At 36.2% G+C, this 60,948-nt stretch overlaps 3 protein-coding genes across 3 annotated transcripts; 2 read left to right on the top strand and 1 right to left on the bottom strand.

The window, feature by feature from the left end:
- Positions 1-283: 283 nt before the first annotated feature.
- LOC115987654 (nuclear pore complex protein NUP1-like) lies at positions 284-11,311 on the top strand. Its single transcript, XM_031111245.1, has 9 exons — positions 284-726; positions 1,586-1,653; positions 3,013-3,128; positions 5,108-5,306; positions 5,451-5,753; positions 5,891-5,983; positions 6,075-6,827; positions 7,074-7,609; positions 9,193-11,311. The coding sequence occupies exons 1-9, from the start codon at positions 414-416 to the stop codon at positions 10,871-10,873; spliced, it is 4,062 nt and encodes a 1,353-aa protein (XP_030967105.1). The 5' UTR covers positions 284-413; the 3' UTR covers positions 10,874-11,311.
- Positions 11,312-14,702: 3,391 nt separating this feature from the next.
- Positions 14,703-19,776, bottom strand: LOC115988078. Its single transcript, XM_031111718.1, has 4 exons — positions 19,579-19,776; positions 18,517-18,764; positions 16,261-16,508; positions 14,703-15,394 (listed from the first exon to the last, which is right to left on the bottom strand). Exons 2-4 carry the CDS (start codon positions 18,758-18,760, stop codon positions 14,954-14,956), a joined length of 933 nt encoding a protein of 310 aa, XP_030967578.1. The 5' UTR covers positions 18,761-18,764; positions 19,579-19,776; the 3' UTR covers positions 14,703-14,953.
- Positions 19,777-26,516: 6,740 nt separating this feature from the next.
- LOC115983250 (uncharacterized protein At2g39795, mitochondrial) lies at positions 26,517-30,884 on the top strand. The gene is made up of 3 exons (XM_031105892.1): positions 26,517-26,826; positions 27,135-27,478; positions 30,431-30,884. The coding sequence occupies exons 1-3, from the start codon at positions 26,665-26,667 to the stop codon at positions 30,600-30,602; spliced, it is 678 nt and encodes a 225-aa protein (XP_030961752.1). The 5' UTR covers positions 26,517-26,664; the 3' UTR covers positions 30,603-30,884.
- Positions 30,885-60,948: the final 30,064 nt, after the last annotated feature.

Here is a 60,948-nt window from a genome sequence, read left to right as displayed (position 1 = left end):
TAATATGTGTGATTGAAAACAATGAACAAAAATTGACAATTAATGTGAAAGTAATATTTCACCGATTACCATTACACACGTACTATCAATTTTTAACAAAATATGTGGTAATAAAAGAATTGTATCTCAAAATTCAGAACATGTCACATTAGCCTTGTCCTAACCAAAAAAAAAAAACAATAGCAGCAAAAAATAAAAAATATATATATAGTATTTATTTTCGAAATAATTTAATAGTAACTCTCGTACTCTCTCTCTCTCTCTCTCTCTATCTAGAGTATCTTTCATTTTTTTTTTCCTTTCTCTCTCTGTCTATTAAAAACCCTAACTTGCACTTTGTTCAGTTTCTCTCTCTTGTCAACCTCTGTTCCCCAAAATTTTGAAACCCTAAGAGCTCTCTCTCTTTCTCTCTCATGGAGACGGCGCGGGAAGAGAAGCCCTACGCCGCCGTTTCGTCGGAAGGAGGATTCGGCACCGGCGGCAAGTTCCGGAAGCGTCCGTTCCGACGAGCCACCCAAACGACGCCGTACGATCGTCCTCGAACCGCTATCAGAACCCCCAGCCTCGCCGCCGCCGTGGCCACCAACAACAACGGCTGGCTCTCCCGCCTCGTCGATCCGGCTCAGCGCCTCATCGCCTCTAGCGCCCACCGATTGTTCTCCGCATTCTTCAGCAAGCGCCTCGCTCCTCCGCCGCCGCCACAGCCGCCACAGCCGTCAAATTCTGGTTCGCGTTCTTTATTCTTTGCATGCGAAAACCAATTCTGCGCGTGTTGCTTTGTGGAAATAGTGTCCTTTTTTTTTTCATTACGGAACGTTTAGTTAGGGTTTGATATTTTGTGAGACTCGAGATTTAGGTGTGGAAGTAGCTTAATTTGTATTGGAGCTAATTCTAGGGTAAAATTCTGCAATTTACGTTTTGTTAGGGTTTTGTTCGTGAACCAAAAATTTGTGGATTTGGAACAAACTTGCATTTAGAAGTAATGGGATTGCTTAAATTTGGCTATCTGAACAGTGAACTTGTGGCAATATGTGTGGTATTGAATTTGAAGAACTTGAAATTATGGAAGTTGGAAGTGATTTAATTTTTCAATTGGTTCGTTGGAAGTCAATTTTTGTGATTCAATTATGCAATGTATCAGTGGAAATTTATGTTATATGTATATTTGCCAAAGAACAGTGTTTACCTCCAAATACCCATTTACCTGTACTTGACTTGTTTAAATAATTTAATGACCCATGTCATTGAATACCCCCGAAGACGATTTTATGAATCACTACATAATGGGTTGGGGCAGATTCTAGAGGAAAACCTTGTTCATGTGAAATAAATCTCTCACTGTCTTCTATAATTTTTGTTATTAATTATTTTAATAGGATCTGTATTTTTGCACGCTGCATATGGAGACTTTAAGCTTATAAGGACTAGCTATTATCATTTTTCTTCTGTATTTTATAATAGCTTTTCATAAGCTTAATTTTGCGATTACCATATGAGTTGTTTTGCTTTACCTTTGTTTTGATGAAATTTGAATTAGTTTTGATAGTCACGAGCTCGTATAATATAAATTTTAATATTTGACCAGAAGCAAACCAGGAATTAAATGATAAGCACCCGGAAGTAAGGGATGAGTACCATGAAGCAGTTGACATTGTAAGTTGTAATGCTTTTTTATGTTACTTCTTGCATGTGTACGGGTTTCTATTCTTGTCACCTGTCACTTAAATGGTATTCTTAATTTTTTTAATTTTATTTCGACGTAAAATTCTTTTATTTTAATTTTATCAATTAAGCTACATGGCTAAAGTGGTAGTTAGTCTAGTTGGTGAAGTCTCTGGGCACAGCACCATAGGCCTAGGATCAAATTCTGTCTTTATTGCTTTTTAAGGCATTATGTGGTAGAAGAGTTACCTCCCATCTTGTTGCACATAGGTCCAGTGGGCATTCAAGTGTGAACTGTCCTCTTCATTGTGGAATGCCTTAGAAATTAAAATGGGGTTTTGGCTGTGAAATTGTATTTGCAGAGTGAAGTCCATTTATATTCCACTAAGACCAGAAGACTTAATCCTGTTACTGAATCATTGCTTTTGCAAACAGTCTTGTATGCATCTGATGTGATGAACTCATGAGTGGCTAAAGTAGAGGGTAGATTTAGTGAACAAAGAAATTTTAGCATGAAGTAGCGTGCTTAAATGTTTTCAGAAAGAGGGCACAATTCTGTTATAGTCAACTTTCCTGCATGGAAAAAAGCTTGATCTGGAAGAAGAAACTTGTGCTACATAATAGGTAGAAATATAAGATTGTTAAGATGTTACTCTTTCCAAACTAAAGAGAAATATGTAAGATGCTAAGTGTCTTCTGATAAATTGAATGGATACAGCTGAGTTTCTTTTTGACTAGTTCTGGCAGAGATCCTACGGTTAGCAGCAATGTTAGAAGTTCTGCTAATGTGGGCAAATGATCACTGTTTATTGTCTTAGCTGGTGTAGTAAGCAGTACTTGTCTCTTTGTTTAGTATACTTTTCTTTTCCAATAGAGATTTCATTTAAAAAAAAAAAAAATCATGGCACGTGTAAGGGTACCTCACTCACAAGCCTTCTGTTAATACATGTGTTAGGTGGTAGAATTTAAATGCTTTCTAAATTCTGATTGGGAAGCTCTTTCTTCTGTTTTCTTTATTTGCTTTTTAATACTTTGCTTTTTATTAGTCTCTTGGTGAATTATTTAATGGTTTGCCTCAATGTTGACTGGTTTCTGTACTTGTTTCAAATTGATTCTGTGAGCTCTATTTGTAAATGGATTAATGTGTAGACACTACACATCTCATATCCTTTAGGTTGTGTGAACATGTTCTAGGGAATTATTATATGCTGTATCTCATTGGCTGCATGTATCTAGCTGATGGATTGATTCATTAATAATAAAATATTATCAGAATTATTCCATTGATATGGTGTGCTGATTTCTTATTCATTATTTTTTGTTTGTGTTGTTGAAAATTTGCCTGCAAAGGATTCTCCCGGAGTGCAACGAGGAGCCATTGATCGAGTTGACAAATCAAGTAGTAGTTCTGACAAAGGAGGCTTGACGGAGCTTGAGCAAATTTTAAAGCAGAAGACTTTTACCAGGTAGTCTTTGTAACATTAAAATGTCATCACTCATCAACCTCTTACTGAAAATACTTCCTGTTTTGTAATTTATGGGGGGATTCCAGGACTCATTTGGTGGGATGGGACAAGGTGTGTGCACCTCTGGAAAATGGTGGGTTAGGAGTAAGGAAAATAACTACTCTTAATAAAGCCTTACTAGGGAAATGGTTGTGGCGGTTCGGGGTTGAGGAGACAAGGCTTTGGAGGAGGGTTGTAGCTCTAAAATTTGGGGAAGAATGGGGGGGATGGACCTCCAAGCTAGATAGAGGGGTACATGGGTGTAGTTTGTGGAGAAGTATCCGAATGGGTTGGGAGGTTTTTAGTAAGAATATTCAGTTTGAGGTGGGGGTGGGGGATAGAGTGAAGCTTTGGAAAGATCTTTGGTATGGGGAGTCTCCACTTCACTTAACCTTTCCGGGTGTGTACAGGATTGCTTCCAATAAAGAGGCATCAGTGGCTTCCTCTCTTGAACGGTTGGGGACAGAGGAACGAAAAAGTTGGGATGTTCATTTCATTCGGAGACCAAATGATTGGGAAACGGGTGGTGTGGATGAATTTCTCCGTACTTTGGGTTCTAATTTACCTCATACTGAGAATGGAGATCGTATGCGATGGAAGTTGACGAAGAATGGGGATTTTGACATCCGATCATTTTATAATAAGTTAAGAAATCCCTTGCCCATAATCTTTCCTTGGAAAGGTGTTTGGAAGGTTAAGGCTCCTAGGCGAGTTTCTTTCTTTGTATGGACTACTGTATGGAATAAGATCCTTACAGGTGACAATTTGAGGGGTAAAGGGATGGATTTTGTTGACTGGTGCATTATGTGTTGTTGTAATGGTGAGACGGTAGATCACTTGCTACTTCATTGTGGTAAGGCTTATCGGTTGTGGAGTTTGGTTTTTAGATCCTTTGGGATTTCTTGGGTCTTGCCAAGATCGGTTGCGGATACTCTCTTTGGTTGGTGGAATTGGCTTGGAAAGCATTCGTCTAGCGTTTGGAATCTAGCTCCGTTGTGCTTAATGTGGTGTCTATGGAGGGAACGAAACTGGAGGACGTTTGAGGATATGAAAAGTTCCGATGACCAGCTTTTGGCTTCTTTTAGTGGCTCACTCTTTGACTGGTCTAGGGCTTGGGGACTCACCACTAGTGATTCTCTCCCTATGTTCCTTAGCTCTCTCCTTTGTAATTAGTAGCTTTTCTTTTTTCTTTTCTTTCTCTGTAATCTTTCTCTGCCTTATGTTTTTTTGCATAAGGTAGTTTTCTTGAATATACATCCTTTTTACTTATAAAAAAAAAAAAAAATTTCTAGCAAAAAAATGAGAGATTAAAATTGTTGAATTTTTTTGGTGCTTTGTCTAAGTCTGATGCCATCTTTGATCTGAAATCTATTACCCATTTTTGTTATTTTTCCCTTTGTGAGAACTTTGAAGTTCCATAATTATGGAATGTTTAGGAGTTGTTTTGTCAATTTGGTTTTCACTTGTCTCCATTTTTGTTTGTCCACATGCAGTAGCAGAAATGACTTCAGATTCTATTGTTTCAATTAAACCAGTCTCTGTCATACTTAGATCTGTGGCAGTTAATGTTTCTTAGATGCGCATTTAAGTCTGATGCCATCTTTGATGCGGAATTATTACCCCTTTTTGTTATTTTTCCTTCTGTGAGAACTTTGAAATTCAGTAAGCATGGGATGTCATGAGAGGTTGTTTTTGCTAATTTGGATCACACTTGTCTCCATGTTTGTTTATCTGAATGCAGTAGCAGTAATGACTTCAGGTTCTACTGTTCCAACTGAACCAGTCTTTGCCATATAAATATATATATATATATATATATATATCTGTGGCGGTTAATATTTGTTTGATATCATGCTGATGCTGATGCTTTTGTTTTTCTTTTTGTTTTATTTTGAGTCATGACTTCCTTTGATGCTGAACCTAATTCAACTACTTTGCAGATCTGAGATTGATCGTTTGACAGCCTTGTTGCATGCAAGAACTCTTGATATCAATATTGGGGATGAAGAGAAAAAGTCTGAAGTGATTCCATCAGAGCCGGTAGGGTCTAACGTCGGAAGGGAGGAACTTTCAAAAGCACAAGCTTTAGAAAATGGGATTGGGAGCCACCTCATTTCAACTCCTGTCATTAACTCAAGTGTAAGAAAAATAGCTTGTATTCTGTTTATGGTTTACATAATTTAAAATGCTTTTGGGTGGTTGTGCACGATGCTCTTATCATGTAAAAAAATTTACATATTGCATGCACTTCTTTCACATGTAATGGTTAAAAAATGTCTTCAGGTCCTTGATGAGGATGTTGCTTCACCTGCAGAGCTTGCAAAAGCTTACATGGGTTCTAAGCCTTCAAAAGTATCCCCATCAATGCTAGGTATTCGTAGTCAAGCTTTGAGGGAAGATTCATCCGTGATAAGCAGTGGGCCTTTTCTGCAAAAGTCACCCATTATGCCACTTGTTTTGCGGTCCTCTGGTCATGTTGGGTATCCTGAAAACGGTTTTATGACACCTAGATCTCGAGGAAAATCTGCAATATATAGCATGGCTCGGACGCCATATTCCAGAGTTAACCCAACCTCTACCATCAAGGTATTCCTACTAGTGAAAATAACGTCCTTTAGAATATCATTGTTTTTCTAGAGTTAAGTTCTTATATAATTTTCTTCTCAGAAAAATAAAAAGAAAGAAAAAAAAGGAAGTTCTTATATCATTTGATCATTTTCTAGGGTGTTGGGCCCATTGTTGCTTATGATGGGCCATCATCATCATCATCTCAGGCTGCTTGGGAGCAGAATAAAGTTTCTGGATCTAAACAAGGGGTATAAATTCTGCAGATCATCAGATGCTATCCTCTATGTTTTCATTTCATCACCCTGATTAAATTGTTGATTATGTTTCTTTCCTTTGCAGGCTTTAAAACGCAGAAGTTCAGTCTTAGATAATGATATAGGATCTGTTGGTCCTATACGTAGAATTCGTCAAAAGCCTAGTCTTCTCTCTTCGAGAGGCTTGAGCGTCCCAGTTTCTGGTAGTCCCCTCCCTATTGCTGGAACTGGAGTCAGTCCTGGTTCTGCTCAACGCCCTTCCTTTTTGACACAAAAGTCACCTTTACGGGTTGAATCTAAGGATCATTTGATGAAGAACTCAACAGAGAATGGAGATAACAGCATGCCGGGTACAAGTTTTCCCCTTGTTTCCTCCAAGTCTAGTGAGATGGCTTCAAAAATATTGCAGCAACTTGAAAAGCTGGTTTCACCAAAAGAGAAATCATCTGAGTTCAAGCTAGCATCTGTGAGGGATAGCTCACCCTCTAAATTGTCACCATCTATGTTACGTGGAAAGGCTCTTAGAAGCCTGGAGACTGTAGAATCACCAAAACTTCTGGAGAATTTATTGGAGAATAACAAGTTGGATAGTTCACTTGATACCTTGTTACCTGATGCTGTGGACATTACTCAGCAGAAGCAAAACAAAGTTGAAGAAAATGGCCCATTGAAGCTTGTTTCTTCTAGTGACATATCGGTTTCTGTAGTGAATGGTGTAGATTCTAAAGCTCCAAACAAGGACACCTTACCCAGCATTAAATTTGCAGATTCTGTGGTGATTAATTCATTCAACTATCCTCCACAAAAGAGACGACCTTTCCGTATGACTGCACAGGAGGTATGTGTTTATTTTCTCATGTCTATTTTTGTCTCTATCCGAAGCATTTGATAAATGCCTTGGTCAACTTGCTTCTTCTTCCATCCTATTTGATATTAATTGCTGCTTATTTTTATTTATGGTCATGATAATGTAACGCATAAAATTATAAAATTTTATAGGTTAGCTTACACTCTCCAAAGAGGTGTTTGATATTCCACTTAACAAATCATCAAATAAATTTTATTCTATGGATCTCTTCTTTAGGATTTTTTGGAGCTGGATGATGACTATTCCAACGGGGCAGCTCCCACTTCATTGGTTGAAGAGAGAGAAAAGGATGATGTTGTGGCGGAGAGGAAGTCCAATTTTGCCGAAGTGGTAACACAGGAGAAGCCTCCATCTCTATCAGGATTTAAGCCCCCTGAAAGTGCTGCATTGAACCAAAAAACTGATGTAACTTCTGATGGGCCTGTGGTTACTGAAAAGAGCATTGGCTTTGCCTTTCCAAAGGCCAACTCTACCAGCGAGGCTGTCCCTCCTGCAGTGATATCGATACAGTCATCCTTAAAATATGATAAATCTGCATCACCAAAGCAACCAAATGTTTCACCTCCCACATATAGCTTTGGAGATAAAGTTGCTTCACCAAAGGAACCAAATGCTGCTGCTAGCTTTTTTACTGCTTCAAGTGCTGATAAAAAGATGCCACAGTTTACATTGGCTTCCTCATCTTTAGGTAGTGAATCTGCAGGACATAAATTTGGTGTTAGTTCAGACCCAAAACCGGAGAGCTCTAGCAGGTTAGTGTATATTTATTGTTACTAAATATATTAAAGGAATTTATTGATTGTCTCCATATTTAGTTATGTTTGGTCTGTCTTGGTGTGATAGACGGTGGAAGGGGTGGTTATCTTGTTTGAAATATATTGATGCTGTCTTATATATGTGTGATTTTGTGTGTTTGTTGTTTTGGATAAAAAGGGGGTTCTATTGGAGGAACATATTGGAACAGTAGTGGAGGGATACTCCTAAGTCAAGGATGAAAAATGATTCACAAATGTAAATTATAGTTCATCCACCATCTGAGGGGAACAAGTTGAAATTTTAGTTAATTTGTATATGCAAGGACTTTTGAGATCTATGTCTAGCTTTGACCCATTTTAGTACAAAACATCTGTAGCCTGGATATAATAAGTAATGTTGAACATATCACAAGTTTGCCTCCCCAGGGTTAGTTAAGAATTCTTCCATAACTTTGAATAGCTGGGAAATTAAGGTGATAATTTCCCTATGGTTCTTGAGCATTTGAAGCAAGTGTGATATGGCTCTGAATCTGGAAATAGAACCTGTCAAATCCATGTTCAATTCTTGAGTTCATTAGTAAGTCTGTATTTGCACAAAAAAAGAAACTAAAAGATGCAGCAGTTATAGAACAGGACACAGCTATAGAATGGAATGGCCATGGAATTAAAATTTGTTTCCTTTGTTGTTTGTACATATTTTTTTGGCTACTTTATCCTTTTAATGAAGTTGTCTTTTCTCAATAAATTTTTTTTCTTACCTATCAGAAAAAAGAGACAATTGTATGTTTGATAATTAAAAAATGGGAGTGGCTTGTCAATGCGCTCAACTCAAGTTGTGTTTTAGAACCTGGGTGCATGTCTAACTTACCAATTCAGGGAAAAAGGGTTGTAATATTAATTGTTTAGATTATATGGAGATGGAGTTGTAGCAGACACCTGTTTGTATGTGGAGCTATAATTTTAAAGAGAAGTTGAGTTGTAATGTCCTTTGGAATTGAAGGGATATAAAATACGTTACATGGTCTCTTTGTTTTTCTTTCTGTGGTAATTAATATGTATTGATAGTCATGATCACGTCATCAGTGCTATGGCTTACTTTTGAATTTGTGAAGACTCTGCATATCTATGATGGAATTATACTGATTTTTTGGAACTTATGGCATACAAGACGTATTATTTACTTTTTGTTCCTCTGTCCAGTGATAATTGATATACATTAATTATCCTGATATGCTTCAACAGTTCTGCAACATGTTTTTGTATTGTGAGGTCTTTCTATGTACATTCATCAATTTCACCTGGGTAAAATTCACTGCTACCATTCATTTATGGACAGAAGAGGTCTATTTGCTACAATACCAAAGTCTATGTACTAAATTGGTGAAAAAATAGTGTGGGGTGATATTACAAAGCATCAAAGTTTAGCAGTCTAAGGACGTTTTATTCATTTCACTTTTAAGTTAAAGCCTAATGTTCAAAATGTAATGTTTTGACTTCTTAGATTTAGACCTAGTCGTCTTTTGTTGAGTAATTGATCTTTGTGAATTTCTTTCTTAAATTTGTATGCTTTTTATCTGCAGCTTTTCAACTTTTGTGGCTGGTGCAACTGATTCTATGCCTAAAGTACCTGAATTGGAAAAAGCTGATAATAAGAACAATTCAAATGCTGGAGTCACTTTTAGGACACCAGAAACTGCATTTTCATCTGCTGCATCAACATCAACACCTACTGCAAGTATTGGCGTCAACACCACTGCCAATAATTCTTTCTTAAATAATGGGTCTCTTTCTTCAAGCCCATCTTTCCCTTCAACCATTCCACCTCTTCTTTTTAATAATGTTCCCATTCAAAATTCATCAAATAGCTCTACGATTACTCTTACTTCCACTGGCAGCAGCAGCAGCACTACAACCACCAGTGCCTTTGCCACCTCCATTACCAGCAGCACCAGTCTCTCTACCTCAGCTGCATCAGGGCCTATTTTTAAATTTGGACCCACAGTTGTGGAAGCACCAGTAACGGCTACTTCTGGAATAGCATCAGAAGCTGCCAAGACGAGGCCTGAGTCAAGGATTGGCAATTTCGGCAGCAATCTTTTTGTTGGCACATCTGCTACAAATGCAAGTACAGGAAGTAGCATTTTTGGATTTAGTGCTGCAGCCACATCTTCCGCTGCTAATAGTCAGTCTCAGGGTTCTACCCTTTTCAGCGCTGGTAGTGGATCTGCGCTTAGTGCACAGGCATCCCCTGCTGGGACTGGGGTTGCAGCTTTTACCAACAGCATTCCCATTCAATTCAGTTCATCTGCGCCATCCCCATCATTTGGATTGGCTGGCAATACAGCTCTCTCTTCTGGGAGTTCATCATTTGCTGTGTCAACTCCTGCTGCTAAGCCTTTTAATTCAGGAGCTGCTTTTGGACTTGGCACTTCTGCTTCTTCAGCAGATGCCAACTCTAATAATGCCATAGGTAGTACTACTTCAAGCTTGTTTGGTTCTTGGCAGCCCTCAAAGTCTCCAATATTTGGTTCAAGTTCGACATTCAACTCTTCATCTTCATCAATTGGGTCGTCCGTTGCAGCATCTACTGCTTCTGTTGCTGCTACAACATCACCCTCAACTGGGTTTTCCTTCCCAGTGTCATCTACAACTTCTGTTCCTACCACTACTTCGCCTTTTGCAGCATCTACATCTTCTGTTGCTGCTTCTACAACATCCTCAACTGGATTTCCCTTTGTGGCATCTGGTGCATCTCCCTCAACTGGGTTTCCATTTGCAGCATCTACAGCTTCTGCTGCTGCTCCTAGCAGTGCACCTGTTGCATTTGGATCATCCATTGTTGCATCATCTGGTCCCACTTTCTCATTTACTTCAGCCATGGCTACTCCCACATCACAGCCTGTATTTGGTAACCCCAACCCCTTCACAATTAATCCATCTTCCTCGGGAAATAATGATCAAATGAATATGGAAGACAGCATGGCAGAGGATACCATTCAAGCTTCCATGCCCACAGTTCCAGTATTTGGCCAAGCTCCTGTCACACCTCCTCAGTCTGGCTTTGTGTTTGGGTCAACTCCATCAGCAGGAAATCCCTTTCAATTTGGAGCCCCACAGAATTCAGCCACCCCACAGAACCAATCTCCATTTCAGGCTTCAAATAGTTTAGGAGGGAGCAGCTTCTCACTGGGTGCTGGTGGCGGTGATAAGGCTAATCGAAAAATTGTCAGAGTTAGTCGCAACAAGACGCGGAGAAAGTAAATATACCAATCATTATATCAACCATTTCAGACAAATTGGGATCGTTGTCAGAGGCGACAGTTGCAATTGATGGATAAATAATTATAATGGTTAGATATCAATAGCGGGAGATTGCTGTATCTGTTGGTCACCTGGAATTGATTGGTGCTGACAAAGTTGAAAGAAGGCTGTTAGGTCTCAAAATCCAACGATTCTCATTCTCCTTTACATTTTTTTTCGTGTCTTCCATGGTTGCAGTGCGGTCATAAGTTTTGACAGTTTTGTATCAGTCTGTAGCAAATCTAAAGAACATTTGTGCTGTACTAGTAGTAGTCGTTCATAGAATTTGAGGTTGGGCAACTGTGCCAGTGATGGTGTTATGTGTACTGTGATTTTGTAACATAAAAAGAAAAGGGCATGAATCTGTTTAAGGAAAGAAAGTTGCTCTCGATTAAGAAAGTTAAGAGTTTTCTGTGCTTTTTTAGTTTGACAAATGTATCACGGCTCGACATGTGAAGCCTTTGTGTTCATAATCTCTGCTGGAAGCCTGCAAGGATTGGTGTTAGTAGGCAGAAAATAATGTTGGTTAGTATATATATGTGTCTTGAAGTATAATGGGAGTTATAATAGCTTGTACTTTAAAAGAGTACTGCACAAACGGAATGATCGTTCTAAAATGCTCTTCGTGGCAGGGAAAGGTGGATTAAATTTTGGAAAAAAGACGTGCTCAATTCAACTATAGAGAGAATGTTTGGGTTTTTGGTTTTTGGTAGAAGGATGTAAGGAAAAGGAAAAAAAAATTATATGCGATACATTAAATCATGTTTACGAGGATGAAAATTTTGATATCAATATTCAAGCACTCAGTGCTACCTTTAGGAGAAGAAGTGATGTGATGGAAAGCAGCCTTAATAATAATTATAGCAGTCTATTCAAGTGTGAAGAATATTATGGAAACACCTATTCTCAAACGCAACTTTACAACCAGCCAATAATGGTGGGTTTATGTAAACGAGAGTTTAGTGTTCACTACTTGCATATACGAACATATTATTAACATATTATGAAATTGGGTGTGTTCTCTAGAATAATTGATTTTTTTTTTGAGAAACCTAGAATAATTGATTTAAGTATAGCATTAAGACCAAATATAGTTCTTATATTTTCAAATGAAATTAAAATTGAAATATTAATTAAATAGTTTTTTATAATGTCTATTTATTTATATTTAATATATATATATATATATATGTGATTTTTTTATTATAAATATTAGATTGTATTTATAATTACATTCTTTTTTTTTTTTTTTTACAATATGCGTATTTAAATATAGCAACATATAGATATTATGTTGCATTTTGTTTAAAAATCAAATAATAAAATTCTTCAAGTGCCAATGTCAATATTTAAAAAGAAATGAAGCACACCATCGTCATTAAGATCTATAAAATTGCTCAGGAAAAAAAAAAAAAAAAAGAGTCAAAAATATGAAATTGCAAAAATACTAAACAATCAGGTTAATCAGGCCGAAATATAAACATATAAGTTGGAATGGCCAAGATGAGTTAGAATGGTAGGAAGGATGGACCAAAAACAAGCTAGAATTTAGAGCCAGATGGAGAACGATAATATATATTTTATTGGTTTAGTGATTTGTACAACATATTTAGGCTACTCTGATTGAAAGTTAACGTACCTATTGATAATGATGACTTAGAGTAGAGCACATGTAAGCCAAACTTCTCATCCAGGTTCTTTTTTCTTTTCTTTTTTTGAGAATACTCATCCAGGTTCTTATATATTGGAAACATACCTATTTCTATTGCCTTTCGTAAGTTTAGATATAGGGAATTATTTATTTATTTCCTAAAAAGTTATCTACTTATTTATTGAAATTTGAAAGTTGGTTGCTTTTATATTGAAAAAAAAGCTAAGGTTTTAGAAAATGACTCAGATCTTCTAGATTTCCTAAGGTACTCTACAATGTAAAATTTTTTGAATCTCAACATTTCTATTAAAATAAATGGTTAAGATGGTGACACATCATCAATTCACTTATACAATCTTAAATTAGTCTTTCAAAACACAAAAATATTCCTATTTATCCTAAACACCTTTCAACTTCTAGACTTATCTCTCAATTTTTATTTATATTTAATTATGGACTTATCTCTGTTACTTCTTTTTTCAGAAAAATCATCAACCTAAAAACAATGATCATTATAACTTAAGCATTTATCTCCACGTTTCTATCTTTAAAAACTAAATAATAACCCAATCATTTTTCATCATATGCTTTTTCAAGGGTATAGCTTGCATCTAGTGTTGTTGGCAACAAGATCTTTAGAGTTGGTTCTAGATTCTTGAACCAGTAAAAAGTGTTTGCATCTCCATCTGAACAGAATTGCTCAAGCAATTTTATTATTCTGACTGTATCATCCTTGGGAGGATTAACCATCCCAATGTTGAAGATAAACTTAGTATTAAGACATACTCTGGCTTGGGAGTCCACCTTGACGGCTTGACCTCACTGGTTCATTTCTTATTAAATGTTAATATTAATATTCATTTCTCGTAAATCATCAATTGAGGCAAGGATTGTTTTTTGAGTTGGTGATTTTATGGAAAAAGACAATTTAAAAAAAGAAGTTGAATGGTGTTAAGCTACTAACGTCAACCTTTACTATGCATTAAGTATATTTTTTGTATTTTAAAACTAATTTAGGATTGTATTTATGAATCGATAACGTGGCAGCATTTTAACCATTTATTTTAAAAGAAAGGTTGAGATTTAAAGAACTCTACATTGTAGAGTACCTTAAGAAATCTAGAGAATCTGAATCCTTTAAAAGTTACTAAACATTAGAGAATTACTCATATTTTTTTTAAATTATATCTACGGACACAAAATAGATTGTCTACACAGCCTTAATACGATAGGAACGTCTTTAAAAAGTGAGTCCCTTTCAAGTATTTAAAATGATTGAAGCATGCATGATTAGAGCAAATGATAAGCAAGTTAGTAACAATACTTGCCATTTGATCCAATCTACAATTTCAAAGCTCTATGAAGCTTTGCCATTACAAATTTCTGTCCCACCCTTTTAATTAGACCAAGTGAAATGCAATTTGATGTTTTTATTCCAACCATTTTGAGACGTAACTGACTATTCCTACATGCCATAGTAAGTTGTTCTCAAGAGTATTTCTCTTTCTGGCAAAAAAGTAGATTTTTTTTTTAATAAAAAAATTTATTTAATTTTTCCTTATTTAATGGTATGACTAAATCATCTAAACACATGACAGTATTTTATTAGGTGGATTTTTTTTTTTTTTTTTTTAATGATATGATTAAGTCATTTAACAAATGGCAGTATTTTATTAGGCGGGAGTGGGAGACTATTGGACACTACAAGACTATTGGACACTACAATAGTCCTTTCGTTGTATTAAATAATTAATTGGTGCTTTAAGGTGAAAGCACTTAAAAATGACCGTTAAAGTAAGCTGTGAGGCTAATTCCCTAGTTCAGTTATTACAGGATAAAGAGAGGTGAAAAACATTTATTTGCTCTTGGTATCTGCTATACATCTTATGTAGTCACATGCAGTTGCAATTATGGCCTTAAAGTAAATCACAACATGGTACAAGCTTCAATCCTTAGGAATGAATACGATCATCTTAAGATGTGTTAGAATCTAACAGTGAAAATGATCAGAAACCATTGATAAGGTTGCACCTAGTGCACAAAGATCCCACTTTTTGTCAGAGAGGTTAATTTCCAGACTTGAACCTGTGATTTTAATGAAAGATACTTATTATTGGTTTTGATGAAAGACACTTACCATCACACTAAGACCTGACCTCATATTATTGCAAAGGTATTTCAAGCAATTTGAATCAACAATCCAGCACCACCACAACAGGCCGAGAGAATACACCCAAAGAAAGATGATATATAAGTGTACAACAGTAGGCATCAGTACTTACAGCCAGTTCTTAAAGCATATATATATTGGTGGTTTCTAATTCATTGCCAGAAAAAATAAAAGAAATAGTATACTGATCTAAATTCATAAAGGGCCTCATGCTATGTCATTAGTAATGGCGGGAAGCATTGTTGTAAACACGGCCACTAGGGAATGGAACCCTCTCAGTACCCTGAGTTCTCCCACTCCCAAGCATGTGCTGTCGCTCTCTATAGGACTCAAACTGACTAGCAACATAAGCTTGATGTGCTTCAGCTGCAGCTGCAACTGGAGTCCCATGAGTATCGCGCATACCTGTATTTGGATAGTGATTTAATCCAGCTTGCTGAGACTGATTCAACTGTGCCTGTGATTCCTTGCGGAGGAATTCTTCTGGAGTCCCATGAGTATCCCGAATACCAGTATTAGGATAGTGATTCATTCCAGCTTGCTGGTACTGATTTAACCGTGCCTGTGATTCCTTGCGAAGGAATTCTTCTCTTCGAGCAGCTTGTTGAGAGTGAAGTGCTAATATTTTTTCCTGATACTTGGTATTTAACTCAATTATTTTCTGAAGCAGCAAAACAAATTAAAGCGTCAATATTTGCTCCAGAGAAAATGTTTTCAAGGTACAGCACAAATAAAAGGATTATATTGTAATTGAAGCACCATAATGTGCACGAGTAGCACTAATATGTGAATGCTGCTCATCATGTCTGCTATTGAAAGGAGTAACAGTGCTGCTTTAAAACCGAGTAAATCGGGGCAATGAACACATTTGGATGATGGGCAGTTAAAAGATCTATTCATACATTATCAAGTTCTGCAAATGCAAGAAAAATTGAAAATTTTATTTATTTTATTTTATTTCTATGAACAACCACTAATAACCCTTAGCCCCAAATTTTTTGGGATCAGCTAGGGATTTTCAATAGATCAGTTGGGATTGGACACATTTATTCATTTCCATCATTCTATTTCATCTGAAGTCATAATTTTAGTTACTTCCTTAATTGAAAAGTTTTTGATTTTTTCGTTTCATTTTGTTTTGTTTTTTGACTCACTCTTTCTTACTGGTGCATAAATCGCTCTTCTATGAACATTTTTTTCCCCCAAAAATAAAGCAATAGCTATTTCCAAAACGTAGTCCATACCAAGTATTCTAAAAATTCCATGCTTAAAAACAAGTTTCACACACACACACACACTAACTTCAGGTTATAAAAACAGTATTACCATTAAGCTTTTTGAAACTCAGGTCATACACACCCCTCAAAGACATACAAAGCCCCAAAATGAGAGAAGTTTATAATATTTGTCTAATAAGTATTTTACTGATAATCTCATGCAAATTTCACTTTTAATGAGTCAGCAATGTTATATTATTTCCCCACTCTTGCAGATATAGATGCAGCATATGTATCATAATCTACTGACCTCCCTGTGCCTTTCGTTTTCCACCGCTTCAGCATCATTCTGTTCCTTTGCTAAATTAATTATTTCATCAAGGAATTTTTGTTCAAGAGCTTCAAAAGTCAGCGATGATGGTTTGTCCTCATAGCCAATTTCCATGTCTTGTTCATGAGGCAGGCTTCTAGTTTCTCCGTTTGATTGGTTATCTGAACCTCGTTTCTGGTCTGGCATCTGACCCTGGTAGTAAGATCTTGTCCCACTGTCCCCTTGGCCTGCACATATATATAAATTTATAAATGGAGTTCCCATTTTGAGCAATCGGAACTGTTTTCTATGAACAATTTTCTGTATTCAAAAACAGGAAAAAAGAAAAAAAGAAAAAAGAAAAAAGAAGGCTATATGTTTGGTTAGGTGTTTTGGACGTTATCTGTTTCCCCTTTTTGAGAACTATAACTCAAAATGTTTTTTCTGAGAACACGAAACATCTTATTACGCAAATTTACTTTCTGTTCACTGAAGCAATTTCTAAATACTAAATCTGAAAACACAACCAAGAAGGGCCTTAATCTTCGATTTACTATATTGTTATTACAAAACTAAAAGAAAAAAAGAAAAGTTGTTTGTTTTTAACATGTTTCCAGTTTCCCACTCTTCCCTTCATGAATCCAATTTGATCAATGGTTTAAAGAATGATCATCAAAGCCAAACTTTGCAAATAGTGATCAAATACCATGAGAATTTCCATTTTGAATAAACTGTTCATAAGAGGAAGAAATAAGGTTGTACTGCTATATGCTAATATCCACCCAAATATATACCATGCATGTCTACACTGGTAGCAAATGTATATAAACTCTGCCTAGTGAATGCATCCTACTAACACAATTAACACCACTTCATCAGTTACTCTTGTATGCATTTCAGGCTCAATAAATAACATTAATTCACCAGTGCTATAGTGTTGTCCATGTTGGAATAAGCCCTATGCTCAAACAGAAATCCTTCTAATCCATCTTTCAGAAAATAAGAATGTACAATACTTTGCAATGATAATTTTGAATACCAGAACCCACTAAAATATTATCAAATTGTAATGTTTTATGAATCAGGAATGGGCTCTTTAGCACACAGAAGTATTTTATTTTTAATTTTTTAGATACATCCTAAAAGATAGGGGTGCAACACAGAAGAATGTGCTTGAAGTGTCTTGACTCAATAGGAAGTGTCATGAAGAAGCTTTGACTTTGGCAGTTGAGATGGCTTCTTCTGATTGGATTTCATGCCGCCCACATTGGCAACCATGTTCATCATCTTCATCCTTCCTATTGCACTATGAAGAATGAACACACACGTGCATATGTTTTCCGGTAGGTTTCAGATATTCAGTCAGTGTCGGTGAGGAAAATTCCAATACCAACACTGAAATGAAAACCTATTTATTTTAGGATTCAAAACGGGCACCAACCTGTGCCCAAAAAAACTGCCGATCAGTTCAGATGGCTGGTTTTTTCAATAGCCCTCTTCTTAATCATTTTTTAAAAACATTTTTCTGATAAATTGCTGCCACACCAAAACCCTGCTTTGATGTTAATTATGGCAAGGTATTTTGTCACTCTATGAAATAAATATAATTGTGAGGGATCTATTAGTTCTATGATCCAGCTCTTCTTTCAAAGTTACATACTAGGATGTATTATTCTCAGCATAAAACTTATCTGGAATTTTTTGTGCAGGGAAAAGCATCGACATATAAAATACCAACATGAGAAAAAGCATCTCAATACCATGATTTCATTTCCAGAGTTAGCCTTGCTCTAGTGTCATGTTGACATTATATTGTTGGCAAACACACATACACCTTGAATTGTCATCTTGAGAATGCCTAAGCCTAGCCAATTCAACATCTCAAGATAAACCAAATATAATCAAGTGTCTTCATAATAGCAACCACTCTGGCATGCATGTTCTTGATCGTATCAATATGCTTTGCATTGGTAACCCCCTTTTCCCAAAGCCTGACATATTATCTACATGGAAATCCTAAAGTTTTTTCTGACTCCTATACACAGTAATAGTAGTGCTCACAAATATGCTATGTATCTAATATGCCCTGAACACAAATATAGCTCAAATATAGATATAGCAAATATGAAAAAGAAAAAAAAGAAGTAAGCCTGTGTGGATCTATATAAAGGACATCAGCAAAGTGTCAATGTTCCATATTAAAAATGTTATTCTAACGGTTTCTAGGGATACGAAAAGTTTAAGAACAGTACTTGCCTTCAATGAATGAATGAGATGATGTTGGATTCACAACATTTGGTGCATCTCTATCCCGCTGCCATTGCCCCTCTACTTTTGAAGACTTATATCGATACTCTTCCTCAGTAGAGAGAGGATTTAGATTTCCTGGAAAATTATTCAATGCAGCATTTGGCTGCATTATTTGTGCAGGCATGTGCGGCATATGAGAAGCAACATATGGATTGACATGGGAATCGGCATAAGATGCTTGCCTTTTCATTCTCCTGTTAGGGCAACCAAAAAACACAACGGACTTGAATTAACAATGATGCAATGGGAGAAAAGTCACAAGTCATGGCAGAAGTTTTAATTTCTATACAGAACATACAAAAAGACATACACTATTCACTACGCACAATAAAGGAGGCAGCAATAAGACAGAGATAAAGCTATCCACTTTCTCATCACTTCCCCATCAAAGTTTGAATCTTTCTATCCTTTGATTGTTTTTATATATATACACACACATATTACAAAACCCTAAATTTACCAATTGGTAGGACCTTTTTTCTATTATTCGATAGATGGGGTAGGGGGGATTTGAACCCAGATGTCTTCGTTGGAAACACCAGGAGGTGCTAGTTTAGCTACAAGGACTCTTGGCCCAATCAGTAAGACTCAAAAGTCTGCAATGCTGAGGACTTCCCCATGTATGAGGCAGCTACATACCACTCAAACACAAGGTAAATACTAATGATGATAAACACGCTTGAATTCAATTTTTTTGACACAATTATGAGGAACCCATTTCATCATATTAGTTCAGCTGCTGATAAATACAACAACCCTATTCAGTTAATCATTTGAGGCATGGATTACTTAAATTTAGAAACAAAAAAAAAAGTTATCAACAACATTTTGTATTTGATTATTTTCTTTCATGGCAGAAAAACACTCAAACAATCAAAAACCCTTAAGAATTAAAAGAACATTAGTAAGATAAGGAGCTCGAAAACATAACACATAACACAGAATTCTCAAGGTAACTTAAAAAAAAAAAAAAATAGTGCTTGTCGTCTTAGTTTTTGTTTGTCTAACCTTTTTTTTTAAAAAAATCGTATAGACAACAAGGAATGAAGTGCAGCAGATGCCAATTTGGACAGTGAGGTCTGAGGGCTTGGTGTGTTTCAATTCGTGGTTTAAGGATCGAACTTTAAACTTCCACTTTGACTTCAAGCTTTGTCCTCACTCCTCACTTTTTGAGTTAACACATAACACACATACACAGTGTCTGTTTGTTCGGTCTTAACTCTATCGATCTATTCTATTAGGTCTTTTTATTTATTTATTTCTCCAAAAAAAAAAGGTCTTTTTATTTAAATTATATATATATATATATATATATTACTTTTATTTTTTATTTTTAAAATTATACTATAACTTAAATTTATTACATCTTAAACTATAAGGTTTAATATAGTAATTTTTTACTTTTTTTCATGACGTCCTTTTAAAATATTTTATGTTGTTGAAAATTTTTTTTGGTTTAATCTCACAATGTTTTAATTATGTTGTGTTAAAATCTCAATTTATCAAGGTTCAAGTGATAGTTTGAATTGGAATTCTTTGTGTTGTCTCATCTATGTGGTTTGAACTCCACTTTTCCTAACCTTAGTGTAAGGACACGGTTTACAGCACAAGTCTAAGATGTATGGGATTTTGGCCCAATGAGTTCAGTATAATAAATTTGTAGAGAGTAGGTCAAAGAACTATGTTCTAATGAGTTGGACAACGGCTAATACTGAATTAAAGGACAATCAAACACAAATACAAATAAAAGGTTCTTATATCAATAGACTTTCAGTCCGAGGAGGTCACACTTGTATAAATTGATCACAATTGGGTATAAATACAATTTAGATTACTACAGTACTTTCTCTGATGAATTATCCGCCCCCTTTCTCATGGAGGGTCTTTCACATTATATAACTTCTTTTGAACCATCTTGATCCTACACTTGTTGATTATTTGAGTCATTTCTTGAGTATCTGTCCCATCGGACACCCTCTTTGGTTTTCTGTGAGTTGGGGTGGCCAAGGCAGTACTGTTCAGAGGTCTTCTCCACATAAATGCGGCCAGAAAAGTAGCTGCAGTGCATTTAATGCGGTGGTAGCAGCTTTCCTTTAGGTATTTTTAGGTTTCCTTCTTTCTTGTATGTTCATGAGGCACATTTTTATCATTGGAGCTTCTTGGAAGGTCACCGTGATTGTTGGAATACATATTTGAGATGAATTTATCATATTCGAGGAGATATTCCTCCTCGGACTATCCTCCTATCTGTATTTCGCTCATCGAATCCTGGGTTTGACCCATTCATTACCATTCACTCGTCCTCGGATTGCTCATGTCCTTGGTCAGGGCCTAAGGCTCAATACATAATTTGGGCCCTTAACCCTACACTTAGTATTCAATAAAATTAAAATAAAATAATTTTCCCCTTTATCTAAAAATGTTTCCATCATGATGTATTCAAATCCTAACTTCTCGATTTTCTAAAGAAAATAAAACAAATATCTCTAAAAAATTTCATTTGAGGTTGACATATGATTATGAGTTTGCATTAGTCGGGTTGCAATGGGTTTTAAGTATTTTGCAACTCAACCCGTTGTTATAAGATTGAGAAATCTCAAACCCTAATCTACAATAATACTAAAAATCAATCCAATTGGTTGGGTTGGAATTGAAATTATTTTATTAAGCCTAATAAAAAAAAGTAAATTTTCATTCAACTATTTAGAGTCAATATTTAATAAATGATTACAACTTACGCAATTGAACTTAATATTTTAATTTTCTCAAAATTATTATGTAAGTTGACTAAGTTCAATATTTTAACAATTTCCTGAAATTAGTCATGGTTTTAATGTATATGGTAAAAGAAAAAATTAATTAAGTCACTCATGAACAAACTCAAGTTTATTTAAAAAGAAAATGAACTAAACTTGAATATGTAATCTTGTTTTGTAATAAGCTCAAGTTGGTGTCGTGCTTGAAATAAAATTAAATGAAGGGTTCAGTTAACAGGTGCCTTAGGGCATTTTTTAATATACCATTATAGGAAAGCTTTTTTTTTTTCTTAGGTAAAAGATAGAGCATTTCAGGAAATTTTTTATACCACTTATATGAAAAATATAAAAAGCCGTAAAAAAAAAAAACCATTTACCTTTTTCTTTTCACATAAAAAGTATCTAATTTTTATTTTATTTTATTTTTATACAAGATATAAATTCCACTCTAACCTAATTTGAGTGTATATGTGTTTGAAACTCCCTCCTAAAAACTTGAATTCCAGCCCTTGCCTCCCACACTCAATAAACATTTATACTTATAGAGTGACCATCGCGCAGTGGTCTAAAAATATTTTCTAAACTGAAATCATTATGTATTTGTTAACTTTTCCATTAAATGAATAAGTCTATTATAAACATTGAGTCATGCTAATAAGTGCTCTTAGGGTATTGGTTAATAATCTATTTTAGGAAAGTTTTGACATCAATTTTATGGGAAATGAAAAAAACAATCAAAACATTAATTACTTTTTTTTCTTTTCCCATAAATGAATTATTAACCAATACCCTAAGGGCATTCGTTAGCATTTCCCATAAACATTTATTTGATTTGAGTTTTAATTAGTTCAATTTTTTAATTGACTATTTTAGAAAAATGTTAATACTACTTTAATGAGAAATATAAAAAGTTGTAAAAAAAATCATCAATTTTTTTTCCTTTTTATATAAAAAAAATTCTAAGAATTTACCTTTAAAGCATCTGTGGGGCCAGAGAATTCGTGGCCTAGGCCCACTCTACATTAGGGCTCAAGGCCTAAGTCGAGGAGAGCTATTGCCGATGACGCGTAATGAAAGCTCAAAAAAGGCCCAAAGATAAGGCTGAGGACGATCTTATGCTCAGCACCTCACAAAACGCCTGAAGAAAAGGATAAACTCAGTACAGGGGCAGGACAAGGGAGAAAGTTGCCAACATCATAGTACAGAATCCTGCATCTGACAGGCCCATACTCCAAACCATGTTATTTAACTTTTCCAACCATCCCCAATCACTCTAGGTATGGATTGACAGGACAGGTCTGCACCCCAGAAAGTGAAACTTACATGTGGACACTAAAAGGGAGGTGAACACTAGTATAAAAAGGAAAGAGAGCGAAGGGGAAAGGGATCCCCCCAGAGGGAGGGGAAAACCCTACAAAAGGGAGAAGGGGAAGGGTACTATGCTCCTTGGACAGCGTCCAAGGACTTAAATCTTACAATCCGCACTAATGGAAGGTTTAGTTAGTCAAGCCAAGTCCACCCATATATAAGCTTCCATAAAAACCACGACTAAACCGCTGACCTGTGACCAAGGTCCTACCTTTCAAGCCCGCTCTCTACAAATCATATTGTTAGGGCCCTTTACTTCCGAGCCCAATGTCATTCTTAGGTCGTTAAATAATCGTGTCCCTACAATTGGCGCTGTCTGTGGGGAGGCTTGCACGTTGGCACAGATGGCGGCGGAGTCAAGTCTCTGTCAAGCAAGAGCCGGCGAAAGCTCCTTCATTTCCAGCAGCACGCTGTTGTTGTTCTGACATAAATTTCCGCTAGGGGCTACGCCTTGCAGTATCAATGGCACAGGCAGCTCTAGGGGCCTCCAACATCAAGCTAACGCCCCCCACCTTGGCCGAGGGGCTAATCTTCGAAAAACAAGAAAAAATACAAGTTTTGGACAGAACCAAGGCCTTGTATGGTCCTCGGACTCAAACCTATGGGGAAACCAACTACTTAACAGAAAAAATATAAGTTTTGGACAGAACCAAGGTCTTGTATGGTCCTCGGACTCAAGCCTATGGGGAAACCAACTACTTAATAGAAAAAATACAAGTTTTGGACAGAACCAAGGCCTTGTATGGTCCTCGAACTCAAGCCTATGGGGAAACCAACTACTTAACAGAAAAAATATAAGTTTTGGACAGAACTAAGGCCTTGTATGGTCCTCGGACTCAAGTCTATGGGGAAACCAACTACTTAACAGAAAAAATACAAGTTTTGGACAGAACCAAGGCCTTGTATGGTCCTCGGACTCAAGCCTATGGGGAAACCAACTACTTAACAGAAAAAATATAAGTTTTGGACAGAACCAATGCCTTGTATGGTCCTCGGACTCAAGCCTATGGGGAAACCAACTACTTAACAGAAAAAATACAAGTTTTGGACAGAACCAAGGCCTTGTCTGGTCCTCGGACTCAAGCCTATGGGGAAACCAACTACTTAACAGAAAAAATACAAGTTTTGGACAGAACCAAGGCCTTGTCTGGTCCTCGGACTCAAGCCTATGGGGAAACCAACTACTTAACAGAAAAAATACAAGTTTTGGACAGAACCAAGGCCTTGTATGGTCCTCGGACTCAAGCCTATGGGGAAACCAACTACTTAACAGAAAAAATACAAGTTTTGGACAGAACCAAGACCTTATCTGGTCCTCGGACTCAAGCCTATGGGGAAACCAACTACTTAACAGAAAAATACAAGTTTTGGACAGAACCAAGGCCTTATATGGTCCTCGGACTCAAGCCTATGGGGAAATCAACTACTTAACAGAAAAAACACAAGTTTTGGACAGAACCAAGGCCTTGTCTGGTCCTCGGACTCGAGCCTATGGGGAAACCAACTACTTAAGAGAAAAAATACAAGTTTTGGACATAACCTGGACGTTATATGGCCCTTAGACTCTACCCCGGAGAGGAGTTACCCATTCATAGTTGGGTTAGTCCCCAGACTGAATGGAATTCCCAGTCTACCCTCGGATCCTCAATACCAAGGGAACTGACGCGATTGTGATAGGGCCAGGTGTTATCAAAAACACGGCCAAAGTCCCTCACTACTCGGCAACCCTCTCAGATGGTTTATTTTGAGTTTATCATTCTCGGACGATTGCCTCACATGCATTGCGGAGCACTCGGCTGTTATCTCGGCTAGTCTCATAAGTTTAATTTACTGTGAGTTAGCATTATTGTACTTGATAATGTCGATAAGTTCAAATTAGTAGCTTTCTGTTTCAAGGTTTCCTGCTCTAAGTATTATTAAAGGAAGATACACATGTAGTACCCCATTCATAAAGTATTTGCTGCAGAAAAGAAAAGTATTTAGAAGGAAACAGATCCATCTCTTATTAAGACAAAGAAATAGTATAACGTACAATGAAAGAGTTTGAATAAGCTCATACTGAAAACTAATTGCATAAGCAAAAGAAAAGATACAAGGAAATAAAAAAAAAAAAAAAACAGAGGAAGAGGCGCAAAGAAGAGAGATGTAGCAGTTCCAGAACGTTGTCTATGGAAACCATTCCTCAACACTTTTACATGCCCATAACTCAGGCAGCAAAAGAGCCTGACATGGAGCTAGCACCTTTGAAGAAAAGGTGCAGGGAGCGGAGTGTTCGCCGGTGGCCACACAGGAAGTTGATGAGCCTCCATGTTAGCCACGCCTGCGATAGAGCAAACGGCGCTGATGGCGGAAAACCTTACTTCTGACGCACCAAGAATCTGATGCGACCAGTACCTGCTTCGGATTTTGACTGAAAGAGGCAGAGATACCATCCCCACCTTGTCAAAACGGAAGATTATCTTGAGTCTGTGTCTCCCCTGTCTAGACCGCACCACCTTGAGTCTCGGAAGGATCCGGTGCCTCTGTGGCGGGTGTGGTTCCTTCACCCCCACCCATGCCTCAAACATATTGCACTAAGGGTGGATAGCACTGGATATAGAGACTGTGATTATGGCTGAAGGATTATGAATTTGAAGGAGCCGAAGGGTTTATATGTAAGGGGAATAACCTTCTATCCTACTTATATAAAGGGCAAGTTGATGGCATTTAATTTGTGCAGGTTTCCAAGGAATGCTATGGGCAAGACGGTTTTGGCTCGATTTCCAACACCATCTACAACCATAAGATTTGAAGACCCTCGTGAAGGCGTGCCTCGAGCACTGAAACGTCAAAGGACTCCGCGAGAGTAAAACTGAAGGGATGCCTATTAATTCGGCACATCTCTCATGCAAATGGAAAAACACCAACATCAATAAAGTACAGAATTTGAGCAAGCCATGATGTGGGCCCAACATCACCAAAACCCTCCTCCCCAACTAAAAGTCGGGCAGCAGGATTTTGAGGGGCTATTATGGGGCCAAAGAATTCGTGGCCCAAGCCCACTCTACATTAGGGCCCAAGGCCTAAGCCGAGGAGAGCTATTGCCGAGGACGTGTAATGAAAGCCCAAAAAAGGCCCAAGGATAAGGCCAAGGACGATCTTATGCTCAGCACCTCACAAAACGCCTGAAGAAAATGACAAACTCAATACAGGGGCAGGACAAGGGAGAAAGCTGCCAACATCGTAGTACAGAATCCTGCATCTGACAGGCCCATACTCCAAACCATGCTATTTAACTTTTCCAACCATCCCCAACGACTCTAGGTATGGATTGACAGGACAGGTCTACACCCCAAAAAGTGAAACTTACATGTGGACACTAAAAGGGAGGTGAACACTAGTATAAAAAGGAAAGAGAGCGAAGGGGAAAGGGATCCCACCGGAGGGAGGGGAAAATCCTACAAAAGGGAGAAGGGGATGAATACTATGCTTCTCGGACGCTGTTCGAGGACTTAAATCTTACAATCCGCACTAATGGAAGGCTTAGTTAGTCAAGCCAAGTCCACCCATATATAAGCTTCCATAAAAATCACGACTAAACCGCTAACCTGTGACCAAGATCCTGCCTTTCAAGCCCACTCTCTACAAATCATATTGTTAGGGCCCTTTACTTACGAGCCCAATGTCATTCTTGGGTCATTAAATAATCGTGTCCCTACAGCATCCATTAATTTTTTGCTATGTAATATATATATATATATATATATATATATTTTTTTTTTATTTGTGAATTGTGACTTGGATTTGAATGCGCATAATTTTCAAATGCTAATAAAAATAAAAGAAAATACTAGTATCTATCTGCTACTACTCTACAGTACAGCCCCAAGCCCTCCAAGCAAAGCAAAGCAAGTCCTCTATACGAAACTCGAGTCTGGAAATCTGCAAATATTGTGCCTGCTGCATCTGAAAGAAACACAAAGGGCAGAAAATGTGGAGGAAAACATTTTCCGCACTTCGACAGCCATGTCTCCGCATAGCTTGCCGGCGCCACTCTTCCACCAACACCACCGTCTCCTCCGCCGTCAACTCCATGCTCCTCCGCTCCCTCAAAGACCACTATCTCGAAGTCTCCAAAATGGTTCCTCCCCCTGTAAGTACCTCTCTCTCTCACGCTCACACCCACTCAGAAGGGTTTTAGAAGAAGGGTTTTTCATATTATTAACTAATTAGCCTATTCCTAAAACCCTTCTCTCTAAAACCTCTATATTTTTAATGGGTTTTAGTTCCTGTAGTCAAATAAGAGATTTGGGTTCAAACCCGTCTGATGATAAAGATCAATCATTAAGCCATATAATTTTTATGTATCTATGAAAAAAAATGTAGAATTTTTATTTTTATTTTTTTATGTAAGCTCTTATAATAAGGGACTGGTATTAATTAATCAATTGAATAATACAGAAGGTGAGCCCTCCGGCTTCATTCACAATCTTGGCAGGCGCCTTAGATGGCAATGGTCCAGTCCTCAAAAGGACTTTCAACGACAAAGAAGAAATCAACATTTCCGTTATGCGATTAGCTAACATAATCCCTGCTGGTAATGGTAATGACAATGATGATGATGATAGCATGAATCAGTTGTTTCTTCATGTCAACGTGTCGAAACCCGGGCAGCAGGATTCTCTGCACTTCCTCTGTGGATTGTATCCGGATGCATTGGGGATTCACTCCGTTTCTATGCGGCCTAAGGCTGAGAGTTCTGGCATTCTCGTTGTTCCGTCTCAGTACACCGGGCCAGTTTTTGAGTGAGTTGGAATAAAATTCTGCCTTTGATTTGGTTGTTTTTTCATTTAAATGTGATTGTTATCATTGGTTTAGTTTGTTAGGTACTAATTCGTTGTTGGGTTTTGGTTGCAAATTTGAAATGACACATGTAATGAGTAAATAAACAATTACAAGTATAGTTTAGCCCGCTTGTTAAAAAAGAAACAATTAGTAAAAGGCCAAATAAGTTGATGCGAAACCAATGAGTAGTTGGTTTTTAAGTATGTAGGAAATGTTTTTTTGGAAGTGAGTTGAGAATTAGGAAATGATTTGTAAAAAGATGTGATTTTGAGTCAAAGTTCTGTTATTGGAGAACAGGGAATCATTTTCCCGTACCTGGTTTGGGAATTCAGTTGATTTTAACTAGTACATATGGAAATTTCTCTAAAGCAGTCATGTTACCGTTGTTAGGTGGATTGCATACAACTCAATAGATTATTGCCTTAGTTTATTAGGGTGTCCATTTGATGAGGTCTCATCTCCTTTCCAGTTGTGTATTCATCTAATTAGGTCTTTGTTTTTTGCGAAAAAGTTAAGATACAGCAATAGCTACCGTAACGTTTGAGGTCCTAGGATATGAGACTGTGTCTTGATGGATCTATTTTGGAGGAAGTTGAGACTGGTTGGTTTTTGTGTTGGGTAAGTCTAGTTTATCTTTTAAAAGGATTGAGCTTTGAAGAAGATCGTAAATGGAGTCAAGATTTCTTGTTAGGGTCAATTGAAGGAACATGCTAATTGTTGAGATATTTAAGTGGTGAACAACATGGTGGAAAATCATTGACAAGAGAAATGTGATTGCAAGACTTGCAGGGGAATCCATGGATAAATACATGCATAAGTAATGTTCTGCAAAGTGTGGACAAAAATTGGCAGTAAGAGTTGCTTTGATTGTAGTTAGTCCCATAATATAGAACAATTTATGAATTTGGATTTTTTTTTGATTGTAAGTTACACACCCATCCAATGGGTCTTATGGGTTCCATCCCATATTTTGGGAGAAGGAAGTGTCACTTGAGCAGCTATAGCTCATTGGCAATGAAATAGGGGAATTATCTCAACATTTTCCTTGGATTGTTTTGACTTTAACCATCTTTCGTAGTTATTATCAAAAAAGGTTAAAATATAGTAATCTTCCTAAAATGTCAATAACTTTAGTAAAATTATATGACTTTACAAAATTATACAACTTTACCAAGTGGATCTTGAACCCACAACCTCATCTTCATCCCATAATCATGGTAGGAGGAAGTGTTATCTGAGCTAGAGTTCATAGCTTGTAGTAAGTGTAAAATAGGAAATTGAAGAAATGTCCACATGTATGTATTTTGGGATGTCCAAAAAAATAAATTATAAGTATTTAAATTAGAATAGAGGGAGTATCATGTTTTTTGAGTGACAAATTACACATGTATTCAATGAGTTTGAACCCACAAATTCATCCTTTACCTTGTTTATACAAGAAGAGATGGTGCCCATTTCAGCCATAGCTCCTTAATGTCAAAATATTATCATATTTATTAGCTTTTTAAATAAGATTGATATTCTGTTTAGAACAATATCCAAAATTTGTCATTATTTTGAATATTTCATTTGGTTTTGACATGGTTGAGATGCATCTAAAGAATACATTAGTTCTCATGTTGGGATTTTCTTTCAAAGAGACATAAAGGGTGTACATCTCTTGTACATGAGATCTACACAAAAGGTACAGGCCAAAAAGTCTCATTAAACCTACAAGAGGAAAGCGTCTAAAAATATCAGTTGAAAAAGTGGAAAAGAAAAAAATGGTCGACAGACAAAGTAAATAAGCTCCTTATGAATACATATTGGTCTCATGCAGTGGAATTTGAAATGATTGTTAATGATGAAATTCTACTATTGAATTGGCCACCATATGATGTTTACTTAGCATCCTCTTTGCCAAAATGCATTATATTAGTCACACCTTTGAATTTAATTTGTTTGTTTTGTCTCAATATATATTTTTTGAACATTTGTTTTGTTTGCTTCTCAACATTGTTGATAACGAATATAAAGCTTCCCTAATGGAACAATTGCTAACTTTTTTCATCTTAAATTCTGTATTTGGCAGTAATTTTTCAGAAAATGTTTATTGTGTAAACATCTAATGCAGTATATGTTCTGAAGGCTTCTTTTCTAACTGCGAGAAACTCGTCTGTCATGTGGCATGGATATTCCTAGAAGGGATCCATACCCTTCTTGTATACTTATTGGACAATAGTTGGACTTTTCGTGCACTTCCTGATATGTATATGATGTTTCACAGATGTGTTTGGTATCTGAAATCTGTAACTTTTAAAACATATTTTATTCTTTTGATACTCTTTTTAGTATTTGATAATGTCAATACAGGTGCTCGAGTTTTGTACCTATCCAAAAGATTAATATTGGATGATCTTTAAGAACTCTGGGATATGACCTATACAGTGTAGAATTAATATAGTTGTGAGTGAAATCGTCAAAAACGATATAATTAACAATCACATGGTATAAATATGGACAAGTTAACAATTAAACAAACAATGATAGGATTCTTATTAGTGTATCACCATCATATGATATCCTAGTTTTTAAAAAATTGCTCAACATATTCGTCTTTTATCATTAACTCTATCCTGCATTCATTTCCACTCTTCTATACCCCCTCCTTATGAATATGTAATTCTAAAAGTGAAATCTACTGTGGTCTTTTTAAATTTTATGGGATAATATTTTGTCAAAACAATTTCCCCATACATTTTCTATTTCATCCAATTGTACTCAATGGCCCTATAAAATGGTCTGTTTTTATGTCCTATTGAGCAGATGTAATATCTTCTTTTTAATTCTTACTTTCTGTTGAATTAAAATTTTATTGTGTTGTGCAATGTTGGTTAACCTATATTTGGCTCAAATTGATTGTCAATTGACAGAGATCTTGATGAAAGTATGAGGGATGCACTTCACAGTTACATAGATGAGCGAGGAGTAAATGAGAGTCTCTTTCCTTTCCTTCAAGCATGGCTTTATGTGAAGGACCACCGGAATCTCATGCGTTGGTTCAAATCAGTCGGCATCTTCATTAATGAAAGCAAGTCGGCTTAAGCTAGTTAACGGGAGCAATTTTCAAATCAAAAGTTAGTGATGTGTCTCCAATTTGTTTTACTGGTAGATGCTAATATATTAGGGATATAGTTTTGTTAAACTATGTTAGCAAACACTAATATTTTTCCTGCTGTTTTTGAATTAAAGATGTTATACATTTAATTGGCCTAAATTACAATTTCATATGTGAATTGGTTTTCTTCCTGTTTGCAATGTGTCATTTTGCATTGTATAATTGGTGCCCTGCCCAATTAATACGAGCTCTTGTTATCCTTCATGGTACTTGATTTTCCAATGTATGATGCTTATCATATAATTATTTTTAAGTTGAGCAAAATTCTCCTCCAGTGTGCTTGTTGATTTCTAGAAATTTATGTTGCTCTGTCTAGGTGGATTTAGTAGTGATTGATTAACAAGCACTAGCAGCCTTCTTAGTCTGTATGGCACATGTTTCTAGCATGTAGATATTAAGGGTATGCTTGGTAACTGTTTTTTCTCCTTATTTTCTGTTTTCAAAAACAGTTTTCTATTTTTGAGACTAAAACACTTGTTTGGTGACCCAAAATGGACAAAAAACAAAAATTATTCTCAAAACTCAATTTGTGAAGGAAATTGAAAATACGCAAAATGCTGTTTTCAGTTTCTAATTTTTAAAAGTCAATGAAAAAATGCATTTAATTTAATGAATCTGTTTCATTTAATGAGTTAGCATTAGAGTTCAAATCTTAGTAACAACATATTTTAGTGTTTTCTTTTTTTTTTTTTTTCAAAAATCTATCTTTTTAATTTCAACTAATCAAACATATTTTTGATTTTAAAAATACAAGAAAATTGTTTTTTCTTTATATTCCCAAAAAAAGTTTTTGAAAATAAAAAACAAAAACTATTACCAGACATAACCTAAATCTTTAAGAAAGGTTATCTATTCTTTAAAAAAAAAAAAAAAAAAATCTTTTAGGAAAGGTCAAAATGAATTCCCAAGCAAGCATTCCAGCTCCTTGTTAGTAGTGCCTCTTTAGTCATATTCTATAATTGAATTCATACCACCAACATTAGATTGATATGGGCCAAAGGTCTTGTAGTTGAATTGACACATTTTCATGTACAAAATGTTTGGGGGTTTAGGGAGGAAAGGGTTTGAGTTGCGGAGTTAGCAGCACGTTATAATTATTTCTTAAAAAAAAGAAAAAAGAAAAAAAAAAAAGATTGATATGGACAAATTAGGGAATAGAGTCACATTTACACTTAATTGTTATATTCTTGCTTGAGCTTTTAGAAGGTATAATGCCCCCCTGGCTAGTTATGATTAGGCACAACCTGGGGTTATTTGGTCAATTGCTTTATCTATGCCACCATAGTTTGACCTGCTTGAGTAGATCATATGCACTGCATTTGTGTTTACCCCTCACTTTCTATAAATTAGTTGTTAATATAAAAATATTGGCCATTATATTTCATCCCATTATATTTAGGTGCTTGGACTTGGCTGTCCATGGGCACATCTTCACCTTGTTTTAAATATATATTATAGCTATTATATTCCTTCCATTATATCTGGCCAATTTCTGACTAACTGTACTTTATTTTACTTTCCCTCCATCCAAACTAGCTATTAAGGGGGAAGAAATTATACCGTCTTCTGGTAGATCACGTTACTTGTCCATCATTCCACTAAAAGACTCCCACTTGTTTAAAATTGCTGAGTCAATAATTAGTTTTTGTTTAAAAAAAATTTCTAACTCAACAATTTTAAATAGGTGGGAGTCTTTTAGTGAAATGGTGGACTACGTCACTTGTTTACTATTAGGACCTTATAATTTCTCAGGGGGAGGGGGGAGGGGGGAGGATCTTAAGGGTTGTGCATAGACACACATGAGAGAGCTGTGATTGGTTGCAATGTCGAATAGAAAATTCACATTTTCGTACTACGTTTATGTGGAACAAGTGAAATGCATGGTCTCCGCTGGACGGAATAGTGATTGTAGAGATCTATGCCTTCAACTTCAAGGTGAGATGGATAGCAATATTTTAGTTGGTTGTATAAAGATAAACCTTCCTAGCAGTAGGTTGACTTTTAATTGATTAAACTTTGAGAAAAATTCTGTTGATTTGTAGGCATCCCACCTTAAGAGTTTAGTCTCCCCAGGTTTTAATAGATGTGAGTGAAGTGACATAATGGATATGATAATGTTGTTTATAGGAAGCTTGAGAAAGAAGAAATGGTAGTGGGAATTTAATTATCAAAAAAGAAATGGAAAATGTAGTGGGAATTTCCAGGAGAAATGAGCCGTCTTTGGCATTTGACCTCTATGCTGAGTCAGAGTAAATGATGTCAATGGGTATTCAAGAACTTTGTTACTTGATGATTCCATACCTAATTGACAGGCGGTTGGGCCTAGTGATTGGGTTGGGTTTGTGTCTGCAAAATAATAGTATAACTGAATTAATAGGGCCTATGTTATTTTATTGTTTTGTTTTTTTTAAATTTTGGAGAACCCTTTGTAATTTAAATCTATTTTTGTCCAACTTGCTATGTGATTATTGAAGAGACTATTTATGTATAGTTTTAGTCCAATGACTTTTTTGATAAGTCATGTAACTTGTTTAAATAATGTACATTATTTGCCTTATACATCACATAGTAGATTAGAGAAAATTCCTCCAAATTGGTTTACCTCCGATCTTTTATGAACCCATATAGCACATGTTATTTCCACTACCACTAGTACATGTTGGGGAAAGATTCCTAGGACTTAACATTTTTCCTTTAGAGTCATCATCAAGGCACCATTACTTAGTCATGTCCGTTGGAAATTCTGCTTTCTATCATTATCAATTTCTGTTCCTAGCACATTTCACAATTGAGAGATTCAGGACCCTTCATTTCGTCAAAGTTCATAGGTTCCATGATTTCTGTACCAGACTAAGTATATAGTTATAGACAAATCCATTTGAGAACAACTTATTTAACTTTTTGCTTTTTGCCGAAAGTGTGCTAAAGTTTATTTATACTTTGAAAAAGTGAGAAAAAAAATTTGAGATTTAAAAAAAACTGTAAATAAAAGCTGAAAAACAAAAATCTAGCTTATAATATGTTCCCAAATACACACCATCTAGGATTAATAAGATGCACAATTCAACAACGCAATTGCGAAAAATACCTAAAAAATATTAAAGAAATGTTTTTTTTTAAAAAAAAAGAGAGAGAGATTAAAGAAATAACAAATATTTTATAGATGAAAGAAAGAAAGAAGAAAGAAACATGAAGTCATGAACCACCAAAATTTGATGCTTGGTGGGGTCGGTCGGTAATAGGCATAATCATGCAAAATAGTCGGCTCATATTTTTTCCTGTTCATAGTTGAACTCTTTAAGAGTTAAAATACCGCAATATGCATGAATGTGACAACTTTGGAGGCTAGACATGCATGTGTGTGTGTGTGGGTGGGTTGGTAAGTTGGTTCCAATTTTTTAATTTGTTAGTCCTAATTCGAAACCGCACAAGCTTTAGCATCATTACTAGCTTTATAGAAAGATGGTGGAAAAAAAATAGAGCACATCGATGCTAATGAAAATCATATTATGACACCAATTACCAATATATGACATGTGTAATCAATTAGGGAATCTGTGACTTTTGTGCACCAATTTTACAGAAACATATTGCTAATGGTTCCAATTTTTAAATGTGTAAATAGTATCGTGGGATCCATTTTTAATGAAAAAGTTGCTGAAAAGTGTAATTTGTGGGTCCGTGAACAGTACATATGTGCACTGTTCAATGCAGAAAGTCAACATTTGTGGTTACTGTTCAATGAATAGTAACTGTATTACTCCAAAACAAAATGCGTGAAAAAAAAAAAAAAAAGAACAAAAACGCAATTCAAAAACGCAACGTAGCTTTAAGTGGAAACCAAACATACACTTAGCTCGATGATACCTACCCCATTGAATGGTACAATAAATAAATAACCAATTCAATGGTCAAACTATGATTTTTGTTCCTTGTTCTATAAGTTAGGTTCCAATTTGGTCTTTTGAATTGTTGATCGTCGTAATTTAATCTTAGAATCAAAAAATATCTCAACGTACGTACCCTCATTTTCTTTATTTATTATTATCTTAATAGATTTTTTCGTCGATCACAATGCCTTCCTCTGAATTCCACATCTTTTTGCCACATATTATACACACTCTTGACCATAAATTTTCTACTAGAGTTTACAATTAATCAATTTATCAATAGGCAATTCAGAACTAAACATTATTATCTCCTAAATATCATTTACTTCAAAATGGCAAACAAATAAACTCTAATAAATCAATTTTCCACAACTTGATTTCAGAATCAGTGTCATTGTTGCTTTCTCATGGAGTAGTTTCCTCACGTCCAAAATACTACAAATATATGAAGCATTTTTATTGTACTTAATTAGCTTCTAAAACTGTGGAGAATCATGATTGTACACAAGTCTCCATCTTGTTTAGTTAAATGGCAAAGGTTGAAAGCTTGTGAGTCTTGGAAGCCCATACCCCCATGCTTTATTGAGTCATTCAAACGGTCCCATTTCACCTAATGAGTTCTTTCTCATCTTTTCTTAATTTGTCCATATCAGAATATGCTAATAATCAAGGCATTTAACTCCTTACTTTAACGTAGTTGGGAGCTTGAAAACACTCATCACATACGTTGGAATCGCTTCTGCCACCACTTTGATGAGTTTCTCTCTACCAACTTTGGACAACAACCTCACTTTCTAGCCTTGATTCTTTTATACAAACTCTAAAAATGTTTGCTTCTTTGATATTCCTATAATTGATGAGAGTCCTAGTCTCCTAGATATTTCTCTTAAATTTCTTGGCATCCTTTTTATTATTATTATTTTTTTTATTTATATATATTTGGCAAAACAGCAGACTGTTATCAGCAAAAACAGCAAACTATTCTCCATCGATGCTTGACCTTTTTCACATAGAAAAACAAACGGTAAGGAGAGAAGGCCTCCCTATTGTAATTTCCTTAATGGGTTAATGTAATCTTTGGGTGCACTAGTAATTAAAATGGAGTACCTCACTCTTCTTAGTAGAAGTTTCCAACCAGACCTAGACGGCTAGACCCAATAAATCCATTCGACATGGTGAAACCCGAACCAAAAACCACTGGATCAAGGAGTTGAATTGGCTGACAATGTTTCCCCACTAACAAAACCAGCAATATCAGTCCCAGTGGTGGGTTCCTCGCTTGAAGAACCAATGACTTTTACCTATATATGTGACGTTTCAACTATGCTGGTGCTTCGCCAGTGTTGCCATGAGTCACTACTTAAGCTTTGTCTAAGAGTTTTGAGGAGATCTAAGCTAGATTCCACAAGATCTCAGTTAGATTTTGGTTAGATCTTTGTCAAATCTGGTGTGAGATTTCTACTAGATCTGGTTGGTGCCATTAAAGATCAAAGCCTTATCAGTTTTGACTCAATAGGTTTGTAGTTTTCAGAATCACCATTTCCAGGTCGGTTGTCACTTTGATGCCAAATTTGAGTTTGACTAACCTGTGAACACCTCTAATTTTAAATTTTAATGCATGCAGCGTTGGGTTGGGCGTTTTGCCCGATTCTTGCTTTCTTTGTTTTGCCCGTACGCTTGTTTTTAATATAATTAATTATCTCAAAAGTAACTAAGATGAGGTAGGGTTTATTTATTTATTTATTTTTTGAGTTGTTTGACTAATACATTAAGCATATATGTAACGTTTTTTCTTTTCAAGCAAATGACTAAAATTATTTAGGAAAAAAAAAAGACTAAAATTATTATTATTTTTTAGAGAATCCTAAAAGTTCAAGTTGAATAGGTTTTTTTTTTTTTTTTTTTTTTTGAAACTTCAAGTTGAATAGTTGACAATACATTTTTCATAATACTAATATTGTCACCTACTACACGCCAATATTCTTTAAAAAGAAAAGAGGGGCCCATATTATTAGGCTCACCGAGATTTTTTTTCTGGGTACGTTTGGGATGGGGCTTACCATCAGGTCCAATATTCACTAGTACTAAGTTGAACATTTTTTTGAGAAATAAGTACTAAGTTGAACTTGAATATGATACCAAATGAAATTGAGATATGATGCATAGTTTATGGAACAAAATTAACTTTATTTTGACCTAAATTCAAGTCATTTTATAAATTTAAATATCAACAAGTAATTTTGAAATAATATATCTAAGGATAGAATAATAGTACTATAGAATAGTAGTTAAAAACACTTTTAGGTCTGAATTTATTCCTTTGCTTCTCCTTTATGCGGCCACTCTCTTCATTACTCACAGGGAAGCTTAAGGTACTCTCTGCTTCTTCAAACATCCAAATGCAAAAGGTAGAAGTAAGCAAAGACATAATACAATGGGATAAGATTCCTCTCATTAAAGATTTAGATTTAAAAATTTAGAATCATATTTTTATTGTGTTGGCAAACCAAGAACAAAACATGTCTAGTCTAGGTTTTTACTTAAACTGGTTGTTTCAAGGTTCAAGTCCAGCTGATTACAGAAAAAGAAAGTAAGGTTTTGCCTTACTTGACTAATCGAGAATTAGGCTTGACCGATCGAAAATCGCAAACACAGTTTTTCTACAAAATTTTTGAACAAGTCCAAGCTTGCGAAAACGTTTAGGGTTTCATTTAAACTTCTCCACATATAAAAGGGAAACCCTAGCCACATTTTGAAGATGCTTAGAAGACTTGTGTGTTACTCTTTGTGAGATCTGAGAGGTTTTGTACATTCTAACTACACAAGAATCTACCAAAGCCAAAATTATAATCAAGCGTTGGTACAACATAGTTGCTGCATCAAGATCATTACTGACAGTGATTTGAAACCTTTTGAATGGAATCTCAAAGTCACAAACAAGGCGGCTTGTGTTGGTGTAAATCCAAGAAGAGAAGGAGTCTATGGATTTGGAGCTTGCAAGTGGTCGTGTCAGTAAGTTACTGCTGGAAGGAGCAATAGATTTAGGGTTAAATCTGATTGTAAAAACTTCAATTCTCTTATAGTGGATTTGTTTTATCTTGAGGATAACTAGATTAAATCCTCTTCAGGTTTTTACCTTGAAATGGTTCGTTTAATTGGTTTTCTTGGGTTATCATATCATAGTGTTATTTACTTTTCCGCATCTTTGCATGATATGACTTATTTGTTTTTAACCTAGATCTGAATAATTAATCTAAGTAATTACAGGTTAAACAATTTGGTTTTAGGGGTCTAAACGAACAAACAAGTGGTATCAGAGTAGGTTAGCTCTTGTTTATAGGTTTCTTAACCTAGAGTTGATCCTTGACCCTGCTGTCATGGAACATGGTCACTGGAAGGTTAGGATGAAAGCCTTCTTGAAATCCATTGATGAGCGAGTGTGGCTATCTGTTGAGAACGGTTGGGAAAGACCAACCACTGCTATTGGTGAATAGACTACTGCCCAAAAGGAAGTAGCAAACTTTAGTAGTAAGGCTATGAATGCGATATTCAATACTGTTTCCATGGAATAATTTAAGAGGATCTCAAATGTGGAGATTGCTCACATTGCTTGGAACATTTTGCAAACAGTGCATGAAGGCACTGAGGTAGTAATCAATAAATTGCAACAGTTGACCTCTAGATTTCAAAGTATTAGAATGTCTGATGATGAATCTTTTGATGAATTCTATGCTAAGTTGAATGATATTGTCAATTCTACTTTTAATTTAGGTGAAGTTTATGATCAACCAAAAATTGTTAGGAAAATTCTTAGATCATTAACTAAGGATTTTAGACCTAAAGTAACTGCCATAATTGAAAGTATAGATGTTGAATCTATCCTTATAGATGAACTTGTAGGATCTCTTCAGTCCTATGAATCTGACTTACCAAAAACTAATAAATTCAAATCTATGGCTTTGAAATCTGTTAATGATGTTGATGATTGTGGATTTGACGATGAACTCTCATCTACTTAGATTTCTTATCTTGCCAAGAATTTTAGAAATTTTCTGAGAAACAATAATAGGAGGGCAAGAAATAGAAACAATGTTGATACTAAGAATGTTAAGAAGAACGACACTGCCAAAAACAACAACTTTGAAAAATCAAAAGATAAAGTAGGTCAATCTTCAAATAGTTCTTTAGGACAACAGTGTTATGGTTGTTAGGGTTATGGTCATCTAAAATCTAAGTGTTCAACTTTCTTGAGGTCAAAAGGTAAAGCTATGGCTATCACTCTAAGTGATGATGAAGTTTTAGATTATGAGTCTAAAAGTGATCAAGAAGGAAACTTCATGACTTTCACTGCTACTGCTGTAGTAAGTGAAATTGAGATTGCTAATGAGAACCCTTCAGATGAGGAACTTTCTAAGAATGTAGATTTGCAAGAAGCTTAGAACAAGCTTTACAAGACAGCAGCTAAAGATGCTATGAGTGTTGAATCAGGGTTGAAAAAGATAAACACTCTTGAACAAGAAAAGAAGAATTTGCTATTAAAGTTGTTTGATGCTAATGAACTCTTAAACTCTGTTAAGATTGAGAACATGTTTTTGCTTGAAAAGGTTAAAAGTTTAGAATTATAATTATATGTTGCTAGAGAACAAATAGATAGAACTTCTACCTCTAAACTAGAAGAGATGTTACATGTTCAAAAGTCTGTTTCTGATAAGACAGGTTTAGGGTTTGTTGAGAGTGGATCTACTACTGTGGTAAATCCTCTTAAGTCTGTACTTGCTACATCATCTTCTAATGTTCATCCAACTCTCTCTAAAGTTAAGGTACATAAGGATGTAGTTCCAGCTTCTAGAAGAACTAAGGTAGATCTGAGTGAGTCTAAACCTAAGAATCCCAATCAATCTGGAAGCAAGAAAAACTACAAACCTCAGTGGTTTTGTCACTTTTGTGGTGGAGCTAGGCATACTAGACTAAATTGCTTTAAGTTGCAAGCTTTAAAGTAAGCTTCCAAACAAAAAGTGCCTGTGCCAAAAGCACGAGATCCTGTGGCACTTATTCATGAGCTGGTGAAGGTTCTTAACCTTTATACCAACACTGGAGCTGAAATTAGGGTCAATTCTAATAGAAATCCCAACTCCAATTTTGCATCTAAAAAGGTCTGGATGCATAAGACTCAGCCTCAATGAGTTTGTCTAACATAGTCCTTGTGTTAATTCTTTCTATCTCTTGTGACCAAAATTGTTTTTCTTTAGGTTTGCATTTGTTTAATATTCAAAGATTGCATTCTAGGTTTGTTTTTGTGTTTTTTTAGTTTTTTTTTTTTTTTAAAAAAATAGAAAATTAGAAAATAAACAAAAAAAAAGAGGTTTTTGTATTATACATCTTCAAGATGTGTAATTGCGGTTGGCCTATGAAATTTACATTTCAAGATTGTGTACCATGTTTAGCTTTGATGAGCTTTATTTTTTCTGCACTTTGCTAGTTTGTGCTATGTAGGTGCTTATATTGTGTGAGTTGTTTATGGTTTTTAATCACATTCTCCTGATTTTGAAGTCACATTCTTTTGATTGTAAGTACTAAATCCTAAGAGAAAGACATAAATAACCATCTCACCACTGTTACTCGCCAATCATGAACACTTGTGTGCAAATCATAAAAGTCGTGTTTGGTAAGGAATAACACTTGCACAACAAAATACTTAAGGTGTTATTGTACATTAGTTAAAAGAGGCAAAAAGAAAAATGAAAAACAAAGAAAAATTTGCTTCAAAAGAAAAAGAAAAAGCAAAAAAAAAAAAAAAAAAATATGCATGGTTGCAAGCGTGTTTTCTAAGAGATGTGGGAGTTATATTATATAACTCTTTAGGTGATAACCACTTTCAAATTTATGTGATGAATAATGTAGAAAGTGTGTTTATTCTTTGTTTACATATCACCTTTTAAGTATCTTATACACTTACTAGTTGCACACACCACAAACAAAACTTTGTTAAATTTGGTACATGTGATTGTGTGTTAAGTTTTATGACCATCCAAAATTAAACTTCTTGATGTGTTTAATGCATTTTGGGGAGTGAGGAAAGAAAAGATTAAAGAAATTTGATAAAGGTTGAATTTTTCTTTGAAAATTTTGGTTTTGAAAGTCATTTGAAGCCACGAACATATATGTCATATCACAAAAACAGTTTTTCAAATGATTCTGCAGAAAAAAAAAAAATTCTAGAATTTTTTTAAATTTTTGTTCCTTAAGAATTCGACTGACCAAGTCTATTTTTCGACCGATCGAAATGTGAAGAAGAAAAACAGGTTTTTGATTTAAAGTCTTAGGTCCATTTGATTCCTTCCCAATTCCTTTCGACCAGTTGAACCTTTCTTCATGTACATTTCGATTCCTGCCCGATTCCTCTCGACCAATCGGATTTCAATTTTCAAAAACATATAGGAATCAGATCTGACTTTTCCAAAAGTTTTTTTTTTTTTTTTGTCTATCTCCTAGATATCTCTCTCAATCCCTTCTCTAATTTTTGTTTTTTTTGTTTTCTTGGTCAAAGTATCAAAGGTTTTCTTCCTAATCCTAAGATAAGACACTTTTACCCTTTCTTTTTGATCATATTGCACGTTCTCATGCATTTTTTTTTTTTTGGATTTTTGCACTTTTCAAAATTTGGCGTTTTTGATATTTTTGGGCTTTTTGATCAAAAATAAATCATGGGTTTTTGTTCATGCAACATATAAACATGATTCACATGCTTTAATTTCAAAATTTTGTGGCTAATTGAAATTTTCGAAATTAGGATTCTAATGTTCTTGAGAGATTTGGGGATTTTGTAAAATTGAGCTAAATTGGACAAAATTGACTTGTGTGATTGATAGACTGAGTGATTATAACATGTTTTGTGCTTGTTATGTTGTTCAATTGATCAAAATCAAGTTGTTTTCAAAAATTAGGTTTTCAAAATTGGTGATTTTCTATAATTCTTAAATTTCTTGGTCAAACTTATGATGATTTTAGATTGTTTAGAGCATTAGATCATGCATCATATGCATTCTAATATCATGCATCATATATTTTTTAAAATTTGCATGTTATCTTGTCTCTAACCCTTCTTAATTCAGTCTGCCCTTGGTTTTTGTTGTGTTTTCTTTGTTTTTGTCCTTAGTCATGGCTCCTAAGGTTTGTAGGAAGTTCAAAACTAGAGCAAATAAGAATCCTAGTTCATCCTCTTCTAGTTCAGCTTATTTTGATAGAGTTAGGTTTCTCATTGATAAGTGTGAAGAGACTTATGAGACCTTAACTAAATATAGGTCTATTTGGGGTGAAATGGAGATTATCTTGAGTGAGCTAGATCCATCCATTTGTAGGAACTTTGTGTCTAGGAACTGGGTTTCTTTGTGTGAGGTGTCTAATCCTTCTCCTGTAGCTTTGATTAGAGAGTTTTATTCAAATCTCTCTATCTATCTTGAAATGACAGGTGGTCACTATTTGACTTCTTGAATTAGAGGTCAAGAGTTTACCATAAATAAGCAAACAGTTTCTAAAACTTTAGGAGTGCTTGTAGTTCGTAAACCCACATACCCATACACTGATTTTCTTGCTGTTGATGACATGATGTCACTTCTTTGTGGTCGTCCTATTTCTTGGGGTACTGAACCAAGAATCAATTCTTGTGAATTCACTGAGCTTAATTCTTTGTACTTAAGGATTTCTTGTCATAACATCTATCCTTTTTCTCATGTTCATACTGTTCCCATAGATAAGTGTGCATTTCTTTATGCTCTTGTCATTGATGGTTCTATGTGTTTTCCCTCTATGTTTATTCAAACCATTGTTGATATCTATAGGAGTACTAGTAAAGCTCAAAAGTTGTTTTTCCTTATGTACATATATAGGATTTTGAAGTTTCTAGGGTTGTCAGATTTTCCTCCCTTAGAGTTAGTTCACATCACTGCTCTCGTAGGAGTCACTTATGTTAGACAGCAACAGGCATAGCTTTTACTACAGCTCTTGCCTCTGGTGCTATGCCTACTGCTGAGGAGACTTTTGTGAATTCGACTACTGCTAAGGATCCTTCTAGTGGTGTTGACGATGCAGACCCTACTGTTGCCCCTCCTCTCTCACTCCATGCCATGATGAAGTCTTTCATGACTACACAGGTGGCTTATGGACAGCTTCTCGATGAGTTGTTGACGGAGGTTGCTTCCTTGAAAGCAAATTTTATGGAGTATAGGAGTGCCTTTCCACATCCTTCACCCTTTGAGGACTAATTTTGCCTTTGGCAATTCGTAACAAAAATGGGGAGTAGTTTTAGGACTTTTTGTTCGTAGGGGGAGTAGATAAACTGTATTTAGGGGGAGTTTGATGTATTTTTTTTTTTTTTTTTGGTTTTGCTGTTTATATTTGTTTAGTGTTTATGTTCTTGATTCACAAACATTGATGTGCTTATTGGTTATGATATTTGTTGATGATGAAATTATTCATTATTGGTGTGTTCACTGTCTCTTTATATGTTTTGTGAATCAAAGTTCAGTTTTTTTTTACTTAGATTATGGTACTTGTATTTTCCACACATGTGTTTATGGTTTGTTTTCAGTGTTTTAGGAATTTACAGGTTAATTCTTTCAATAGCTGTTGTATATACTAGCAACTAATAGTTAGTAGTTGTGTAAGGATTGTATTAGGGCAATAACTTGTATTTGGGCTGGTATTTAAATTTAAGTATTTCATTGTTTATGTGTGTTTTGTCACTGATTGCCTAAGAGGGAGATTGTTAGGTTCTAAAGATTTAGATTTAAATATTTAGAATCATGTTTTTATTGTGTTGGCAAACCAAGAACAAAACATGTCTAGTCTAGGTTTTTAGGCAATGCTTAAAAGTGGTTGTTTCAAGGTTCAAGTCCAACTAATTGCAAAAAAAGAAAGTGAGGTTCTGCCTTGCTCGACCTATTGAGAATTAGGCTTGACCAATCGAAAATTGCAAGCACAGTTTTTCTGCAGAATTTTTGAACAAGCTCAAGCCCGTGAAAACTTTTAGGGTTTCATCTAAACTTCTCCACATATAAAAGGGAAACTCTAGCTACGTTTTGAAGATGCTTAGAAGATTTGTGTGTTACTCTTTGTGAGATTTGAGAGATTTTGTACCTTTTAACTATACAAGAATCTATCGGAGCCAAAACTATAATCAAGCGTTAGTAGAATATAGTTGCTACTTCATAATCATTACTGACGGTGATCTGAAACCTTTGAGTGGGATCTCAAAGTTACAAGCAAGGCAACTTGTGTTGGTGTAAATCCAAGAAGAGAAGAAGTCTGTAGATTCGGAGCTTGCACGTGGTTGTGTTAGTAAGTTCTACTGGAGGTAGCAATAGATTTAGGATTAAATCTGATTATAAAAATTTCAATTCTCTTATAGTAGAATTGTTTTACCTTGAAGATAGTTAGGTAAAATCCTCTCCAATTTTTACCTTGAAACAGTTCGTTTAATTGATTTTCCTAGGTCATCATATCATGGTGTTATTTACTTTTCCGCATCTTTACATGATATGATTTATTTGTGTTTAACTTAGATCTGAATAATTAATCTAAGTAATCACTAGGTTAATATAATAGGTTAAACAATCTGGTTTTAGGGGTCTAAACGAACAAACACTTTTAATTTTCTCAAATTTTTATTTAGATTTAAGACAATATAATTTAAAAATCAAATAAATGTCACATGTCGTATATCTGACTATCATTTTACACCTGCCATTAAATTTGGGGTCTAAACATGTTTCATCAGCACTAACTTCTCATTTTGCTAATGTTAGGTTTGTAAAAAGGGTAAATTCTCAATTTATTACAAGCTACTACATCATACTACCAAATTCACAAAGCCCTACAAATTACAAAGTGCCACGTACTACTAGTGGGTCTATTGTCACTATTCAAAGACCAAAAGAAATTTGTCTAGTGTCATTGAAGCAAAAGCATAAAAACATGTAAGAGCCAATCACATGTTGACACATGTTGGCAATAACCCAAGCAATCCAGTCGAGTGTTGACATGTGTCATCTAGAAAGTTAAGACATTTAGGCCAATCAAATGATGCCATGTGTCTTGGAGAAATTTTTTTTAAAACTCTTTCATTCAAATCGTGCCATGTGTCACCAATTTGATTCCGTTGAGTGTCGCTCAACCACCCCTAAACTCCTATAAATAAAAGCCTTCTTAAAACATTTTTACACATCTAGGAACACATCAAGGAAGACATCCACAAAACACGCAGCATTGAGAAGATTCAAAAGTACCAAAGCTTTGCTGGAATCAAGCACTAAAGCCTCCAGGAACTTCAACCTTCGAATATGACGAACATTTATAGAGAAATCATCCAAATCATCTTCCTAGATCTCAAAGTTCATTAGAATCAAGCTCAATAGCCTTTAGAAACTTTAAGAAACCAAAAATCGGTGAAGCTCTATGGATTCAGGCCTCTAAAGTCCTGAGGTACTTCCACCACAAATCTTCAAAGAAGGAACATGTGAAGAACAAAGGATTTCTAACAAGCTCATAACCAAAAATTTGTTGTAATTATATTTCGAAGATCTTCAATCCATTCCCCAAATAAATTGAAGGATATTTGATGTTCGAATCAAAAATCACATTATTACAATTCCAATCAACAAATCTTTCAAGGAGATCAAATTAGAGGATCATTTTTTTGTAATCACAAAGAATTGTACCACTCATTCATCAATACAAATTTACATTTGTAAAACTATTTCACTTGTTTGATTTTTTTGTCAAACTCGAAATTTAGTTGTTTACAAGGTTGATTTTTTATTTATTTTTTTTTTTTTATAAATGGATTATAATAAACAAAAAAGAAGAAGGGGAGAGACCAAAGCCATTTCTAGAACTTGAGGAAGATACCCAAGTAGGAAGGGAAGAGATGTTTATAGGCTCATCCCACATACAAAGAACGACTCAACTAGCTATATTGTATGCCAAACAATTAAAATCCATGTAGACATAACAAAAATCCCAACAGCTAAGGGAGTTCAAAGACTCCAAAATAGAGGGCAAAAGGGGGGAAAATAATTTTAGAGTATGAAGGTGGGTTCAAACAATGCCTGCCAATTGAAAAGTACTCTTATATTGTCAAGGACAAAAGCTGTTTAGAGAAGATTGTTTGGGTAGGATCTTTACAGCCTCTTGAACTAATGGCCTGTTTGGATTTAGGGAGGAGGGAGGGGGAGTGAAGGGGAGTAAAGTAGAGTTGGCTTAAAATGAAAATAGACTAATTTTAGGCCAATTCTATTCTACTCCTCTTTACTCTTCCTCCCTCCCCCTCAATCCAAGCAAATCATAAGGGATCGTTTTCAAGATTTATTACGAAGGAATGTAAGACATGTTAGAGCATTTCCATCCAGGAATGTAAAACACAGTAAAATGTAAAATACATTCCAAAATATACAAAAACACACAAAATCACCGCACATCTAGGAATACAAAATGTAAAATATTTTTCACAACTTGTTATAGTAAGATTTATATTTTTCACTCTTTTGTAGTAACATCTATTTCGTTCTTTTTTATTCAATCCTCTCTCTCTCTCTCAACTGTGTGTGTGTGTGTGTGTGTGTGTGTGTGTGTGTGTGTGTGTGTGTGTGTGTGTGTGTGTGTGGCAACATTGTGTTTGGCAGCGGGGTGTGTGCGTGGGGTTTTGGTTAGAGGTGGTGGTACTATAATTAATGTGTCTAGAAAATAGATTATTTTATTGTGATGAATTATAAAATAAAGAATGAGACGAATGATATATTATTAAGTGAAAATATAAAATAAATAAAATAGTATTTTGAAAGGCAAAATGCATATTTTTTACATATTGGCAATGCTCTTAGTATGAACTCACTAATACATGTCCAAATTTGACCCAAAAATCATTGTGTGTGTGTGTGTGTGTGGTTAGAGGTGGTGGCAGCATTGTGTTTGGCAGCGGGGTGTGTGCGTGGGGTTTTGGTTAGAGGTGGTGGTACTATAATTAATGTGTCTAGAAAATAGATTATTTTATTGGGATGAATTATAAAATAAAGAATGAGACGTATGATATATTATTAAGTGAAAATATAAAATAAATAAAATAGTATTTTGAAAGGCAAAATGCATATTTTTTACATACTGGCAATGCTCTTAGTATGAACTCACTAATACATGTCCAAATTTGACCCAAAAATCATGGTACACATATAATGTGCGTCCTACCTTTTGTTTTTAAGAATCTATGTCTTACCATTATTAATTAATGTCAAGTGATTTGGGATAAAACGTAATTTTATAATATAGAATAGTACTCCTATATGATTTGGATCTATTTTCTTATTATTATATAAATATTTTTTTAGAGCGTTTGATAATAAACTATTTTATGAAAGTTTTGATATCAATTTTATGAAAAATATAAAAATGTATCAAAAAAGTCGATTTCTTTTTTTATAAGAATTAAAAAAAAAATTCCTAAACTAATGTTTTTAGGGAATTTAAGATCTGTTTAGTACATATGTTTAAACACATGTTTTCAGTTTTTAAACAACATTACATGTATTTTCACACACGTTTTTATCCATATGTATTTCTAAAAAATACAAACAACGTTACTAAAACAAATGTTACCAAACACCCTTTAACTTTTCCTTAACTTTTGTTTTACTCTATTCTCTTATTATTTTTGTTTGACATATAATGTTGGACCCGAAATCCGAATATGTTGTTCGGTGACTAGAAATCATAAATGTGCCCCCGTGTGGGAGTGGAGAAGATCTGAGTCATATGACAGTGGGAGCACTTTTCCATACGGAAAGATGATTATTTGATCGAACGTTAAGAACGTGTGTGGTGATAAAGATGTCAGTCTTGATAAGAAGTGTCATAGTTACACTTCCCAATTCCTTCCACTTCTACTTCTATAGACAAAAACCGATAGCCCTTTTTTCCCCTTAATTTTTTTTCCCATTGGAGAACAAAAATAATAATAATAATAATTAAAAAAAAAAAGAAAAATGTTATTTCAAGTTGTCAACAATATTTTTATAATAATTTTAGGGATGGGCAAAAAATTAATTTAAATGGTGAGTTCAAAATTTCAAATTAGACCAAGTAATAATTTACAATTTAAAGTTTGTTTGCAAACTATTGCGAAAATATCTTGGACATAACATAATTTTATAAAAATTCACAATATCCCTTAGTGACCCAAATGTGAGATGATAGATAAATTTATAAGTGTTATGAAATTATTGTGAACGTTTGTTATGACCTACAAGGACTTGGGGATGAATTGTTTGTGAAAAAAATTTATTTGACTGTAAGATCAATAATCAGAGTTAATGACTAAGAGGTGTAAATAATAAGGTGGTTCTTGGGAAAAAATTGCAGCAATGATTAAGTTAAATATAAAAGAATATAAACCTAAAAGATATAATATATATACATGTTAGATAAAGTTACATAAAAATGTCTAAAATTTATATTATGTTTCATATTAGATCTCAAGTTTTTAATTTTATCAATTAAAGTCCTAAAATTGTTCATCTCCAATTTTATTTTAGACATTAACAATGCAAACAAAAGTGAGAAACCATTTATTAAACTTCGTATTTCACCAACAGCTTGTTGATAAATTAATTTAATAGTCAATTGAATAGAGAGACAGATTTATTTAGAAAGAGAAAGATTCTCTTACAGAAGTAATTGCTAAAAATCAAAATTAATTATCAATGTAGAACACAAATTTTATTCAACAACTTCTCATTTTTTTCAACTCCATTATTTATCTAGAATAATGAAAATGAATAACAGAAATAGATAAAAGAATTTAAATTAAAAAAAAATTCATAAGTTTCTTTAATTGACAAAATTAATAAGTTGTGACTTAATTTGAAATAGGATAAAAAGTACAAACTCTAAGCTTAATTTATGTAGTGTCCCCTATATATTATCCAGACATAGAGCATGTTTGTAACAATTTAAAATATACTATTTTCCCATCATTTATAGCAATAAAATTTAAATTAAGTTAGTATTATATAATTCCAAAATTTTTCCATTAAGTCAATTTGAAAACTATGAATTGTCTTTTAAATCATATTGATCGTAGTTAATATTCTTCAAACATTTTAAATCAAGATTTATTTGTTAAATAAGTTAGAGATTAAATAGTTAGATTATACTATTTTTAAAAAAAAAAAATTTATGAAGCATATTAAAATTAAATTAATTTAAAATAATAAATATCACTTTACATATCCGAATAAAAAAAAATATTTTAAGAAAAATAGAACGATTATAAAAGTTAAAAAGAAAACCTTGTTTTTTATATGACACATGAAATAAAAATCTCCAACTTCCAAGTTCCAACCATAATTATCCTTTTTTCTAAAATTAAAAAATAAAAATAAAATTGAAAACAACAAGAGATGTCATTTAACCTAAGCGTTATTGGCAAACAATATTACAATTAAACTACTGTGGTGGGCATTTTTGTATTCTGGACTAGGTTGTTTCCTGCTGCACTGTGGCCCAATAGTTTTGGGATAGGAGAGTCAGAACTGGCTTAATTGAAACTCACCTTAAGCCAACTTGTGCACAAGCTAGAAACCCTTTGCACAAATCTTGGTCACGTGCCTACGGTAAGGGATGCTGTCACAAAAATGTTATAACAGGAGACAAGTAATATAATAGGATAAAAAAGATATTCTAACTAAAACGCTTGTTGTCGACCAAAGATAATATTTAAATAGCTTTGCGACAGAAAAACGCGATGATATGAGTATGGCAGAAATAAGTTAACAATAATGAAACAAACAATGTTAATGCTTAAACAATCATGATAAAAGAGGGGAAGGGGATTGGTTTGCTAGACTTAGCTCTTTAGCAGATTTAAGTCAAAGAAGGGAACTAATCTCCAATGTGGGTAATCTCACAGGAAAATCATGCCATAGAAATTACCGACTTTAAAAGAATGGACCTAAGTGGCTTATTCTTGAATCTCTTGGCTGGCTAGAGAGTAGACTATTGAGAGGGAGAGAATGGAGAAGCCTATTGGTGCATGCCTTATCACACTTTTATTTTCTCACTTCACTCCCTAGTCTCTTGTTTTTCTTTCTTTTCTTGCTTATCCTCTATGTTTTTCTTTCTACTTTCTATGTTTTCATTCTTTCCTCTTGTTTTTCCTCACGTTGTTATTGTTCACTGTGCATAGCTAAGGCCTTTTTATACCGCCTGCCATGATTAGGTTTACCATTTTACCCTTTAACTACCTTTGGCCTGATGTGGGTGTCCTTCTCGGGCCACCTGCTAGTTTGTTGGCTGCTCAGTCACCACCACTACTCTATGCTGGTTGTGCCACATTCCATTCCCAGACAAAGGGAGTTTTGTTCTATTTTCTTACTTTTTGTAGCATCTCCATCTGGATAAGGGTTGGGCGCTTTCTCTCACTCACTCTTATGGCATGCCCCTAGTAATTCCAGTTCATCTTTCCCTCTTTTGGGTGGTATGTTATCCCAGTAGGACATTTCCCCCAAAAGAGCTTGAGCGGGAATCTTATAATAGACTTCCCATTTCTCCCCACAGCCAGACTATACCTTCTCTTACCTCTGACCCATGGCCCTCTGCGCCTGTATTGGCTGGGTACAAGTGGGTGGTGCCTGAGCCTTGTGCGTGCTCCACTCCCATGTGAGTCTATGCATGACTTGTCTGCTGTTCATGCATTTGTCATTGCCTGTGAGTTTGTTTGGTCTCCCTGTGCATTTCTGCGGCTTGTTTTTAACCCTTTGTGGCATGGGTGGTCTTCATTCTTTGCATCTCATTTCTTCTCTGGGCTGGGTCTTGCTTGGGCATGAGCCCTTTCTTCCTCAATTCAACCCTGTTTCCTTTTATTGTTGGTTTATGGGTTGACTAATATTTCTACCACATCACTGTATTATTTCTGCCATGCATTGTTTAATTGTGCTTGCTAGGCCTCCTTTAGGCCTGCCATATATTTATTTTTTCTTTACTTAGTTTGTGTTGCTTAGTACTTCTACTGGGTTGGTTTTCATATCATCTTGGGCTTCCTTGGCCCATTTTATTTCTCTAGGCATCCTTGACCCGCTTCATTCCTTTGGGCATCCTTGGTCCATTCCATTTTTACATTCCCATGGGCTTTTTTCTAAAACTTTCAGGCTTCCCTAATCCAATTACCATATCCTTTACTTTTGGGATTTGTTGGCCTTTGCACCAACCCCCTTTACTAATTCCTTTCTTTGGGCTTCTCTGACCCATCTTTGCTTGCTTTCTATTTCTTATGATTCCCATGGGCTTACTACTTCCTTCCTTGGGGCTCCCTCGAGCCCATTTGCTTTCTTTGGGGCATTTTTACTATTTGGTGGGTATGCATTCCATTGTTTCTACCATTTGAGCCTAATGGTTTTGCTTACTTAGCTAATTCTTCTTTCTTCACCCTTTGTTATATTGTTGGGCTTCTTCTTGCCATTGGCCTTTTTCTTTTTTTTCCAAAATGGGCCTCAACAACTACCACATTTAGGTAGGGTGATCTCAGAGAGTTACACCTTTTCATGTTCTGTATCATGAAGTTGAATAAAAGAAGTTAAAGTGAACAGAAAATTATATGAAGCAAGATCAATTTAAGGATGTATAAATTTGATTTGTTCAACCCAAAAAAAAATTAATAATAATGCAAAAGATGAACCGACTTTCTAGCCAAAAAGGGAAAGAAGATAAACCGATTTTAATTTTTAATTAACATTTAAACAAAGTATCATATCCTACGTAATTCTATTTTTAGAATAATAAAACCTTAGTATCTTTATGGTCAATGTTTCTTCCAAGCAAGTGATAAACATAATTGTAAGGACACGATTCGTAACGAACCGTAACAATGTTGGGTTCGTACGTAAAAAGGCCCAAACAATATTATTTGTAGAGCGTGGGTTTGAAAGGCTAGGTCTTGGTCACCAGGCAGTGGGTTTTTCGTGATATCCATACTTGGTTAAGTCGTCTTCGCCCTAGGAGTCTTTCTCCTGGAGGCGGGCTGGGAGGCTCTGGTTTTTGGCCATTTTTCCTAGCCCCTTTCTTGGAGCACTAACTTTTACATTATATAGTCCTTCTTGGTTGATCCTAGCCCTCCACTTGTTGGTCAGGTAGGTGCTTACTTCTGTACTTGTCCCATCAGCTGTCCCCTCTTACTTTTCTGTTTAGTCGCGAGGACCAAAGTTACACCGTCCAAGCGTCTTTTCTCATTAACATGATCAGGACGTAGGCCGGTGCATTTAATGCGGAGGGGACGTATTTTCCTTGAACCTACTTTGCACCGTACCTCCATGTGGGCCCTATTCCACTCACATCCCCTTCAGGGGACTATTTGGGGATGGCCTTCACTAAGACGTTGCTCTTCTCATCAAAGCCTTGGAGTGCCGAGGACAGAGTCGTCCTCAGCTGTTTCCCTTAACCCCTCGGCCTTTGATCACTCATCCTCGGCACACTACCTCCTCGACACGGGCCCTGAGCCCAGATAGAGTGTGGGCCGGACCATAAGCTTCCCGGCCCTACAATAGCCCCTCAAAATCCTGCTATCCAACTCCTCCGACGGATAGGAGGGTTTTGATGACATCACATATCTGCCAATACCTATCCATCCTTGTCACCTATCGGTTCCCGAGACTTTTTATCAGCCCTAGATACGTTCCTAGAGCCCTTGGAAGGCGAAACGTGGCCTCATTAAATACGGGCGGCTTTGTGTTTCCCACGTTCTACGGTATGATGAAGATCGAACGGTCGTGATCCCTTGGTCTTTATGGGCGGGAAAATTTTTGCAGTTACCCTAAAAAGTATAAGAGATTTTTTGGGACGGATCTGTCTCTTCAGTTTTGCACTTAAGAGTTCTAGCGCGTATATTTTGGGTTCATCTGAATTTTCGTCCAAATTCAAGTCTATTTCCAGCACAAAAAACCTATCCGAAGCACCTTTTCTCTTTTATGTAAGTTCCCTACCTCCATTAACTCGTGCTTTTTCTTTTCTGGGTTTGTTTTTCGTTGATTCCCTTTCTTCTCCCGTCGCGGGTTGGTTTTGTTTAGTAAATCATAGAGATGGCTAAATTAAGACTGAGGAAATTAGTAGATACTGAAGAGGCGATGAATAAGTTCATCGTTGATTATAGGATTCCTCCCAATGTAAGCCTGATGCATTGTAAAATGGGGGAGTGGCATTATAAAAGGGAAACGGGCGCGGTGGTAATTCCCGTCCTCGCCTTTGTAGAGGGGGGTATGAGAATCCCTATGGGGCCGGTAACGAGGGGTTACCTCAGGTACTTCCGATTAGCCCCCACTCAGTGCACCGGCAACGTTTTTAGGATTCTGGGTTGCGTGGACGCTTTAAACGAGAAGATGGGGTTAAGACTGACCCACCATGATGTGAACTGGTGCTATAATCTCCAAAAGTTGAAGGGGAAAATCTTTTACATGAAGTCAAGGGACGAAAGAGTTCAATTAATCCAATGCCTCCCTGACTCCAACAAGGGATTAAATAAGGATTTTCTTATCGTCTCTGGTGAATGGCACGATGGCAATCCGTGCCCCATAGTAGAAGGAGAACCAGGTGGGGTATTGGGAATGGAAGGGCGATGAGCCTTAACGCCATTCTAATCTGATGTTGTTTGGTAACTAACCATACACGCGTGTTTTTCTTTTTGTAGATCAACACGCTTATCAACGGCATTTTCACTTAGTCAACCGGGCGGACTTGGAGACTGTTTTACAAGCGGCAGTTTTTGTAAATGACGGAGATGGTCAAGTCTGAGCAGCTCACAAAATACTAGGGTACCCTCTTGTTCAGAAGTCATTTGCGGACGCAAGGCACGTGATCAGCGCTAGCCGCCCTTGGCTTCCAAAAATTACCGTAGTCGAGACAGGATTTTTTATCTCCCAGGAATCATCTATCCCCGAGAACATCCCACTAGTGGGACCCTCCTCATCTCATCAAGTAGTAGAGGACGAAGGCGAGCAAGATCGGCCCGAGGAAGGTTTTGGGGTTTTTGACCTAGCCCTCCAATCCGAGGATCCTTCTGGTGACATAGGTGACCCAGTCTTGTCTGAGGCGGAATTGTCGTCGGTAGGCACCTCTTCTCAAGCCGAGATGGGACTCAAGAGAAAGCCCCTGACCCCCCTTCTCGAACTCCTCGAGGGCCAACCTGGGAAGGATACGCAGGGAACACCACAACCCAATGCTCCATCCCCACCACCTCGGCCTCAGATTATCCAGACTAGGTTATCTTCCACTAAGTCACAGCCACAATTCCTCCCGCCTCGAACTTCCTGCTTCCTCCCAACCAGCTCGGCCTCCTCGACCTAAAGGCACTGATTCAAAGAGAAAGAGGAGCCCCAAGGGTAAGGAAGTCATGGACGGGGGAAAATCCCAACCTTCTAAGGAGAAGGAGGAGGCTCCGCGCACTAAACAACTGAAGATTGGACACCAGAGCAAGGGTAAAGAAACTGAAGTTCAATCCTCTCAAGGCAAGGGAAAGGGGATTGAGGCCCAGTCCTCGCCGAGTGCCTGGCTTCCTGCCCCAATGCTTCACGGGGGTCCGCTATTGGAAACTGCATCCATGAGGGACCCTAGAGACGGCGAGGGTGGCTACGTGGCAGATGCACTAGGGAGAACCATGCTACTCCCTACTGATATGGATGGTCTGAGAAAAATGAGGATGCAGGAGGTCTTCCTTAGTACTAAGAGGTACTTGGGCATGGTAAGGTTTTTTAAAACCTAAAACTTTATTAATTCTCGCTCTTGGTTCGTTATTAACTATGCGTTTATTTCCCTTGTCTGGCTCTCCAGGCCACCTATAGGATGGAGGAAGAGGTGAACAATAAGAGTAAGGCGGCCGAGAATGAGGGCCCTAGAGCACGACGGCCTCGAAGACATGGCAGATGCACTAGGGAGAACCATGCTACTCCCTACTGACATGGATGGTCTGAGAAAAATGAGGATGCAGGAGGTCTTCCTCAGTACTAAGAGGTACTTGGGCATGGTAAGGTTTTTTAAAACCTAAAACTTTATTAATTCTCGCTCCTGGTTCGTTAATAACTATGCGTTTATTTCCCTTGTTGGGCTCTCCAGGCCACTTATAGGATGGAGGAAGAGGTGAACAATAAGAGTAAGGCGGCCGAGAATGAACGCACCAAGCGCATAACGGCCTCGAAGACTCTCCAAGCCTCTGAGGATGAACTCACCAAGGCCAAGGCTGACCTAACAGCTGCTATTTGCGAAAGGGATAGCGCCTCGGCGGGCCTAGCTAGCGCTCAAAACAGGCCGAGGACCAAACAAAGCGTCTACTTGAAGCCGAGGATCAGTTGCAAATAGCCAAAAATCTGATTGAGGGTTTAAATAAGAAGCTGGCCGCGGCCGAGCATGACAAAGGGGTGGCGGACTATGCCCGTGATGAAGCCCTAAGGGCCCAGTGGGAGGCCGAGTTTGCCAGAAATGAGGCAGAGGTTGCCAAGGAAACGGCTGAAGATGATGGTTACAATGCGGGGGTAGCTGAAAACCAAGCCATCCTTAAAGCCCAGATTCCTGGAGTATGCAGGCTTTATTGCTCCCAGGTTTGGGAAGAGGCATTGAAGCGAGTTGGGGTGGATGCTTCATTTGATTTGTGGAAGGCGGAGAACATATTCTACCCTACAACCATCCGCGAGGCCACTTCCTCCAGCTCCGCGGCTATGGGTGACCAACCCGAGGAAGGGGTCACTTAGTCGGAAGACTTACAGGTCAGCGGCTCTCCTGGCAAGATGCTTAAAGAGGGAGAACTTCAGGATGTGATAGAAATATCTCAACATACAGATCCTGAGGCACCTAAATAGGTTACTGAGCTCGTGGCTGGCACTCAGGTGTCTAGTGCTGAGGAGCCAGCCACACTTGCCCAGCCCCCACAGGTAATTCCCTTTGCTGTGGTCCCCAAGAGTACTAATATTGACCCTGTTCTGCCTTCCCCAAAAGGGGCTATCCTCCAGGGTGCCAAAGCTGATTCCATTCCGCCTTCCCAGGACGTGGCCGACGCAAAACTAAAGAAATAGAAACCCTGGCTAGGTTTCGTATTTGTTTTCAGTTTAACAATTAACTTGTTTCTTTTTCATTCTGGAAACTTTGTAATCTACTGGTAGTTTGAACCTGTTGAATATGTATATATGAAATCTTTTTCTTCCTTTTTTTTTTTTTTTTTTTTTTTACTTTAGTTACTTGTTAGTTGCCCTTGTCGATACTTACTATTGTTCATGAATTCTGAACTAATTTATCTTAACATGTTTGAATATTTGTGCATGCGATACATTTTAACATCATGTGTCAAAACCCTAGCTTACCTGCACCCGCAGAACCTCAGACTCATTTCTAACCCTTATTCAACGAAGATATAGGCAACATTTTAGATGTCATGTGTAGTAGGTAAGTCCTGCTTAGAGCCCAGGTTTCTTTAAAGCAATTGGTTTCCCTATAGGATTGAGTCCGAGAACCATGCAATGCCTTGGTTCTGTCCAAAACTTGATTTTGATATGGATAAGTAGTTGGTTTCCCCATAAGCTTGAGTCCGAGGACCATGCAATGCCTTGGTTTTGTCCAAAACTTGATTTTGATATTGATAAGTAGTTGGTTTCCCCATAGGCTTGAGTCCGAGGACCATGCAATGCCTTGGTTCTGTCCAAAACTTGATTTTTGGCGTGGGACCTTGGTTTTAGGGGAATTAGCCCCTCGGCCAAGCCCCTAGAACCATCCATGCGATTGACGCTACCAAGCGTAGCCCCTAGTCAAGAATCATAGCCCCTAGCGGAACTTTACACTAGAACTTTATATCCAGCTGTTAGAAATGATAAGGGAACTCTCTCGACCTACCGCCTATGCCAACACACAAGCCTTTCCCACAGACGGCGCCAATTGTAAGGACACGATTCGTAACGAACCGTAACAGTGTTGGGTTCGTACGTAAAAAGGCCCAAACAATATCATTTGTAGAGCGTGGGTTTGAAAGGCTAGGCCTTGGTCACCAGGCAGTGGGTTTTTTGTGATATCCATACATGGTTAAGTCGTCTTCGCCCTAGGAGTCTTTCTCCTGGAGGCAGGCTGGGAGGCTCTGGTTTTTGGCCATTTTTCCCAGCCCCTTTCTTGGCGCACTAACTTTTACATTATATAGTCCTTCTTGGTTGATCCTAGCTCTCCACTTGTTGGTCAGGCAGGTGCTTACTTCTGTACCTGTCCCATCAGCTGTCCCCTCTTACTTTTCTGTTTAGTCGCGAAGACCGAAGTTACACCGTCCAAGCGTCTTTTCTCATTAACATGATCAGGACGTAGGCCGGTGCATTTAATGCGGAGGGGACGTATTTTCCTTGAACCTACTTTGCACCGTACCTCCATGTGGGCCCTATTCCACTCACATCCCCTTCAGGGGACTATTTGGGGATGACCTTCACTAAGACGTTGCTCTTCTCATCAAAGCCTTGGAGTGCCGAGGACAGGGTCGTCCTCAGCTGTTCCCCTTAACCCCTCGGCCTTTGATCACTTGTCCTCGGCACATTACCTCCTCGGCATGGGCCCTGAGCCCGGATAGAGCGTGGGCCGGACCATAAGCTTCCGGCCCTACAATAATGATTCAAAAAAAAAAAAATAGCTTCAGCTGGGGCGGTTCTAAGACATATAATTTGGATTATTTTATGAGTAAATTAATATTGAAAGATACACATGATAGGGGGCCTCAAACTCTCCATATTTAAATTAAAAAAACAAAATATGTTTTTCATATTAAAAGATAAAAGAGTATAAAACAAACTATCAGCCTATCAGGTAAGGTATTGTCAATTGATCGATGTTTCAGCAGATCTAGATATTATTAGGTTCACATTTAGATAGAATCTTTCATTTGTTCTCTATCATTTTTTTTCCTAAAAAAAAAAGAAAAAAAAAAGATGGAGTGAATTTAAAAGGAAAGAGAAGAAAAAAAATGGTATGCTGTGGGCACAATATGCCAGATTTTGTTTAATGGCACAATGTGCTATGCACTTTAAAAAGCTTTGGAGATACTCTCTTGATTTATGAATATATATCATTATATTGTGTCAAGAGCATTCCAATTTTTAAAGTAGAGTGCTTGTTAATTTATTACTATGCAAAGTAGGTCATTTGTTTTATAGTACATAATGCAAGGTGTATTGGGTGCATCCATGGTTTTAAAACCTGGACCTGCATTCTTTAGGCAGGTTAGCATGTCCTGTGCAGTAATTATTGTGCCACATGAGAAATTATAAGGTCTTCATGGTGGACAAGTGATGTGATTCACCATTTCAGTAAAATACTCCCATTTGTTTAAAATTGTGGAGTTTAGAATAAAAACTTAATACTGACTCAGTAATTTTAAATAGGTTGGAGTATTTTAGTGGAATGGTGGACAAATAACGTGGTCCACCATGAGGACCATATAATTTCTCGTACCACATGTTTTGTGTTGGTTAAAATGGAATATTATTAGGAGTTTGCTTATTGAGTATCATTAGAGTGTTTGTTAATGAATTATTTTAAGAAATTTTTGATACAATTTTTATGAAAAATAAAAAAAATTTGTCAAAAAAATCAATTGCTTTTTTTTTTTTTTTCCCCATACAAACTTTCTTAAAATAGCTTACAAACAAATATTTTTAGGGCATCCATTAACTTATTCTCACTAATGTGTTTGTGCGTTTGTTTCTCAGGGAAAGAAAAGTCAATTGACCAATTCGATTATGAACAACTAATTTTCCTCTTCTTTTGTTTTAGTATCTTAGAAATGATTTGGTGGATTTCAGTTCTAGGGTTTGGTTTAGTAACGGTGGTGGTGATAGAATTGGTTTGAGTGAGTTTGGTTTTGGGTTTGGGAGGCGATAGTGGGTTTGACTTTGGTGTGACTTTGATGATTGAGGTGGTGTGTGTGGTGGTGGTGGAGTGATGGTGGGTTGAGTCCATTTGGGTATGGATTAGGTTTCAATTTGAATTTGGTTTTATTTGGATCTTGTCTAGGTCTTATAGGGCATGGCATTTGGGGAGTGAACATGAGCCAAAATTGGGAATTAACAGTGTTTTTCAAACAATATAATTAGTAGGCACTGTTTTCAAACTATATTTTTTACTAACATCTCGAGTCTAAGAGAGTTGATTTTGGGCTATAAATCGAGTCTTTGAGGGTCGGTTTTCATGTTCTAATCAGGTTTGAGGTGACACTTTGTCCACCTGGAAATCGAGTCTTAGAAACTCGATTTATATATCGACGATTTAATACTCGATTTGTTCTATAAAACTTTGATGAAATTTTCGCAAGTGTTAGAGTACAAAACACAAACACAGATTAGGCACCATCAAATACAAGCACAGACCACAAATCCAAGCATTAATCCAACCAAATCCACCCCTAACAACCACCTAAAATCCAGATTAAAAAAAATAAAAACCCTAAAACCCATCAGATCAAAGAGAGAAAGGATCCGAGGAGAGAGAGCTCACCTTGCGTGGCCTGGGTCGCGTTGCCTGGGTTGCGTGGCCTGGGTTGTGCTACTGGGTCGCGTTGCCTGGGTGGCGCGGCCTGGGTCGTGATGCCTGGGTGGCGTGGCCTAGGTCGCGCTGCTTGGGTTGCGCTGCCTAGGTTGCGCGACCTAGGTCGTGCAGCGTGGGTTGTGCTGCTGGGTCGCGCACAATGGCGGCTGTGGGTTCTTTGATTTTTGGTCTGATGAGAAGGTGGGGCGAATGGTTTGGTTTATGGTTTGATGAGAAGGTGGGGTGAATGGTCTATAGTTTAAGGAAATATGTGAGGAGCTTATAAATCGAGTCTCTAAGACTTGATTTCCAAATAGTCGCCACGTGGAAAAAATGCCACATCAGACATAATCAGATCATGGAAATCGAGTCTTTGAAACTTGATTTATAGGCCCTAAATTGAGTCTCTTAAACTCGAGATGTTAGTAAAAAAAATAGTTTGAAAACAGTGCCTACTAATTATATTGTTTGAAAAACACTGTTAATTCCCAATTTTGGCCAATGAACACGGGAAAAGGAAAAAAAAAAGAATATTTTAATGGAATGAGTTCTAAATAAAGACTAAGAGTGTGATTTAGGTGTATTGCAAAGGTAGATTTTTGAAGTAGAAAAAATTAGGAGTATGTTTTTATAAAGTCAGAATAGAAAAATTATACAAAATTGGATGTGAATGCTATTTGTGAACTACCTAAGCGAAGTATTGGGCTATTTTGTCGTTGTACATATCCATTAGATTCAATTAAAATGCTATCTGGAAAGATTTGAGAAGCAGCTCAGATCATTAGTATTTTTTATCCATCACTTAACGAGAAGGACTATTTTAACGTAATACCAAAAGGTTAGAGACCAAACTAACAGATTTGAAAGGTAATTGACCAAATTGACACACAATGTATAAGTTGGGAACCAAATATGTAGTATACCAATTTTTTTTTTTATTTAATATATTTATAATTCAATTGGTATGGGCAATGGGGAGGTAAATTTGAGCCCTAATTCTCTTCATGAAGAAGACTAGAATGCCATAAAACTATAAAAGACATGTTAAGAATGCTGCTGCCGCAAAAAAGAAAAAAGTCCTGCTGCTTCGGCAAAAACTTTCAAGCCATGGACCATGGTGTTCTAAACTTCTCTTTTTTATTGAAACAATATTTTTATCGACCCAAACTCAGCGAGACAAATTCAACTTTTCTCTTTGATGGAACTCAAACAGACAAAGCAAGAGCCTCTAGAGCATTATTTAAGCCCATTAATCTATTATTTGAGGCTTTTTTTTTTATTGGTCCTATTTTGTAGCAAAAAAAAAAATATGTTTTTTAATTTTGTATATATAATTTTTATTTTGAGAATCTAATTTATAAGTGGATAAAGAAATTTGAAAATCAACAGAAAAGTTGCCATATTTTTTAGATAATGTTTTAGTGGGAGTTAGAGTTGTATTTTTACTTGATTATCCTTTAATTTTGTCTTTATTTAAACATAGGGATGTAGATACATTTTTAAACCAAAAAAAATAAGAATCCCAAATAGGGAAATCCCCTTAAATAATAGAATAGATAAGGTTGAGGGTTCTAAATTCTGATATAAGTTTCATAAAAAAAAATTAAAAAAATTCTGATATAATTAAGTATTAATTAAATGAAAAATGATATAATTAAAAATAACAAAGTTGATGGGTCAAAAGTTTGATTCCTAATACTCTTCTAATGCAAAAAGTTAGCATCACGCTGAACTGTAAAATTGAATTCATACTACTGTTAAGAAAAGATAAGTAAAGATAAGAGTGGAGCATTGTGCAATCAAGAAGATTTCAATA

Source organism: Quercus lobata, chromosome 4, assembly GCF_001633185.2.
Source record: "Quercus lobata isolate SW786 chromosome 4, ValleyOak3.0 Primary Assembly, whole genome shotgun sequence".
Taxonomy (NCBI): domain Eukaryota; kingdom Viridiplantae; phylum Streptophyta; class Magnoliopsida; order Fagales; family Fagaceae; genus Quercus; species Quercus lobata.
Note: the sequence above shows the minus strand (reverse complement) of the source record. Positions and strands in the feature narration are given on the sequence as shown.

Coding starts and splice junctions, on each gene's coding strand:
- LOC115987654 (XM_031111245.1), top strand. CDS start 414: ATGGAGACGGCGCGGGAAGAGAAGCCCTACGCCGCCGTTTCGTCGGAA. Junction 727..1,585: donor GCCACAGCCGTCAAATTCTG/GTTCGCGTTCTT, acceptor ATATTTGACCAG/AAGCAAACCAGGAATTAAAT. Junction 7,610..9,192: donor AAACCGGAGAGCTCTAGCAG/GTTAGTGTATAT, acceptor TTTTATCTGCAG/CTTTTCAACTTTTGTGGCTG.
- LOC115988078 (XM_031111718.1), bottom strand. CDS start 18,760: ATGAAAAGGCAAGCATCTTATGCCGATTCCCATGTCAATCCATATGTT. Junction 16,509..18,516: donor ATCTCATTCATTCATTGAAG/GCAAGTACTGTT, acceptor ATATATGTGCAG/GCCAAGGGGACAGTGGGACA. Junction 15,395..16,260: donor AAAACGAAAGGCACAGGGAG/GTCAGTAGATTA, acceptor TTGCTGCTTCAG/AAAATAATTGAGTTAAATAC.
- LOC115983250 (XM_031105892.1), top strand. CDS start 26,665: ATGTGGAGGAAAACATTTTCCGCACTTCGACAGCCATGTCTCCGCATA. Junction 26,827..27,134: donor CCAAAATGGTTCCTCCCCCT/GTAAGTACCTCT, acceptor TGAATAATACAG/AAGGTGAGCCCTCCGGCTTC. Junction 27,479..30,430: donor TACACCGGGCCAGTTTTTGA/GTGAGTTGGAAT, acceptor GTCAATTGACAG/AGATCTTGATGAAAGTATGA.